The sequence below is a fragment of the Moschus berezovskii genome, chromosome 11, assembly GCF_049115385.1.
Source record: "Moschus berezovskii isolate FMDL1 chromosome 11, NW_MosBer_1.0, whole genome shotgun sequence".
In the NCBI taxonomy this organism is placed as follows: domain Eukaryota; kingdom Metazoa; phylum Chordata; class Mammalia; order Artiodactyla; family Moschidae; genus Moschus; species Moschus berezovskii.
Genome location: NC_142470.1, coordinates 38,286,680 through 38,347,681, shown reverse-complemented (window position 1 = coordinate 38,347,681; position 61,002 = coordinate 38,286,680). Strand labels below are relative to the sequence as shown.

Genomic DNA, 61,002 nt, shown 5'->3' with positions numbered 1-61,002 from the left:
TTGGAGTTTCAGCTTTAGCATCAGTCCTTCCAATGAACACCCAGGATTGATCTCCTTTAGAATGGACTGGTTGGATCTCCTTGCAGTCCAAGGGACTCTCAAGAGTCTTCTCCAACACCACAGTTCAAAAGCATCAATTCTTCGGCGATCAACTTTCTCACATCCATACATGACCACTGGAAAAACCATAGCCTTGACTAGATGGACCTTGGTTGGCAAAGGAATGTCTCTGCTTTTTAACATGCTATCTAGGTTGGTCATAACTTTCCTTCCAAGGAGCAAGCGTCTTTTAATTTCATGGCTGCAATCAGCATCCATAGTGATTTTCAAGGACCAAATGCTCACCATGTGCAGGGGCCTGGGCTAAGTTCCCAGCAAGTATTGTTTCATTTAACCTTCGTAGCTTCCCTGATGGCTCAGATGGTAAAGAATCTGCCTGCAATGCAGGAGACCTGGGTTTGATCCCTGGGTTGGGAAGATCCCCTGGAGGACGGCATGGCAACCCACTCCAGTATTCTTGCCTGAAGAATCCCCATGGACAAAGGAGCTGACATGACTGAATGACTAAGCATAGCACACAGCAGCTCTCTATAGGGCAGATCATGTCTCCAGTTTCATGCCAAGGAGAAGCGGATGAGAACAGCTGGCCAGGCAGGTGTAGGCAAAAAGGGGTGCATTGTCTGCAGGGAATTTAAACACAATAATAAAACCACTCAAAGTTGATCTGCTTTATATTTGCACCGGTGACAAAACACTCCCTGCTGCCAGGGCAGATGACTTCCACATACTCCTCTTCACAGATGAGGAAACAGAGTAGGCTCATGGGCCAGGTGGGACTGTTAATGTGGGTAGCGGTTCAGGGGAGGGACTGGAGAAACAAGAGAGGCTGGAGGCCAAAAGACTGATTAGGAAACTATTCAAAAATTCAGGAGTCAGAGTAATCGGGATAGAGAAAAGATTATATTTAGGAGATTTTTTTTTTTTAATGGCATAGAAATGACAGATCTTGGTAAGCAGTACTATGGGTAAAGCAGAGTCTAGGATAATTCTGAATATTCTACTGTTGAGGGCAAGGTGGTTGGAGACACTGTTCCACCAGTTTGGAGTCAGGAAGAGAGCAGACTTGGCATTTAAAGTCTGAAATGTGATCAAGGTGCCTGTGGGAACTCCAAGGGGAGGAGCGAGGCGAGGTGCAGGTATTCGGGTGGGCATCCTCAGAGGTGGGTGCTGGCTTGCATCTCCTTTGTTACAGTTCAGATCTCTTGACCCCCTCCTTGATCCCCAGAGCTGATCTCCTCTTTCTGAGCTCTCTGCACCTTGATTGAGAAACCACTCAGATGAATAGTTCACCCTTGGTGTTACTTTAGCACTGGCATGTTACTTTAGCATACAAGGCAACTTTCAAATTTTTAACAACTCACATGGCATAGGAATGGAGCAATCAGAACACTCGTCTACCTTTACGGTGAAACAGGGCCTAAGGCCCCCTGCCCCTTTTGCATAGAGATACAAAAAAAGAGTGAAAGTATATTACAATAATAAAACCCACAAAGAGCATTCAAAATATACAATTAATGCCTGTCTTAATAAGAAAAAATTCCAATAGAAAAAATTAGCAGAAGACTCTAAAATTCCTTTTATAAAAAAGGCCTACAAGACTGTCCTATAAATATAAGATGATAAACCACATTAGTAGTGTTTGGGAGTTGGGGAGGTCTGGGTCTGTCCATGGAGAGAGGCCAGGATGGCCAGGGTGCCAGCAGGCAAGTCAGGGAGGTCCTTTATTGGAAATATTTCAATATATTAGTAACTAGTACAGCCATGATATTGTGTACAACTCAGCGTCAGCCTGAATACCTAATTTACTCAGTACACGTTGATACATGTTACTCCAGCTCTTGGTGGTAAAGAGCTGGTGAAGGTCTTTGGGACACTATGGACTTTAGCCCACCAGGCTCCTATGTCCATAGGATTCTCCAGGCAAGAATATTGGAGTGGATTGCTGTGCCCACCTCCAAGTGATCTTCCTGACCCAGGGATTGAACCTGCATCCCTTACATCCCTTGCATTGGTGGGCTCTTTACCACTAGCACTACCTGGGAAGCCTGAAGAGTTGGGAAATAGATCTTTTTAAAAAAGAACCAAGTAATAATGCAGCATGTCTATATACTAGCAATAAAGAGTTACAAAGGAGAGCTTTTTAAAAAGCTACGGGGAAAAAAAATACCCTAGGGATAAATCTGTCAAAAGATGTGCAAGACCGTTAAATGAAAAATGATAAAAATCAATGGGAAGACGTGAAAGAAGTTCTAAATAAATGGGAGAGATGTACTATGTTCGATTATGAAAAGATTTCATGTAAGAAAGATGTGAATTCTTTACAGCATAATTGCTAGATTCAATAATTGATAGAATTTAAATTAAAATCTGAACAGGGTTTTTCATGGAAATTAACAAGGTGATCCTAAAATGTATATAAGACAGTAAATAGTCCAAGAATTAACTAAGGTATTCCAGAAGAAGAATGAAGAAGAGAGGCAAGTATAAGGGTAGAAGGAGGCGGAGGGGAGAAAAAGGAGGAACACAGCAACAACAGAGATAGCCACAGATAGAGGAGGGAACTTGCCCTAGTAGGTGTCATTATCAAGTTGCAGTGGTTAAGGTGCTGAGGTTTTAGCATAGAGATAGACCAAGAGAAGAGTGACCCAGTAAAATAGCCGGCAAATATGGAAACCTGATATATACAAAAGTTGCAGTAGAGAACGCATTTATAAAGTCAAGAATTCCTTCAATAAGACACCAAAATCACCGCACACGGTGATTGCATCCATGAAATTAAAAGACACTTGCTCCTTGGAAGAAAAGCTATGACCAACCTAGACAGCATTAAAAAGCAGAGACATTACTTTGCCAACAAAGGTCCGTCTAGTCAAAGCTATGGTTTTTCCAGTAGTCATGAATGGATATGAGAGTTGGGCCATAAAGGAAGCTGAGCTCAGAAGAACTGATGCTTTTGATTTGTGGTGTTGAGAAGACTCTTGAGAGTCCCTTGGACTGCAAGGAGATCCAACCAGTCAATCCTACAGGAAATCATTGAAGGGACTGATGCTATAACTGGGCCTCCAATACTTTGGCCACCTGATGTGAAGAACTGACTCATTGGAAAAGACCCTGATGCTGGGAAAGATTGAAGGCAGGAGGAGAAGGGGACAATAGAGGATGAGATGGTTGGATGGCATCACCGAATCAATGGACATGAGTTTGAGCAAGCTCCAGGAGTTGGTGATGGACAGGGAGGCCTGGCGTGCTGCAGTTCATGGGGTTGGAAAGAGTCAGACACGACTGAGCGACTGAACTGAAGACACCAAAGTACATATTGCAAATGAGATTAATACATTTGGTAGTAGTAAACTTAAGTCACTATTATTCAACTGACGATACAAAACAGAATGTGAAGATATTTGTAATACATGAAACCAACCAAAGAACATTCAAAATATGCAATTAATGCTTGTGCATCTATAAGAAAAAGACAAACATTCCAACAGAAAAAATATATTAACAGAAGACACAAAGATTTCTTTTCCAAAAAAGACTATGTGACTCCGACCCTATAAAAGTAAGAAAAGATGTTGAACCTTATTAGTAGTTAGAAAAATGCCAAACCACAATTGGACAGCACTTCACACCCACCAAAATGGACAAAAAAACACACACTGGATGATACTGAGTGATGGTGGGAATGTGGAGCGATGGGAACTCTCGCTCATCACTGGTGGGTGTGTAGACTGGCATAAATGCCTTAGGAATGATCTGGCATTGCCTGGCGAAGCTCAGGGTGTGTGTGTCCTCCATTCGCTCTGCAATCCCACACCTACACTTTATCTAGAGGGACTCTTGTCCGTGTGCAGGTGCATGGGGAGAGAACTATGTTGAGGGCAGCATTGTTTTTAACAGCAAAGTATTATAAACAACGAAATTTTCTTCACCAAGAAAGTGGACAAATTGTGCCATGCTTATATGATAAAATTAATTTCATATAGATTCTTTACCATTTGAGTCACCAGCGAAGCCCATAATGAAATAAATAGTATACAAATGAGAAAATGCGGGGACTGGGTCTGACGCCAAAACGTAGCACTGAGTAAAGAAAACCCGAGGTAGTCTATGATGCGAAGCATATGAAATACCATGTCTCTTAAATTTTAAATCATGCAAAAAGCACTTCTTGTTGTTCATGATGCTCAGAAGTTTTTTTAAAATGTAAGGGAATATATATGTGGCTTTCCAGGTGGTGCAAGTGGTAAAGAATCCATGTACCAAGAATGGAAGAGAAATTGGGGATGGGTACACAGGTGTCTTCTACTCTATTTGCAGTGTTTTATTTCTTAAGTTTGAAAATGAGTATTTGGCTGTTTATTTATCATTCTCCCTATTCTTTAAAAAAAAATTCCTTGGATACACAAAATTAGACTTTTTTCATAATTTTGGTTGAAAACAAACTCCTTCTACCTGGCTTTTTGGTTACATTTTTTCTTTGTTTTGTTGAACACACTTTTAAATAACATAATAAACCCCTGGTGTACCCATCATCCAGTCTAAGAACTGGAAAAATTAGCAGTAATTTGCATGTATCTATGTACTCCATTATTCTGTCCCTGTCTCCTAGCTACGCCCAGAGCTAGACACTATCTGGAATTTATTTCCTTGGTTTTAAAATTAATATTATCCTTAATAATAGCATATTGTTGAGGTTTCATGCTTTAGAACTTTGTAAAAGGCTTATCCTGCAGCACTAAGACCCCTGAAACTTTATTATTTTCCTACTCAACATTTTGACAGTATTTGCTTTCAGCCCCGTCTGGCTCCTAGCTGCCTCCTTCCTACCACGTGCTGCTCCTAAACACACTTCCTGGCTCCTATATTCTGTTACCCTGAGGTTCCCAGGCAGTCCACCCGCAATCCCTGTCCCCCCACCTCCTCACTGACCTCAGGAAACTGGCTTCGCTCTTCCAGTTTCAGCTCCATTATGAGTAAGAGTGTATTTTTAGGGTGAATGGAGACGATGCTTGTCTACTGCTCAGTGACGGCCTGATCCACTGACAGTGCTCAGGGTATATTGTTGGCTCTTAATGTAATAATCTGTTATTTTTATTCATTTTGTGGGTACTGCCTTGTGTTCTAGACCTATTTAATAAGCCAATTTCATTTCATCATCAGTGAGCCACTTTTTGGTTCATTTGTATTGTAACTGAGGGTGACTCATGGGATCCAAGAATACAACTGCTAATATTGGAATGTGTGGCATTTGCTACAGGCCCCTGAGGGTGGCACTAGGAAACTGGGCTTTTGCCTTTCTTCCCCTTTTTCTTCCCTTTCTCACCAAGACCACCAAAGTCAAGTTAGAGGGATGAGAGTATGGAAACTGCATTGGCAACCTGGAATTGAAAAAAAAAAAAAAGTGCCCTGGCTCTAACTTGGGGATGTTAGAGAAATCAGAGTGACAGTCCAAGTGGGGCCCAGTGTCCACAACCCTAGAACCTGAGCCTCTACCAGCCTGGCCCCTCCCAGGTGTGTACACTTTAGTTTACTCATTTTCTTGCGCTCTGTTGAAGAGGAAAGTGCATCAGCTCAACCAATTCCTCTTATTGAGAATTAGGCTAAGCTGTTTAACTTCTTTTTATGACAGTATCCTCATGTGTGAAACCAGGTCTAAGAATGACTGCACAATGCTGTTGTGGGGAAAAATTGACACAATGTAGGTTAAGGATCTAATACAGTTTTAGAATCTCTGTATAAATATCTATCTATAGACATAATTATATATGGCACAATTATAGATAAATATGTATAAACAGTAGTTTATACTCAGTGAACAGTAGTTCACTTTTCCCTTGAATGAATGAAAACCGGCTGCATACAAAGAAAGGGAAGTCTAGAATAAAAATAAGGAGGTGAGGAATTGTACTCAAGAAATTTATAAACAGAAAAGGAGATGAAGTAACAGGCTGAGTCCAGTTGCTCAGTTGTCCCTTAGCAGCTTGCCCCATTCTTACTTTTATTGCCACATGTAGTTCATTGCTGAGACTGTAATATGCAGCAGCTCTCATGGGCGGAAAGAGTTTCATCCCTAGGTGTAACAGGCAGGAGCTCACCTGAAAAGTCCAACATCACAAGGAGGAAAGCCCACACTGTGAGAGTCAGTGGAGGTCTGGCTTTATTAAAATGTCTGCTTGATGAGCCCCTACAGCTCAGTTTTCTCTCTGAGAACCTCATCTCCCAAAGGCAAGACATTTGTAACTTACGAGGTATGAGCTGTAATTAGAAAACCTCATCACCTTCATCATCAGTCTCTGTTTTCATAGCACTTGTGTTCCTAGAGGGTGGGCACTGTCCTTGTAGCATCTGGCCCTCACAGCAATGCTGAAAGTAAAGATAGGAATGTTTCCTAGAGAGGCACGCTCATGCACAGAGGGGTTGAAAGCGTTGCCCATACAGGCATCCTCTGTGGACCTATCTAACATCCTACTTCCTTTCTCCTTGATCCGCAAAAGATGTGAGGCAGCCTACCCAAGTCTCCTGAATTCTGAAAAGTAATTCAACATTTGAGGCATTAGATGGAAGGGGAAGGGGCAGGTAGCAGCTGCAGGGATTGTGCTGGGTGGAGATGAACTCATCCAGTGCTCTTTAGAGGCGAGCGGCACGTGCAGTTCTGAGCCTCTTGATGAAAGCACAGCCAGACGCCAGTTCTTGGTTCCAGACCCAGAGATACTAATCTGTCCCTGCAGGTAGTATCTTGATTGCACCATCCCACCAAACAACCCCTCTTGGGTCACAAAGGTGACAAAGCAGTGAAATGACAAAAGTACAGGAATCCAGAGGGACCCTGGAACCAGTCCAAGTCCTCAGCATCTTTCCTAGGTGGTCAGTTTTGCCTGTCTTCCCACGAGGGGAGAAAGAGGAAGCTCCTTGAGGAAGGCTGAGTTCTCATCTCTCTTGAAATCTAAATCAGGGCTGATTCAGGCTCCAAACTTGACTCATTGTGGAAGTGGCTCTTGATGAGCAGAGAGACTGGAAATGTGAATTGCCTGCAGTTGGCCCATGAATGTAAAACAATAAGGCTATGACCGTCACTTAAGGAACCAGCAGAAGGAACCTGATAAAGGCAGTAGATAGGAGTGCGCATTATTTAAAAATACAAAAACAGACAGTAGTGGACGTTAGAGCCTGCTCTAGTCTTTAAAAATCTGCTACTCAGCAACTGCTGTCTCAATTTTTCTCTATTTAAAAATTGTATCTATTTTTATTTTAGTTTGTGTTTTGCTTATAAAATTAATTTTTTTTTTGACTTATTGAAGTTGAAAATTGTTTTCTAGGAAAAGCTATTGATTTTATTCTTTATGATTTCTTCTATTACTACATTAAACTTAGAGTTCTCCTGCTCAGGAGTTTGAATTTTTCTCAAAATTATTCTGTAGTTGAAATTTTTACATGTAACTTTAAAATTCATTATCAGATTTTTTGTTTTGGTATACAGTTGTGGGATGGAATAGTCTTCTGTTCTCTTTTGGTTTGCCAAGTCTTCCTAAAGATACATCATTATAAATTATTGGGTAATTAAAGCCTTATTTCAGAGTTATCCTTTTTCAGTGAGCTATGTGTCTATTTTTAGTAACATGCCACCTAAATTACTGTGGTCATATGACACATCTTAATATCTGGTATGACTATGCACTCCCTCTCACTAAATCGCTTTAACAGTTTCTGAGTTTCACTTTCTTCTTGTCTTTGCTGTCTCCCCTCCTCTTCCTCTCATTCTTTCAGTCAGTCAGTTCAGTCGCTCAGTCGTGTCTGACTCTCCGCGACCCCATGAATCACAGCACGCCAGGCCTCCCTGTCCATCACCAACTCCCGGAGTTCACTCAAACTCATGTCCACAGAGTCGGTGATGCCATCCAGCCATCTCATTCTCTGTCGTCCCTGTCTCCTCCCACCCCCAATCCCTCCCAGCATCAGAGTCTTTTCCAGTGAGTCAGTTCTTTGCATGAGGTGGCCAAAGGATTGGAGTTTCAGCTTTAGCATCAGTCCTTCCAATGAACACCCAGGATTGATCTCCTTTAGAATGGACTGACTGGATCTCCTTGCAGTCCAAGGGACTCTCAAGAGTCTTCTCCAGCACCACAGTTCAAAAGCATCAATTCTAAGGCGATCAGCTTTCTTCACAGTCCAACTCTCACATCCTTACATGACCACTGGAAAAACCATAGCCTTGACTAGATGGACCTTTGTTGCCAAAGTAATGTCTCTGCTTTTTAATATGCTATCTAGGTTGGTCATAACTTTCCTTCCAAGGAGTAAGCGTCTTTTAATTTCATGACTGCAATCAGCATCTGCAGTGATTTTGGAGCCCCCCAAAATAAAGTCTGACACTGATTCCACTGTTTCCCCATCTATTTCCCATGAAGTGATGGGACCAGATGGTTGAGCTTGAAGCCAACTTTTTCACTCTCCTCTTTCACTTTCATCAAGAGGCTTTTTAGTTCCTCTTCACTTTCTGCCATGAGGGTGGTGTCATCTGCATATCTGAGGTTATTGATATTTCTCCTGGCAATCTTGATTCCAGCTTGTGCTTCTTCCAGCCCAGCGTTCCTCATGATGTACTCTGCATATAAGTTAAATAAGCAGGGTGACGATATACAACCTTGACGTACTCCTTTTCCTATTTGGAACCAGCCCATTGTTCCATGTCCAGTTCTAACTGTTGCTTCCTGACCTGCATCCAGGTTTCTCAAGAGGCAGGTCAGGTGGTCTGGTATTCCCATCTCTTTCAGAATTTTCCACAGTTTGTTGTGATCCACACAGTCAAAGGCTTTGGCATAGTCAATGAAGCAGAAATAGATGCTTTTCTGGAACTCTCTTGATTTTTCTCATTCTTTAGTTCTTTCTAATTGAAAAGTAATTATGAAATTTGGGGTAACTTAGTTTCCATCTCATTTATGTTGATAGATATTTACTTATCTTCTACTTTTTCCCCAGTCAACATTATACCATGCATGTTTCACATATCCCGGGAAACTATTTGAATAATTAAATTGGGATGAAGGCTTATAATCAACAGTATGGAGATTCCATAATTTAATTAACCATGCTTCAATTGTGAACATGTAAGTCACTGGCAGAAATACTTGGCAGCATTAATGAAAGCTCTATTTCAGAGTTATCTATTGTGCTTCACTGAAAGATTCACACCTTTGTACATAGTTCTTCACCTACAGTTTTATTTACTTAAAATATATTTTATAAATGGAACCATTGGGAACATTGTTAATTCTTTCAATACTTAGACCAAATTGCTTTTCAAAAGAGGTACAACAGTTTGTATCTCTGTTGCAATGATGTTAGAGTTCCTATGGTGTGAGAGTTGGACTGTGAAAAAGGCTGATCACCAAAGAATTGATGCTTTTGAACTGTGGTGCTGGAGAAGACTCTTGAGAGTCCCTTGCACTGCAAGGAGATCCAACCAGTCCATTCTAAAGGAGATCAATCCTGGGTGTTCATTGGAGGGACTGATGCTAAAGCTGAAACTCCAATACTTTGGCCACCTCATGCGACGAGTTGACTCACTGGAAAAGACTCTGATGTTGGGAAAGGTTGAGGGTGGGAGGAGAATGGGACGACAGAGAATGAGATGGCTGGATGGCATCACCGACTCTGTGGACATGAGTTTGAGTGAACTCCGGGAGTTGGTGATGGACAGGGAGGCCTGGTGTGCTGTGATTCATGGGGTCGCAAAGAGTCAGACACGACTGAGTGACTGAACTGAACTGAACACTGTATGTTATCATTTAAATGAATTCACCAATCTCAAAGTGGAACATAGCTTATTTTAAAAAAAGAGTGTATATATTATTACAAAAAAGTTTGAAATTTTTATTTGTTTTTAAGCCATTTATATTTCTTCTGTGATTGTCTACTTTTGTTTGTCCTTCATTTTTCTAAAAATGTTTAGTGTTTTTATCCTTTTGAAAATTGTTCCTTGTTTTCACAATAAGGACATTCATCTCTGTCTCCGTGTTTATCCCTCCAGACTAAATTTAAAGATGTTTTGTCAATTACCTTCTCCTCATCTCTGCCCTCCCCCTACAAAGCAAGATCATTGGGGTATTTTTTTTAATCAGAGTCTCAATAGAACTATAAATTAATTTTTGGAGAATTAACATTTTAATATTTAAATTTTCAATCCAAGAATATGATACAAGTTTCCACTTACTGTTTTATATCTGTGTAAACTTTTTGTAGTTGCCCTCAAATAAGTAAAAAAAGTTTCCCTTAAGATTATTCTCAGTTATTTTATATTTTTATGTTACTATGAAAGTTATCTCTATTATGATAATTTCAAAATGCTTATTGCTGTATGGGTTTCCTTGGTGACTTAGATGGTAAAGAGTCCACTTGTATGAGACGTGGGTTCAATCTTTGGATCAGGAAGATCCCCTGGAGAAGGGAATGGCAACCCACTCCAGTATTCTTGCCTGGAGAATTTCATGGACAAAGGAATCTAACAGGCTATGTTCCATGGGGTTGCAAAAAGTCAGACATGATTGATCAACTTACACACACACTTACTTCTATGTATAGGAATGCCATTACTTTAAAAAGTATCTTATGCATTTTTTTTTTTACTAAATGCTCATTTATACAGTACTTTTTAGTTTATTCTGTTTTCAAGATAAGTGAGGATCAGCTAGTGTTTTTCTTCTTTATTAATGCTATTTAGGCTTATATTTCATATTTTGCCAGAAATTTTAAAACAACGTTGAGAATTTTAAAAAGAGACTTCTTGTTTTCTTCCTGATGTCAGTGCTATTCTGATAACTATCTGGATTCTTCTTTCTTTCCTCTCCTTAGCTTTGGAATTGTGATGTCTTTCAACACTTATGCTTTTTTTTTCTTGGTAAGATAAAAAATATTCTTGACATCAGGCACGTAGCATCCTCTTAGATTTGACAGATACATGTGTTTTGTATCTAGAGAACTTTATATACATAATTACATATTTGTGTTATGTGCTCTGAGTGTTCTTTCTCAGAAGCTTGGGTGGATGGTGATGCTGTGAATAGAAATTGAGAGCACAGGAGGAGTAACAGGTTTGGGGAGTGATATCTACGATAGCCATAAGGATCCTGAAGCACAGTCCAGGATCTTCTCAGTGGGTTTTCCTTTTGTAGGATGAGACAGAACTCACATGTCTTAACATGTGACATGAGATTACATTGACAGCAAACTCAGTGTGAGTCAACACTAAAATGTAGCTGCCAAAAATAATTATAAGATGGAGCTGCATGAACACAGACACAGGAGATGAGGACTATCAATGCTGCCTGAAAGCCTGCTATAATGGTGGGCACTATGATAGTTGTTCTTATACAGATGGCTTACTTCATTTTCATGACAATTCAACCTCACGATTCTCCCAGAGAGTGGAGCAGAAACTTAGTACCTAGAATGAAGCAGAGCAGGGCATGTGCCACAGTTTTTATGAAGTGTAGGTAGACCAACTGATATACCCAGATGTGGTCTGATATGGTATGGTTAATAGTAAGGGAACAAATCACTATGTTGCATTATGAATAATTTAAGGAACTGAGATTTTAAAAGTTGTATTTGGAGGACTATTCCCTGCGAGGGCAAAAATTATGAATATAGGGTGAGCAAGAAAGAATCAATCTACTACTGTGATATTACCCATTTGCAAGATTTTGGTTACCGTCTGTATGCCAGTAATCTTAAATATTCCTGTCTCCTGTCTGAGCTTTCCCTGCTGTGGGCAGCTCACACTCAGGGCCAGGGGTTAAGAGTTTCCTAAAGCTCTCTGTAATCATTAAATCCAATCATTAAAGAATAATCATAATTATTATTTTAACACACTTTACTTATTATTATGGACTGGCCACTGGACTAAATGTTTTGTATTTATTATGAAATGAATAGTTGAATTTTCCCACTTACGTTACAAGGTATATATTATCCCTACTTTATAGATAAAACTGAGATGTTAAAGCTGAGCCAGTAAGTGGCTGGAGCTGGATTCAAACCCCAGGTTTCTCTGGCTCTAAGTGCAAGCTCTCTCTAGGACACAGACTCCAAAATCCTAGAAAGGGTAGATCAAGGTAAAACATGCCAGGTACTCAGGAGGCTCAGACCTGAGGGTGACTTAGTAACTAATGTTTTCAGAGCTGCTGCCTCATCTCTGAAAGTCCAGACACTCAGGCTTCAGAGATCAAGTTCTTGGGTTAAAAGGATATTTGATCTTCTATGCTTTGAAAGGCACGTACAAACCCTTCCATGGAACTGTGGTGCCTGGTGTATGAGTGCTCAGTCATGTCCGACTCTTTGCAACCCCAAGGACTGTAGCCCTGAGGCTCCTCTGTTCGTGGAGATTCTCCAGGCAAGAACACTGGAGTGGGCTGCCATTTCCTTCTCCAATGCATGAAAGTGAAAAGTGAAAGTGAATTCACTCAGTCGTATCCGACTCTTCGCGACCCCATGAACTACAGCCTACTAGGCTCCTCCACCCATGGGATTTTCCAGGCAAGAGTACTGGAGTGGGTTGCCATTGCCTTCTCCTGAGGAGAGCTAGTAGACACAATTGTTAAGGTGAGGGTTTGCTTTGATTGGCGACTTGGAAGCCTCCAAGCTAGAGACACCTCTTTTAGAGGGTTTTGTACGATGGAACTCTCAAGAATTAGAGCTACTGTATCGGCAGTTCTATGGAGTCATCACCCTGGGTGGGATGCTGCTGGCCTTGGGACTTTTTCCCCTTTCTTTCTTGAATTTTCTGGGCATTAGGCACCATGTCTTACTCATTTTGTACCCCTGAGATTAGACATGGTTTATTTACCGTCAGAGCTTCTTTCTTGACAGAAACCTTGCCACTACCTCTTGGAAGGAAATATAGAAACCAACTGTTCTCCTTAGCAATTAATTTTCCCTGCCATGAGCATCATAATGGCAGGCAAATGTACTGCCAATAGCTATAGTCGAGGTTACAAGTCAAATGGAAAATAAACAAACCCACACCGATAGATAAGTAGAGGTAAAATTGTGAGACGCTCACAGGAAAGTGATGTCAGGAACAAAATAAAGGTCGAGAAGTAGAATGGTAATATGTTCTGTAGTTGTGTATCAATTTGGACAAGTTTAATAATTTCTAACACAATTAAGCCGAGAAGGCAATGGCAACCCAGACCAGTACCCTTGCCTGGAAAATCCCATGGATGGAGGGGCCGGGTAGGCTGCAGTCCATGGGGTCCCGAAGAGTCAGACACGACTGAGCGACTTCACTTTCACTTTTCACTTTCACGCATTGGAGAAGGAAATGGCAACCCACTCCTGTGTTCTTGCCTGGAGAATCCCAGGGACGGGGGAGCCTGGTGGGCTGCCATCTATGGGGTCGCACAGAGTCGGACACGACTGAAGTGACTTAGCAGCAGCAACACAATTAAGAAGAGAAGCAGAAAACAAGAAATGTACCCTGTGAGGCACTGAAAGAAAAGAGTCTAGACAACATTTTTATTTGTCAGGGAACCAGACTAGAAGCTAGAAAAAGAAATGAAGAAACAAATCATAAAGTAGACTTTTTTGTTTGATTATTTTCTCTCTTTGATCAGTCTTTGTTTGGAAGAATAATTCATAACTTCATAATTATATGATCTGAGGGGGATACCAGGAAGGCCCATCATGTGAAGAAGTTCTCCCCTAGGCTTATTGTTAATAGAAGAAGTTCTAGGTTTCAAGGCCTATGTTTTGTCATTGAATCATTGGCATTTGACAATTTAACTGTCATCAATCATGCCTATTTTTTCATGAGTTAGGTTATCAAATTCTTTCCAAAGGTCCTGGGGGAAAGCATGTTAAAAAAAAAAAAGGTCAGCATGCTAGATTCATGGATGTTTTGTGAACTTGCTAGAGAAATGCCAAAATGCACTTCCTGTCTAACTGAAATGCTATGTACCATATGTGATATATATGTCATAAATACATGTGTCCCAGGCATTGCCCAGTATGATCCCACATGCTACACAGACCTGCTCCCCTGGACCAATATTAGGTCAGAGAAGGTAAGGAAGAGAAGACAGTAACCCTAATGGAGGGTGATGGAGGGTTCTCTTGGTTCTGCTCCCATTTCACCTCCATCCATCCATCATTTAACGACCAATTCTGCCCCAAGACTGGGGGAATAACCAGGGCCTAACCTGGGTATCTTATGGGCTCTTGACATCTGGTTCAATAATTCTGCTCTTTTCTTATTTGGTTTTCTGATAAGCAATTACCTTACATTCTAAACCATGACTTCCCTATAGCTCAAATGCTAAAGAATCTGCCTGCAGTGTAGGAGACCAGGGTGGGATCCCTGGGTCAGGAAGATCCTTTGGAGAAGGGAATGGCAATCCACTCCAGTAAACTTGCCTGGAGAATCCCATGGACAGAGAAGACAGCTGGACACGACTGAGCGACTGAACTGAACTGAACTGAATCTGGGTATTTTATGGGCTCTTGACATCTGGTTCAATAATTCTGCTCTTTTCTTATTTGGTTTTCTTATAAGCAATTGCCTTACATCCTAAACCATGACTTCCCTATAGCTCAAATGCTAAAGAATCTGCCTGCAGTGTAGGAGACCAGGGTGGGATCCCTGGGTCGGGAAGATCCTCTGGAGAAGGGAATGGCAATCCACTCCAGTAAACTTGCCTGGAGAATCCCATGGACAGAGAAGCCTGGCAGCTATAGTCCTTGGGGTCGCAAAGAGTTGGACATGACTCAGCAACTAACACACACACTAAACCCTCGGCCCTAAGAGACAGAGGTCAGCCATACATACATCCGTTACTTTTCTAGGAATCCAGTTGTGCCCTGCGGTCAGGTTGCCATGCTGTTTTTGACCCTCTGCAATGCTGCCTGCCTAGAGCTGGATCTCAGTGTACTTCTGCATCTTTTACCCTCACCCATTCCAGATCATTCTGCCCTGATGCCTGCCCTGCCTCCCTGATCTGAATGACTCCTGGGGCCTCCCCAAGCCCTTCCCAGATACAGCACGCCTTGACAATTCAAGTTCACTCGGGTTATGGGTTAGAAATCAATGTCCTTCAAATTCTAACTAAGTCTCTGACAACTTAGGGAAACACCCTCCTGCTGAAAAAATACCTTGTCTGTTTTTATTTCCAAACTTCCCAGTGAGTTTCTTAAAGAATATTTTCCTATGACATTATAAATATATTTTCAGTGTGAAGAAATTATTAACTTAGGTCATAGAATTTACTTTGGAACCTTGGAGATGACTTTTAATTTATGAGCTAGCCCACAAAGCCTCTTTTTATTATCTTGGTTTTTGGAAAAATTTCTAATACGTAAAAGTTATATATGGAACCACCAATTTTTCCTTTTCCTTTCTTCCACTCACAAGTCAAATCCCTTCTTTTTTCTTTGTTGGATCCTAGTTTTAAAGATCTACAACCAACTGAATAATGATCAAGCAGGAAGAAACACTGGAGAACTTGTCAATTTATTTTATGAAGCTTTGGTGTTGCCATAAACATCAGGACTTTAAATCCCTATCTATAGTGCTGCCAGAAGTAACACTTGGTATAACAGTTCCTGATTTTCTTGTTTTACTCTTACAACCACAAAAAAGGAATCAGTGCAGAGAATGGTTAGATTGCTGTGAATAGGTTCATCAGTAGCATTTTTCTTGAGTCCATATATATGCATTAATATATGATATTTGTTTTTCTCTTTCTGACTTACTTCACTCTGTTGGTGATGGACAGGGAGGCCTGGCGTGCTGTGATTCATGGGGTTGCGGAGAGTCAGACACGACTGAGCGACTGAACTGAACTGAACAGAGGAAAGGGGCTTCTGTATATGGGGTCACACACAGTCGGACACGACTGAAGTACTTAGCAGCAGCAGCAGCAGCAGCAACAGGGTCTACGTTCATCTACCTCACTAGAACTAACTCAAATTCATTCCTTTTTATGACTGAGTAATAGTCCATTGTAAATACTTATCATAACTTCTTAATCTGTTTATCTGTCAATTGTCATCTAGGTTGCTTCCATGTCCTGGCTATTGTAAATAGTGATGCCTTGAACATTAGGGCACATGTGTGTTTTAGAATTATGGTTTTCTCAGGGTACATGCCCAGTAATGGAACTACTGGATCATATGGTAGTTTTCCGTCCGTTCTGTTCCGTCGCTCAGTCGTGTCCGACTCTATGCGACCCCGTGGACTGTAGCCTACCAGGCTTCTCCGTCCATGGGATTCTCCAGGCAAGAATACTGGAGTGGGTTACCGTTTCCTTCTCCAGGGGATCTTCCCGACGCAGGGATCGAACCCGGGTCTCCCGCATTGGGGGCACACGCTTTAACCTCTGAGCCACCAGGGAAAGGAATCTGTCTCTATACTGTTCTCCATAGTGGCTGTACAATTTACATTCCCACCAACAGTGCAAGAGTGTTCCCTTTTCTCCATACCCTCTCCAGAATTTATTGTTTGTAGATTTTTTGATAGTGGCCATTTTGATCAGTGTGAGGTAATTGTAATTTTGTAATTTGATTGTAATTTTGATTTACATTTCTCTAATAATGAACTCTGTATATTTTATAAAACATGTTTGAATTCATGCCTTGATGGGAACCTTAAATTAGTGACGAACTGATTTTTCAGAAAAGAAAACTGAACTTTCCTTAGCTATACCAGCAGAATTTTACTCCCTAGTCTTTTGACTCCCCCAAACCATTGCTCCCGTTAACCCCACACCACTTTCAGACCAAGTATCATGAGGAGGGGATGGCTCTGTAAACATGAGGTCTGGCCAAAGTTTCGAAGCTTTGGATTTGACTCAGGAGTAATGGAGACACACTTTCTTGATCAACATGATGAAAAGTTATGACATCCCTGGGACTTTGTCACCTCTATGCTGTTTACTAGTTATAGTGGGCCTCAGTTTCCCCTTTGTAAAAAGGGTATGGTAAAAAGTTGTGAAGATTCAGAGATTCTGCATGTAATGTGCCTAGCATTGTATCTGGGATGTCAGATGTGCCAGTAAATGTAGGTTATTGTTTTAATGTGCTCAGGCTGCCATACTAATATACTGTAGACTTGGTAATTTAAACAACAGAAATATGTTTTCTTGTGGTTCTGGAAGATAGAGATCCCAGATGAAGTCTGGCAGGGTCAGCTTCTGATGAGAATGCTCTTCTTGGCTCATAGGTGGCTGCCTTCTCAGTGCATCCTCAGGCGGCCTCTCCTAAGGGCACAAAGAGAGAGAGCATGTGAGTGAGTGTGGGCCCTCTCGTGTCTCTTCTTATAGGGACACTAATGGTATCAAATTAGGGCCACATCACTACAGACTCATTTCTTCCCTTATTCCAAATACTCCAGTATTCTACCTTGGAGAATCCCATGGACAGGGGAGCCTGTAGGGCTACAGTCCATAGGATTGCAGAGTCAGACATAACTGAAGTGACTTCACATGCATGCATGTGGGGTTATAAGGTTTCCATATATGAATTTTGAGGAAGATACAAATATCGAGCCCATAACAGCTAATATTATCAGTATTCTTTTCTTTATCGGTATTACTGAAATGGGGCTTCCCTGATATCTCAGCGGTAAAGAACCCACTTGCCAACGCAGAAGATATGAGTTCAATCCCTGAATCAGGAAGATTGCAACCCACTCCAGTATTCATGCCTGGGAAATCCCATGGACAGAAGGAACTTGGCAGGCTCTAGTCCATGGGGTCATGAAAGAATTGCACACAACTGAGTGGCTAAAAATAACAACAAACATTACTCTAGTGAGTGCGGTGGTAGTTGGACAGAAGGAGCAAGGTGTGAGAGATTAGAGTCAGGGCAAAAGGCCATTGCAGAGAAGCAGGTGGGAAGGGAGAGGAGGAAGGAGTTCTAGGGGAAAGGGGCTCTTTAATTCCATGGACATGTATTGAGCACCCACTGGGTGCCAGCCATTGCTCTGGGGCCTTAGGGATCCAAGATGTGCAAGCATGGGGTCAGACAAGCTAGAACTGGCTTAAACACTATGATGAAAATCTGTGCAAGTTATGGTGGGAACCCAGGAGATGTCTTCATAAAAGAGTGACAGGAAGTGTTTGGAGGAATAGCAAGTATGAAACGGAAGGAAACAATCAACAGGGGTCACCATTTCTAGCTTTGAGTAGTCAAAACCATGAAGATCAAATTGGCAGGCTGGTGGGACTTGGGAGTAGATTTGGGAAGGGAAGGGGGCTCTTTCAATAGCAAAAAGGAGTCACAACATTTCTCCTCAGCAGGAAATATCCCTGGTTGCGGCATCAAACCCTGAAGACCAGAAAAGAAAATAAGAATTGTGTTATTTCCTGCAATGAAATAATGCTCTAAGTCATATCGTCACATACCCTCCCGAGACTGGAAGTGAGAAGATGACTAACCCTTCTCAAGGCATTACTGGAACATGTTCTGTTCCTCTGTTAGCTCAAGAAAATGATTGGATTTGTGTGATAACATCACAAAGCCCTGGGCATTCCCCGCCCTTTCAGAGAAGTTGGCGGGGAGGGGGAAGGAGCAGGGTGGGGAGGAGCCAAGGCTCCAGGAGGCGGGAACTCAGACTCAGCCCAAGACCTGTGCCTAGAAAGGACCTTACATAAGGAACTATCTCTGGCAGCTGGGTTCTATCTGCATTGGGATTAGAGCCTGTCCAGTTGCTCAAAGAAACAAAATCTCCTGTGCAGGTAAATTTCTGTGGCTTCAAGGTGGGTCCAATTTAGCCTAGAGCCCCTCGGGTTCTCTGTGAGGTCTGGGTTCAGAAAAGGAGACGTAGTGGCTTTTCCTGATATGAACTTTGCAGGTCAGAGTGTCTCTATAGGCAGAGCCCTGGCATCTGGAGATCTGAATTGTGTTCTCAGCTTTGTGTCTGCTCACCCGTGTAACCAAGAACAGTAGACTTCAGCCCTTTGGGCTCTGTCTCCTCATTCAGATCAGGGGGTCTTTGGACCTGGATGATTCCTGGGGTCCCTCCAGCTCTGATTTCCATCCATGGTAATTTGGTAGAGTTAGCAATGCTGGGAGTTGCTGTCATTTCCCAGGGCTCAGGCCCTTCCAGGGATCTTCTGAGCCTGCTCGATTTGAGGATGGGGCCGGAAAGGGCCTGGGGCCTTGTGGGGTCTGGTGTTCCGGGAGGCAGGATGCTCTCTGGGTGCTAATAGGAAGCGAGGTTGGCTTGATATCCTCTGTGAAATCAGATGAGAAGAAACACTGATGATGATGCTCAGCTTCTGCAAGAGTGAAATGGTCCCTCATGTGATAGGTATCAGTGTGGTGCTAAAGGGTGGCCTTGGCTTAGACGAGAAATCTAGAAATCACAATGCTGAAGCATTTTGCTGGCTTCTAGGCATCGGAGGCTGGCGATGGCTGTGGAGGGAGGTGGTTAGCTCTCAGCTCATCGTGTAAGTCTGTCCTGTGAAGGCAGAGGGAGATACTGCTTGCGTGAGTGAGACAGACTGGATACTGGTTAAACATTTTTGTTCCAGACATGCCAGGTCCAGTCTATAGGAGCTCGGGGCTAGAACTGTGATTCTAACTTTGAGCTAGTGAAGTGGACCTAAGTGTCTCAGTCTGGGGTGATCTTCTGGACCTGGCAGGGTGGGAGGGTATCTCTAACTTTGGAGAGTGAGGATTCTTGGGTGGGCTGGGTACTGACCATTACACAGGGTGAGCTTCACAGGGAAGAGAAGACAGCCCTCTCACTGGGCCTGTGACGTAGTTGAGGGCAGAAATTCTGATTTATCCTGCACCCCTGCCATTGAGGGCCCATGGAGAGGAGTCTAATAAAGACTTGGTTAACAAGTTGAATCTATCGCTTTTTAATTTCCACTGTAAATCTCTCTACTGACCATTGCAACAATCAGTAGGAAGGAATAGAATTGATATAACTATTAACTGCACAACTGTTTTGGGGACAAACCTCTCCACCTCGAGGGTAACCACTAAGCTGATCTCTAACGCATAGACTGGTTTCACCTTTTTGGGAAGTTATGTAAATGGAATCATAGAGTTTCCGTGTCTGGATGTTTTCACTCTGTACTGAGTTTGTAAATTTCATCTGTAGGGTTGGGTGTAGTTCATGGCTGTTCACTCTCATTCCCCAGTATTATTTATCCATGTTCATGGCCTTGTGGGGAGTTCTCAGTTCAGGGCTATCTTGAATATTGCTGTTATGAATTTCCTTGTACATGTTTTGTGGTATACAAGTCCAAGCATTTATATTAGATAATACCCAGGGATTACTGTATCAGAGGATGTATATATGTTTGCCTTTAGTACTGACTGCCAGATAGTTTTCCCAAAAAGATTTTTTCCCAAATGATTGTTATTTTAAATTTATTTTTATTTGTTTGTTTTTGGCTACACTGTGTAGCATGTGGGATCTTAGTTCCCTAACCAGGGATTAAACCCGTGCCCCCTGCAATGGCAGTGCAGATTCTTAACCACTGGACAGCCAGGGGAGTCCCCCTAAAGATGTTTTTGATTGACTTCCTTTTTCCAAAGTGTTGCCGGTGTCTAACTGCATAGCGTGGTTTTCTGGAGTAGTGCTAATCATAGCCTGAGATGGGAGGCCATCCATTTCTCGAGTCCAGGACCAAGGATTTTTGGGGCAGGAAGTGCTGTTACTCAGCATCATCCTCCCCTCCCAGGTCATAACAGATTCGGGGTTGTTCTTTCATGGCTGCTCCTTTTACAACAGTCTCCTTCTCATACAGTCACCCAAGCTCAGAGGTCCTGAGAATACCTTTCCTGAGGTGTAAAAAATCTGTGCATCTGTCAGGTAACTCAGCTGTAAGGAGAAGCAAAAATGTGCTGGAGGGCCAGAGAAGGCTTTTGTGGTTGAGGGGAAATGAACTGAGCTTTGAAGAATGGATGCAATTTGAACCAGAGAGGGCAAGACACATCTTGTGTTTGTGTGCGGCTGAAAGGTGTGTTGGGATAGAGCAGAGGGTGTGTGCTGTGGGTTGTTTACCCAGAAAGAGGCCCAAACCCCGAGAGCCTGACCATGTGGGTTTGAGGCCACCCTCTGTATGGGGGAGGGGAAGGAAATCTATTTTTATTTAGTCAAATAATGCAGTTCAAAGCCTGTGATTCTCTTCAGATGCAAATACTTCTGAAAACAAAAAAGAACTCATTTACATCTGTTTTAAAACTCCTTCCTATTGAGATGTGTTTTGAAATGTCCAGAAGGAAGAAAGATCAAAAAGGTTGATTCTTCAAAAGTGTGGGAGATGGTGGAGAAATCAGAGTAGGGAATGGCTCTAAGACCAGGGTGCTGCTGTCTCCTAGGGTGGGAACTCTAAGAGCAGAAGCAGGCAAGAGGGCAAGAGCGTGACCTCTCTGAGGTTCCAGTCCGAGAGCCTGTAAGAAAGTAAAAAAAATAGATGTGCGAAAAAGATGCCTCAGGGCTTACCCTAGTGAGTCTGGGCAGCTAGAGCCACTGGAACTGCTGCTCAGGAGCACTGAAAGGCAGGACACCAAGTTCCTTCTAGCCTGATGTTCAGTTCAGCTGCAAAGAGTGACTGATATCAGGGTCTGCCTTCTGCAGGGGCCAAGTGAAGGCTCTTAAGCCCGTGGAAAGTTACTTGGCAACTTAGGGTGTACACTCCCATTCTGGGGGTGTCTGCACTTCTACAAAGATCTGTGGCAGTGTAGTGTCTCATGGATTCAGATGGAAGATGAGGCAGCTGAGAGTGGGGAGGGAACTCCATCAGTCAAGTTCTTATATCTTCACATAGGCATGTAATCACCCCAGCATTACCAGTGAAGGTGGGGAGCTTCCTGCCTTTTCTCCCCACCAACCCCAAACCCAGCGTCCTCTCCAGGTGCCTGGTTGCTATGGAGACTCCTTTGCTTTTCGAAGCTGCCCTTGATTTTACTTTGTGCCTCAGGGCACTTTGCTTTAGATCCCACATACCACCCCCTACAGCCAACCTGGATGAGAAGGGGTGCTGTTAGGGAGGCCACTGAAACCAAATCTCAGCCTAAACCAGTCCCAGGGATGTGATCAGAAAAACAGAAGAGCAGTCACACGGTTGATATCTCACAAAAAGTTTTCCCGTCCTTTTCTCCTTCAGCTTCATACTAGGAGGGGTGGGGAGAGCAGATCTTATGATTCGTTACATTTTAAAAATGAAACATCGATTCATTCATTCAGGCAGCTGGTCAGCAAACACATATCAACCATTTCTTTATTCATGACTGGGCTCTGCAAATCCAGGAAACAAATCTTATTCTTGCCTTCAAAATAGTTCATAGTTGGACTGTGTTCCTTATTGTTTCCTGAAAGACAAAGTCTTGGGATTTTCTATTAAAAATGCAATCTAAATGCAGACAGATGTCTAAATGGTAAAAACTTTCAAGATCCTTTCCAACCATTAATTTTGTAAAATCATTTCCCCTTTCATGAACCAGTCATGATCTATACATAGAGATATGGGTTTTCCTATTCGTCATCAGTACCCACAGAGCCACCTGAAATCTGCTCAGGAATGCCTGATGTCATCACCTGTAAAAAATGTATTAGACACCCGACTTTAGCAGAGAGAAATGGCAAGCCATATCTCTAAGTCTTTTTGAGGCACAAATGTAACTCAAAATGTTAAGAGTCTGTTAAAAAAACAACAACAATGAATCAATTAGAGATAAAATTCTGTTGCATTAAGATAAATTCTCAGTGATGAATTCAATTAACCACATTTTATTCTGTGAATTCCTCCTTGGAGTTTACCCCTGTGCCTAGCGCATGTAGAAACATCCATCTGGGTTAGATAGTGCTTTAAGGCAGACTTCTCTGTAAAGGGCTGTGGTGGTTTAGTCACTAAGTCGTGTCCGACTCTTGTGACCCCATGGACTGTAGCCTGGCAGGCTCCTCTGTCCATGGAATTCTCCAGGCAAGAATACTGGAGTGGGTTGCCATTTCCTTCTCCAGGGGCTCTTCCTGACTTAGGAATCAAACCAGGTCTCCTGCATTGCAGGCAGATTATTTTCCGATTGAGCTACAAGGGAAAGGGCTAGGCCTTAAATATTTTTACTTGCGGGTCATATGATCTCTGTTTCAACTATTCAACAGTGCTGTTGTATGTTGCAAAAGCAGCCATGAATACATAAATGGGTAAGCATGGCTGTGTTTCAGTAAAGCTTTGTTTACAAAAACCAATGGTGGGCCAGATTTGACCCATGGATCACAGGATGCCATCCCCTGCTTTAGAGTTTTTTCAAGTCACTTCACATCGTTGTCTCTTTGAGTCCTGAGAGTGGGCACAGGGTATGTCATCTCCATTTTACAGGTAAGCCAGACAGCTGGGAGATGGTAAAGTGTTTGCCCGTGGCCGCACGGTAAGAGGTAGCAAACCCAACCACCTCTGGGTTTTCTAATTCCAAATCTGGCACACCATGAACACTGTACAATGCCCGTTACACAAAAGAAAGATAACTTTGCCCAAGATAAATCAGGCAGGGCTGATTCTTAGTCTTGTTCTTTTTTTCCAACTGTCAAGAGAATGGAATTGATCATTTTTTCAATCCGATGTTTTTTATCATGTAGACAGAGCCATTGCACAAGGAGCCTAGGTTTCTATTCCAGTTTTACTCAGATAACTCAGTGGGCTGTGGCGAGATGCCAGAACTCTCTGGGAATCAGTCATCCCATAGGAGGATTCTGCAGGTCCACAGTACCTGTGAGCAGGGATGTACTTATTTCATTTCCTTTTCAGAGCCCTGACTCTACCCTTACTGGTGGGTCAACAACTACATGTATGTACGTGACATGGCGCTGTGCCTACACACAGTAGGTCCTCAGTAAACATCTGAATGAACATCAGGGCAGGGACCCAAGGCATGGAAGAGACCAGTCTCCCCTGGTGCTGCTGCTCCAGTTATTGTTCTAAGGCCTCTTTGGGATCGTGGGCACCAGGAATCTCCCTCCCCATCATAAAGCTCTCTCTTACCCCCAACATCTGCAGAGAAGGCAGGTATAGCCAATAAGGCAAGGTGGAGATTGAGGTTCTGACTGATTTGCTGAGTTCAAATGGATCCTGACCTGGAGAATGTGATGGAGAGGTCCAGCTCCCTCTGGGGAGCCAAGGAAGCGCTCAGGCCAGACAGTATGTCTTTAGGCTTCGCTGGCTAATATCTGTGCCCTGGTTAGCAAGCCTCTGTTCATTTGCATGATCTTGTTTTACTGGGCTGCTCCAACACTGCTCACTCACAATGGTCGAAGTGCATTTCCAAATATGACCGAGACCCATTTGGCCCTTTGTGGAGAGCTGTGGCAATCTGGGAATAAGCCAGTTTCTTGAACAGCTTGTTATACGTGGAAGACACACAAGAATTTCCAACAAGCCACATGTAGGTCTAGACTCTCCTGAAGGTGACTTAGGAATACTTCTTTAAAGATATAAATGTATGTTGCCTCATCCCAAAATTTAGAGCAGGAGTACCCTGTGAAGGGCATTGTTGTTCTCTGAGCCCCACAAGACACCGAGGCTTGCGTTGAGATGCAATGTTTTCAGGCCCAGAGAGGAAACTGAGTGTGAGTCAGCACTTGGTGAGGAGGTCATGACCCTGGGCTAGGTGCTGAAGCCAAGGGACCCACTACCATTTGTCATGTCACAAGCAGTGAAGGATGGCTGTTCGTGCGTGAAGGACAAAAAAGTAAGACCTTGCCTTTAGGTGCCTGATGTTTACAAATGTAAATGGTGGCAGAAACTTGTTGGGAAGGAGGTGGGCTGTGGAAGCTTTGCCTGATAGTCCATACCAGGAAGGAAAAAGCACGGGGAAACACAAGCCCAGACTAATTGCTTTTGGGTCCCTCTCACCCAGGTTCAGGAGAGGATTGCGTCTTCCCCCAGGAGGTGTGCCAGCAACTGTGACAAATAAGAATTTTCAGGAATCAGAGTGTCCTAACCTCAGAGAGAGGTGAGGGTGTGAGGCTAACAGAATTGCACCAGCATTAACCCCTTGGGGGATAAAAGACTGGTATCAGGCAGGAGAGGTTTCAGTGCCTGAACCACTCAGTGCAGAGCCCACAGTGGGGTCCAAGGACAAGGCCATTCTGCAAACAGGTCACCATTAATGCATGATGATCTAAGTGTAAAACAAAGGTCAGTGTTTAGAAACTTTCATAGCAATTGACCAAAAAAAAATATTTCTGTTGAATCTGAATTTTCTTTTTAAAAGGAGGGCTTGCATTTTGTATTATCCTTTAAAATTTTCTGTTTCTATTAATTTATTTTAATTAGATTTCTGTGACAAATTGGAAATAAAAGAATACAGGTCTTTCATGAATGATAATTTGAGAAGCACCAAGTAGAGGGCAGTAGGGATTCCTCTACAGTAGGGGGCAGAAGGTAATCAGGATGAGGGAAGCTCAGTGAAGGCTGGACATTCAAAGAAGGCTTCCTGGAGGAGGGATCAAGTTGGATTTTGGAGGATGGGTAAGATCTTGACAAATGAAGAGGGCCCTCAGTTCACTTCTGTAGCTGTGAGGGAATACTCAGACTTCATTTGACTGTGTGTAGGTGGCTTTTAGTGCAAATACATTCTGTCCCAAGGGCTATACTTCACACAAATGTGAGTTCCTGGCATCGAGGCTTGAGCACTGTAATAGGAATCAGAGTCCTGGGTCCTGAGTTCTGGGTTGGGCTTTGATTCAATTTCCTCGTGCAACTGGAAAGGTCATTTAATCCCCCACTAGACTGTCGGAGCCATGAAGATGGGGACCATCTCTGGAGAATGGTTTCTGGCTCAAGCCTGGCAAATGACAAGTTTCCAACAAAATTTTTGTTGAGTGAATGGGTGAACAGGTTTCAGTTTTAACACCTGAAAAATGAGGCAGATAAGAAAAGGCTAAAGATTTTCAAACCATACAATGAGAAACTTTGCAAATATGCACTGGGGTCCAAGCTGCAAGCTCAAGTCTCCACCCTTGAGTTTCTGTGGGGTTTCTTTCATATGAAGAAAGAACCCCACAGATAAAGTAATTTTGGGAAATACTAGACAACATGTTTTTCCAGGCATATTATTCTGGTTTTGACATTTTTTTTTCTAAGTAGATAAGAATGCGAATATTAGGGGCCATAAAATCACTGACTTAACCAATCACAACTGCACAAAAATAGATGCAGGAGATCCAAGGATATGCTAGAATATTTAGATTGGTAGGGCCTATGGCTTGCAGAGCTCTTAATATGAAATTCATGGATTAGCTTCAAAGGAGGGACCCACTGACCCCCTAAAAAATACATGTAAAATTTAATATGCCATCGGGTACCTGTTGAGAATGCTATGGTTGAAGCATCTTATTCAACCAAATGCATGAAGCAGGCATATCTGGACGGTGGCTGACATAAAGAACCTTATAGAGTCTGGGTATTACCATGGCTTAAGTAAGCCAAAGTTTTATCCTTCTCATGTAAGAAGACATCTAGACGCAAACCACCCAAAGCTGGTGCCTTTGTTCAAAGCAGTCACTGAGATCCAGACTCCTGCTAGCGTGCAGCTGTTCACTAATGCTTTCAAGACAGCTGCTCCATCTCTAGGCATCACATCCACCTTCCAGAAAAGGGAGAGGGAGGAAGTAAAAAATAGCGACCATTGAGGCGTTTTCTAAAAATATTTTTTTATTTTTGGCTGCATCGGGTCTTAATCACATCATGTGGAATCTTTCATTGTGGTGCATGGGCTCCTCATTACCCATGGGCTCCAGAGAGCCTGGGCTCAGTAGTTGCAGTGTGTGGGCTCAGTTGTAGCATATGGGATCCTAGTTCCGGGACCAGGGATCAAACCCCGTATTGGAAGGCAGACTCTTAACCACTGGACCACCAGGGAAGTCCTGAGACTATCTTTTTTTATTAGTGAAGTTATAGCTTTTCCAAAAGCTCCATCCAATAGACGTCCACAGCCACTTTGTGAGCCAGGTGCTGTGGTGGCCATCTTGTCTGTCAAGAAGCCCAGGGAAATCAAGTTTTGCGGCTGGGCAGCCAAAACTGGAATTCTACCAATAAGAAGAAAGAGTGAAAGGCTAGGTTCAGGCAACTTGGCCTTTGCCACTTCACACGTGTGATTTTTTTTTCACATTGCCAAAAATGTTGTCAAGGAAGTAGTTTTGAAGAGAGTGAAAAGGGAGGAAAGCAAGAGACATGGTTTTTCAGGGAAGATGGAGGAGGACATGGGAGCAGGCAGAGGGCTGAGTGAGAGCTCTGACTCCCTGCGGGGCAGAGAAGGGGCAGCCACTGCCACCTCCAGGTGTAGCACCGGGCCCCAAGTCCATGAACGGAGTTGTCACTCCTGCTGCTCTCCTCCCCGTGCCCCCACTAAGCGGGAGTATCCCTGTGATGCTGGCACAGTCAGGGGCCCAGGACTCAGCCCTGAGACTGGGGAGACCCTCCTTTCCCACAGGACTCCCTGTGGGAGCCTGGACCTCCCACCAGGAACCCCAACACTTAAACAAACAGTGCTGCAGGTCCCCCACTATCTGGGATGAGCATAAACCAAGTGCTTCAGTCCTGTTCTCATAGCCTCCCCCGCACCCCCACCTCGCCTGCACCACCAGCACGTTCCCTCCATCTTCCTCTTCCTTCCGGGAGGCCTGGCAAAGCCTCAACAGAACGTGAGGACACTGGGCACCCTCTGTTCTCTGTTTCAGGCGCTGAAGACCGTCCAGAGGGCCCTGGGGTCTGTGTGGTCCCGGCCATGGCCGTGTGGTTTCCTGTCTGCAGAAACTGGAAGCTGGGGCGTGAGGAATCAATGGGCGATTTTTCGCAGCTCCCCAGACAGGACTACGAGGCCCAGAAGGAAAGGTGCCTGAGGGACGGCTGTCTCTTTGAGGACAAGAGCTTCCCGGCCGCCCTGAGCTCCATCGGCAGCGGGCCCCTGCTGCGGAAGCTGCCGAGCCGCCTGCGGTGGAGGCGGCCTCCGGTAAGGGGCCTCCGGACCCCATGCGCAGTGTGCACCCAGACCGTCTTCCCAGGGCTCCGGGCTTACTCACTGTCGTTGATCCCCATGTGAAGGTCTCTAGGGAAGTCCCCACATTCCCATTTTCCAGAGAAAATCCGAGGTGATCCTGAAAGGGGTCTAAGCACTCCCTTACCCCCTGCCCTGAAGTATAGGGAACAGCCACAGCCAGAAATATATCTCAGTGTACTGCTTGGCTCCATCTGACTGACCAATACCATCCATCAGAGAGGAAGTTTAATACTCCCCTCTCCAAATCTGGCTCATGAAACACCTAGGTGAAGAAGCTACTGATCACTTTACAAAAGTGTTCTCTTTGTGAAATGCATCAACAGTTCCTTTAAAAGGCAACTTCTTAATGTGTTGAAAGGCAACCCAGCTCCCCCAAACTTGGTCAACAAGTTGAAGATGGCTGGTGAACAGAACAAAGTCACTCCAGGCTACAAATCCTCCCCTTTTCTGTCCCATATCAGTCAACTGCATCAGAGCCTGCAACCCCAGACTTACCAAGTCCCTCTGTGTGTAAATTCCCCAGTAAACCTCCTACACTAGATGACAGCCAAGACTCTCCTTCTCCTAGAGAATCTAGGGCACTGCTGAGGTAGCGAGTCTGTTATGCACCTGACCTTGTGGTGTGGTGCCCAGTCTCCCGTTTGCTGGGAGACCTTGTGGCAGGGTGCCCGGGAAAAGACAGAGGGATTTAGGGTGTGCCGTGGAGCAGAGACCATCCCCCACTCTCCCCTTGACCCCACCCCTGCCTGCATCTCAGCATGGAAGCCAAAGAGACCCCTTAGACTGGGGGTTGGGGGTGGGAAGGAAGAGAAGCAGGGAGACTAATGGGAATGAGAAGATCTCTAGGAAAAATGAGAACAGCCTGGAAAGCAGATGCTTCCATTTGTCACAGGTACTCCAAGAAAAGGCATTTTAGGGACAAGTGCTACTTCTCACTATCTACCCAGGGTTCTCCAGCACTCTGACTTAACACAAGCAGCAAGAAGGAATGAGAAATACAGTGGGCAGAATCCCGAAGTAGCCCTAATTTCACATATGTACTGTATCTATGTGCCCAGAAGTCTAGTTCAGGGACATGGGAAACTATGGTCACTGTAGCTCCAGGGGTTTCTTTGTTCTCCATCAGAAGGATATTTCTGTCTGTTCCTGCAGGAGCTGCACAGCAACCCCCTTTTCTATTCTGCCAAGGCCAAACGGCTGGATCTGTGCCAGGGATTGGTAGGTAAGTCTGCACAGTCCTGAGACACACCTGGCACCTGCCAGCCCAGCCCAGCCAAGGCAGAGTTGGGTGGGGAGGAGGGGGTTCGAGAGATTCCAAGAGAGGAAATGGCCACCCTGAGCTCCATCTTGACATGCTGTCATTTTCTGGGAGAACGATCGCAGCTGGTCCTCTGAGGACGCGTGGGAACGCCACACCTTGCCTAACGATCCTCCTCCCTAACCGGTTTCCAGGTCTGGGTTTCATCTTGGGAAAATGGACTCACTCTACCGTAGTTGCTGTGGTGAGTCCTTCTTGGCATTACCAGTCACTAGATGCTTTCGGATCTGGACAGGCCTATCTTCAACCCAACTTCCTTTTTAGAGGAAGAGGAAAAACCCTTAGCCATGAGGGAAGGCACATGTGTAGTCATACCCATTTCACAGACAGAGAAATGGAGTTCAGGAGGGCTGAAGTTTTCTCAAAAGTGCATAAATCAGTTACAGAAGCAGGATTTAGAAAAGTTTGGTTGGGTTTGGGTCCCAGTTCCTGATGTCGGGGCATATGGGAAGCTTAAAAGCTAGTCTAGGAATATGGTTCGGTTCTTGGTGTCAAGTCTGATTTCCAGATAATGTTCCCTACCCCTTGCTCTTCTCACTCACCATCTTTCTCTCTGATACAGAATTCCCTTCTTTTAAACTAGGCCACAAGTCCAGAGAGGATAGCAACTGGGACCAGGCATTTCTTGCCTGCAGTTAGTCCTCAGGAGATTCACGTGGACACTGGTAGCTTGTGCAGGCCTGTACAGTACCTCCATGCACACACTTGCGGTCTTCGCATGTGTGTCCAGCAGATTCACGTGGATCCCGTGTGCTCTCTGGCTTAGGTGACTGCTGGTTCTTGGCGGCTTTGCAAGCTCTGAGTTTGCACCAGGACATCCTGAGTCGCGTTGTTCCCCTGAATCAGAGTTTCACGGAGCAGTATGCTGGGATCTTCCAATTCTGGGTGAGTGTCCTCTGGCTGCCCCAGCCTGGAGGAGGCCATAGGAAAGAGGGTTCTGGAAGAGTCATGTCTCTGCTCCCTGGGCTAACCATCCTCCGTGGCCTTTTCTCCTTCCAGTTCTGGCACTTTGGAAAGTGGGTTCCGGTTGTGGTGGATGACCGACTACCTGTGAATGAAGCTGGCCAGCTGGTCTTCGTCTCTTCCACCTACAAGAACTTGTTCTGGGGAGCTCTCCTGGAAAAGGCCTATGCTAAGTAAGACAACTGCACAAACCTTTCCCCTTTCCTTCCTGGCCCTTCCCTCCCCCTCTGTCTCTCTCTCATCAACATTGAGGGAGGGCAAGAGGAGGCAGGGGAAGCTTATCAAGTGGGATACTGAGGCATAGTTCAGCAAATATAGAAGTGACACATTCAGGGTCTCTTATGTAAGGGTCACCCCATCAGAACAACCTTTCTGGAGTCTTACCTTTCCCTGGTGGATGGACTTGTGTAGTAGGGATAGAAACTGAGTATGTATTTCTTTTATGCCCCTGGGATGGGAGGAAGGGATAGCAGACACATGCCCTGGGAATAACCAAGCAGGGGGTTTTTCAGACTTGTTTGGACTGTCCTGTGTACAGTAGAAACACCCTTCTTTCTCTCACATCTGTTCCTTTCCTGGGCAGGCTCTCTGGCTCCTATGAAGACTTACAGCGTGGACAGGTGTCTGAAGCCCTTGTGGACTTCACCGGAGGGGTGACAATGACCATCAACCTGGCAGAAGCCCCTGACAACCTCTGGGACGTCCTAACCCGAGCCACCTACAGTCGAACCCTGATTGGCTGCCAGACCCACTGCGGGGTGAGACTGGGCTGTGCCTCCTCCCTGGTCCCCTTCCCTTCACCCACCAGCTGTTGCTCTTGCCTCATTGTATGCCCCAGACTCCTTCAACTCCCGCACCCAGAGTCCTGATGTTCAAACTAAACGAGCAGAGCTGAGCCCCCGGGACAGGCAAGAACCCCGTAGAACACAGATGATGTGCAGAGAAGGGAGCTAACATTTCTTGAGTGTCAACTACATGCAAGGCAGTTTACCGGCTCTGCTAGCTATCACTGTCTGATTTCATAACAAACAAGAACCCGGAACTGGAGTAGGAAGTCCTCAGTTTAGCCCTGCCTGCACTATTGACCATCGTGTCACCTCACATGACTTAGCAGCTCTGAGTTGAGTTGCCCTCTGGAAAGCAGGGTGCTAATCACCGAAGAATGGCATCCTGACTTCTTCAAAGGCTCAGATGAGACTGTGGGTGCTGAAGAGCTTTGAAAACTGTAGGGAAAGACCACATAGGTCTCTCCCAACCCTTCCCATAAAGGTTCCCCCGACTTCCAGGTTAGCTGCACCCCACAGAGCACTGACAGTTCTCTGTCTCTGCAGAAGGAGCGGGTGCTGGAGAACGGGCTGGTGGACGGCCATGCCTATACACTCACAGGCATCAGGAAGGTGAGTGGAACCCGGCCCCTCTGACTCCCTTCTGTCCCGGGCTTCTTCCCAATGCCTTACCTCTTCTTGGTGAATGTTTCTATCTGTGCCCAGTCTAGGGGTCAATTCTCTGGTGGGCCTGCCGAAGCAGGTGGTGGGCTCCCCAGACCTCAGTGCCACTTTTCTCGGGTGAAATGGTGGGGTCAGGCTTTGCCACCTCCAAGTATCATCCCAGTCTCTCTTGCCATGGAGCAGCCCTGGCCAATCGGCTGTCTAGCCCTGATGGCTCAGTGGGTAAAAGAATCTGCCTGCAATGCAGAAGACACAGGAGCTGTAGGTTCGATCCCTGGGTTGGGAAGATCCCCTGGAGAAGGAAATGGCAACCCACTCCAGTACTCTTGTCTGGAAAATCCCATGGACAGAGGAGCCTCATGGGCTACAGTCCATGGGACTGCAAAGAGTCGGATATGAGTGAGTGACCAAGCATACACATAGCCCTCTTGTGTCTCATAACCATTTCTTGAGCTTTGCTTTGCCCTGGGCTGCTAAATGATAACTTTTCTATCTGGGGTTTCCCTTCAAATTCCTGCTTCTTTCCCACATGCTCCTTTTCAACAATCTTCCAGTTTCCTTCCATTGCTGTCTAACTTTTGAGCTTTATTAAACATTGAGAGGAAGATGAACCAGACAGGGACCCTATCTACAAAGAGCTTACCATCAATTATGGAGACAAATCATATTTGAAATCTATAGGGAAGCAAAGTAGAAGCTGAAAGAAGGAAGCAATGATGAATGTCTTCTGGGGTTTAGAGGTAGGAGAGAACATTTATCTGGTTGGGTTGGAGGGAAGTCAGAAAAGGCTTTATAGGGTAGGTGGCCTTGAGTTGGCCCTAAAAGATGGGTAGATTTGTGTCAGGGGAGAAGGGCCTTCCTAATGGAGAGAGCAGCAGGAGCAGAGCATGGAGATAAGGAATCAGCAGGTTGAATCTTAGAACTTCTGCTATTCTGTAGAGGATGTGACTTCCCCAAAGTCCTTCAATTCCCTTTAACTCTGGTTCAGATTTTTTCAACTCCATTTACACCTGACTTCTATCTCCTAGATCTCCATCAATCATATTTGGTTATGAACTTTTCATATTTAGATAACAAAATTTATACTTTAAAATATTTATTTTTATGATTTTATATTTATTTAACAAAATTCAGCACTTAGTGTGTGATACAGTCTTAACTGCTTTACCAGTGTTAACTCAATGCTCACAACAGTCCTATGAGTAGGTACATTAGTAAGAAATTGGGATATGTAAAGCAAGAGAAATGTATTTTTCACAGTGTTTTCTAAAGCCAGATGTCTGAAATCCAAGTGTACTTAGTACCATCTTCCCTCTGATGGCTTGGGGAGAATCCTTCTGTACCTCCTCCCACTCAGGGTGTCTCCAGCTTTCCCTAAATTCAAACGCATAGCTCCAGTCTTTGCCTCCATCTTCACATGCCCTTCTCCTCTGTCTTCCCCTTTCTCTTCTGTAAGGACATTTGTCATTGAATTTAGGACCCACACTAATCCAGGGTGATTTTGTCTCAAAACCCTTAACTTAATTATACCTGAAAAGGCCCTTTTTATAGATTAGATCACATTGACAGATTCTCAGTAGACAGATCTTTGATGTTCAACTCATGCAATAGATGTGACCATTAACTTCTTTTCACAGATCAGGAAACAGACACAGAGAAGTTAAGTAACTTGCCTTAGGTCTCACAGCGAGTAAAACAGCAGAGCCATTTTCTCCTCTGCCAGCTCCTAAGGCCTTTGGCAGTTCATGTCAAGGTCTCAGCTGCAGGCATCAATCTCACCCAGATATCTGCAGCCTTTGCTGCTGGCCCGCAGCCCAGCCACTTGAACTGGCTCTCATTTTGTGCAGGTGACCACCAGACATGGACCTGAGTACCTTGTCAGGCTCCGGAACCCCTGGGGGAAGATCGAGTGGAGAGGAGACTGGAGTGACAGGTGAGCGTCTGAGACAGGCTGGGAGGGGTGAGGATGGGGCAGGTGAAGCCTGCAAAGAAGTCTGTTGTTGGCACATGAATTTCAGTGCACGCTTTTGGTCTCAGGTTGAATCAGGAAAGCTTTTAGACTGTATGGTTCAATCCCTCATGTTTATAATCATTATTACTTTAAATTGAATAAAGTTGATTTACAGTGTTGTGTTAGTTTCAGGTGTATAGCAAAGTGATTTATACAGACACGCACACATACATATACAATGCTTAAATATACAGACCAATCTGCTTGTAAGGCAGGAGACCCAGGTTTGATCTCTGGGTGGAGAAGATCCCCTGAAGAAGGGCATGGCTACCCACTCCAGTGTTCTTGCCTGGAGAATCCCATGGACAAAGGAGCCTGGCGGGCTATAGTCCATAGGGTTGCAAAGAGTCAGACACAACTTAACGACTAACACTTTAACTTCATTCATTATAATAATTAAAGTTAATATTTATTGAGAGCTTGCCAGCATTGTTCTAAACTTTTTGAATTTTTATCATTTCATTGAGTCCTCCAAACAACACTATTATAAGGTAGGTGGTTTCATCCCCATTTACTTATGAAGAAATTGATGCTTCAGTTCAGTTCAGTCGCTCAGTTGTGTCTGACTGTTTGCGATCCCATGGACTGCAGCACGCCAGGCTTCCCTGTCCATCACCAACTCCTGGAGCTTGCTCAAACTCATGTCCATTGAGTCGGTGATGCCATCCAACCATCTCATCTTCTGTCGTCCCCTTCTCCTCCTGCCTTCAATCTTTCCCAGCATCAGGGTCTTTTCCAGTGAGTCAGTTCTTCACGTCAGGGGGCCAAAGTATTGGAGCTGCAGTTTCGGCATCAGTCCTTCCAGTGAATATTCAGGACTGTTTTCCTTCAGGATGCACTGGTTTGAGTAAGTGAATTCTTTGAGGTCTCACAGCATGACTCAAGCAACGTCTTTGGCATCTAGTCCAGTGCTCTTTCTAGTCAGTATACACTTAGACTTGTCGAGTCAGGGTCAGACGGATCAGGATTGGCCCCTACACTCTAATTACACTCAATGACCTCTGGCCATTCTGATTAGATGCCTACTTTTTGATTGTTTCTACCTATAATCAACCCTAAAGGTATGTGGGCTTCACAGGCTACAGGCTGGCATAGGGCACAGGCAGAAAGGCAGACCAAGTGTTATAGTCCTTTCCCCTCTGGCAATGAAGATTTATAATACCTAACTCTACATATCACTTGGGGGCTTTCTTGATAGCTCAGTTGGTAAAGAATCTGCCTGCAGGAGACCCTGGTTCAACTCCTGGGTCAGGAAGATCCCCTTGAGAAGGGATAGGCTACCCACTCCAGTATTCTTGGGCTTTCATTGTGGCTCAGCTGGTTAAGAATCTGCCTGCAATGCAGGAGGCCTGGGTTGGATCCTTGGGTTGGGAAGATCCCCTGGAGAAGGGAAAGGCTACCCACTTCAGTATTCTGGTCTGGAGAATTCCATGAACTGTATAGTCCATGGGGTAGCAAAGAGTCAGACACAACTGAGTGACTTTCACTTTCACATATCACTTAAGAGTACAGAAACATTTTCTCATGTGCATTATCACTGAATCATTTTTATGGGTGAAAAATTGAAGGCTCAGAAAAATAAGTGGAATTTTACTACTGATAGGTTGTACTGTACTCTATTTATTATATTTTAATAAAGAGAATTGTCAGAGGGACTGGGTCTATGTGGAAAAATGGCATCCAAAGATACATATAAATTTTAAAGTGTTACAGAAATATAGCATCATAATGTTGTTGCTATCAATATGTTTAGGAAAACAAGTGCTTGTTTTGAGAAAAAATGATGCGTTAAATTAACTTTGTTAGCTGTGTGATCTTAAACAACCTTCTTTGAGCCAGAAGTGTGATAAGGATTAAATAAAGTGATGGGCTTTATTCCATAGTGTCTAATCTGCAGTTAGTCTCATCCAAAGTAGTTTTCATTTTAAATAAATATTTTTTAAATCTAGAGATACCATTTGAGAATATCTTTCACTTCTCTTTTCATTATGTCCGTAGTTCCCTTTACATCTTTGGGAACATGGAACATATTTATAATAGGTGTTTTAATGTCCTTATTGACTAGTTCAATCATATTTCTCTTATTTCTAGGTCAGTTTTTATTCCTGGTCACGGATCACATTTTCTGCTTCTTCATACCCCTAGTAATTTTTTATTAGATGCTGGACATTGTAAATTTAGTTGCTTAGGGATTAAAATGATACTTTGAAGTTTTCTTTTAGGACAGATCTAAGAAAAACTTTATTGAGGGGATAATTTGACCTCACTACTAAGATGTAGAATCTTTGGGTTCTTTACTAAAGACCCCATGTATTCTGTAAGTTCTTTTAACCCTGGCTGGTGAGAATTCAAATGATTTCCAACCTAGTGTCAACTCTGGGAATTGTTCTCAGTATAATCCAGTCTTGTAGGGTTTCATTTCATGTATGCACAGATTTTAATTTAGCCACAGACTCAAGGGACCCCCTATGAAGTTCTCTGGAGCTCCTTCCTTAAGCAGCCCTTTTCTCTTGGGCACTGTTTCCAGAAAATTCTAGCTGCCTTGTCCTCCCTGAACTTCAGACTCTGTCTCCTCCACTTAGCAAGACTGCCAGGCTCTTTCAGGGTCCATGTCCCTGCATCACTGTCTGGGGAATTAGTTTTAGGCAGGAGTCTAGTCAGTTAGGGCTCACTTCATTTGTCTCCCTCTTCTTGGGGTCACAGTTCTGTGCTGCCTGATGTCTATGTCCAAAAATGATTATTTCGTGTATTTTGTCCCATTCTTAGCTGTTTATAGTGGGGAAGTGATACATGAAAGCCTTACTCTTTTATGGCCAGAAATAAAGTCCAAAATGACGGGTTGTGAAAAAAAGAAATAGCAATATAGATTCCAGTGGTAGTTCTGACACTTAATAACTTTGTGGCTTCAAGCAAGTGACCTGATCTCTTTTAACCTCAATTTCCTTACCTCTAAAAATAACAGTGGGGCTTCTCAGGTGGAGTTAGTGGTAAAGAACCCATTGACCAGTGCAGGAGACATAAAAACATGGGTTTCATTCTGGGTCGGGAAAATCCCCTGGAGGAGGGCATGACAACCCACTCCAGTATTCTTGCCTGGAGAATCCCATGGACAGAGGAGCCTGGAGGGGTACAGTTCCTAGAGACACAAAAGAGTCGGTCACAACTGAAGCAACTTAGTACGCACACACACAAAAATGACAATAAAAATCCCTAGTTTGTAAAGTTGTTGTTATCCTTAAATAAAATAAAACATGTCAAGAGCCTAGTCCAGAGCTTGGCTCTGTGTAAATGATGTGCCTAGACTGAGCGACTAAGCCCATTGTAGAGGATTTACTGAAGAATTTCTTGCATGTCCTTTGTAATCCATTCCCCCCCACCCATGAAAACATTTCTTTTCTGTTTTCAGCTCGAGTATGTGGGATCTACTGAGTCCCAAGGAGAAGATTCTGCTGCTGAGAAAAGATGATGATGGAGAGTTCTGGTATTTGACACAGGGACTCAGGACACACGCATTCAGCAGACATTTACGGGGTGCCTCATATATGCCAGGCATTTCTGTCAGGAGATCAAGAAGACCCTTTAGGGGCTCACAGCCTAGCAGGGCAATCCAACATCCACAGTCTCTGTGATAAGAGCAGAGACCTGTGGCATGGAGCTCAGTGGGTGCTTAGAGCAGAGCATGGGGGTGGCCACCACCTCCTCGCTGACTGCTATTTCTTGCACCTACTTGTTTCTTGTTTCTACTGCACCTGTGCCCTCCAGAGCAAAGCAGTACTACCCTCCCCTCCCCAAAGCCTCTCACCTCTTTTTATGAAAGGCCACCAGACGCCCTGAGCTGCTGCTGCTGCTTCTGGGTGTCTGACATGAGACCTACCTGTTCCTCGTTTCCTCCGCATCTCACCCTTACTATTAGTTTCCAACCTGTCCCATGGGCCCCTTTTTTCGCCTTACCAATCCTTTTCAGACTTATTCTTAAGGAGGTCATTGAACTCAAGAACCCTGGAAATACTGTTACTTTCCTGTTACAGAGAGTAAACTGAGTATTTGCTGGTTCAGGTGGCATTCCTTGGGCCATAACATTAGCCTGTAGGAGCAAAGATTTTTTATTTAATCAATAGATGACTAGGAATAGATCTGTGTGATTCTCACTGAACATGTCTAAATCAATGGACAGCTATGAATACCCCAATTCTGCTTTATCACCGCCATCAGTGGCACAGGATCATTGCCCTCAGGCAGCCATTATTGGAGGCTGCTTTCAGCCACAGAGTAGGGTTTCTCCGTAGCACCACTTGGTGGTGATGGACCCTCATGCTTCTCCAGCCAGCCCCACTCTCCTGGGTCTGCATGAGGGCATGGAGGATGGGGCCCTGGGTCTGGAGAGGGCTGGGCGCCTGGTCCTAGTTGCAGCTTCCCTCTGGTCTGGAGATGACTGAATGCCATCTCCATGGGCTTCCCTGGTGGCTCAAAGGGTAAAGCATCTGCCTGTGATGTGGGAGACCCAGGTTCGATCCCTGGGTTGGGAAGATCCCCTGGAGAAGGAAATGGCAGTATTCTTGCCTGGAGAATCCCGTGGACAGAGGAGCCTGGTGGGCTACAGTCCACAGGGTCGCAAAGAGTCGGACGCAACTGAGCGACTACACTTTCTTTTCTTTTCTTTCCTTCATCCTCTGCACAGGATGTCACTGCGGGACTTTAAAGCACATTTCATGCTTCTGGTCATCTGTAAACTGAGCCCAGGCCTGCTGACTCAGGAGGTGGGCCAGAAGTGGTCGTACACCATGCTGGAGGGGAGATGGGAGAATGGGAGCACTGCTGGTGGCCAGATGAAGCCGCCCCGAGGTGAGTCTGTGTATGGAAGCCAGAGGCTCTCGCTGCGCAAGTGGCAGCTTCTCCAGGCAAAGGCGGGGCTGTGGGCAGAGCCGTTGCCCGGGGCACCTGGCTGAGGAGGTAGGGGCTTTGCTGGCTGAGCTGTGTGTGCTGGCCCTGGGCTGTGTCCAGCGGGAAGACAGGACACCTTTGTCCTAATTTGCACAGAGGCATAGAACCCTGTCAAGCTGTCCATCTGTTGGGGTTGCAGCTTTCTAGAGGGCGGGTTCTCTTTCCCAACACCAGGAGGCCACAGGTGCACGTGCATAATAGAAACGTTACATCTTTCTGTGGTTTGCGGACAAGGCCTTTGATATGCTGAAGTAACAACCCAGTAACTGGCAGGATTGAAATTAGTATTTATATTGTATGTATCAGTCAGTCAGTTCAGTCGCTCAGTCGTGTCCGACTCTCCGTGACCCCATGAATCACAGCACGCCAGGCCTCCCTGTCCATCACCAACTCCCGGAGTTCACTCAAACTCATGTCCACAGAGTCGGTGATGCCATCCAGCCATCTCATTCTCTGTCGTCCCCTTCTCCTCCCGCCCCCAATCCCTCCCAGCATCAGAGTCTTTTCCAGTGAGTCAGCTCGTCGCATGAGGTGGCCAAAGTATTGCAGTTTCAGCTTTAGCATCAGTCCTTCCAATGAACACCCCCAGGACTGATCTCCTTTAGAATGGACTGGTTGGATCTCCTTGCAGTCCAAGGGACTCTCAAGAGTCTTCTCCAACACCACAGTTCAAAAGCATCAATTCTTCGGTGATCAGCTTTCTTCACAGTCCAGCTCTCACATCCATACATGACCACTGGAAAAACCATAGCCTTGACTAGATGGACCTTGGTTGGCAAAGTAATGTCTCTGCTTTTTAATATGCTATCTAGGTTGGTCATAACTTTCCTTCCAAGGAGCAAGTGTCTTTTAATTTCATGGCTGCAATCAGCATCCAGTGATTTTGGAGCCCCCCAAAATGAAGTCTGACATTGTTTCCACTGTTTCTCCATCTATTTGCCATGAAGTGATGGGGCCAGATGGCATGATCATAGTTTTCTGAATGTTGAGCTTTAAGCCAACTTTTTCACTCTCCTCTTTCTCAGACCCTCCTTACTTAGAGTTTGATAGAGAAGCAAAGTCAAGGATTCCCAGGTTATCAAGTACCAGAGATGAACATATATGCATTCTCCAAGTGGAATGGTTTGGGGACTGCATCCCTTTCTCCACAGTGGGGGTACTGAGCCATCTCTGTGGTAGGAAAGATTAGAGAGGTAGGATCTCAGCAAGGTCACAGCGGTCTCAGCTCTGACTTTTTCTCCCCTTCAGAGTACCCCCAAAGGCTGAAGCTGCCCATAAGCTAAGGCTTGGTCCCTGTTGAAATGCAGTTGCCCTGGCACCACGGGCATCTTCTCTCCAGTTAGTTAACAGTCACCAGCCCAGGCAGTGAACATACAGGACACAAAGTCTGTGCCAGGCAGTGTGCTGGGCCAAAGCTATTAATACAAGGAGAGTAACCTTTGGTCTGTGTGTCCACCTCCCGAGGTGGACGAGGTGGGTGGGAGAGGGACAGAGCTGTGGTGGAAGAGGCCCCAGCTCTGTCCAGGTGGCCCTGGAGTGGGTGTCTCAGGCAGGCGCCCTGGATCTGTGCCCCTGCCTGTGGCTTGGCGAGCAGGATGCTAGGGAAACCTGTCTCACCTTGCTGTGTTTTGCCCCAGACACATTTTGGAAGAACCCGCAGTTCCTGCTGTCAGTCTGGAGGCCCCAGGAGGGCAGGAGGTCCCGGCTGCTCTGCAGCGTGCTTGTGTCCCTGCTCCAGAAGCCCAGACACAGGCACCGCAACCGGAAGCCTCACCTCGCCATTGGCTTCTACCTCTTCAGGGTCAGTAGGCCTCTCACGGCGTCTCGTCCTTCTTCCTGTTCCCTGTCCTCTTTACCGTCTGTCTCTCTGTCTGCCCACCTCCTTTGTCCACCACAGGGGCAAATCCTGTCTCTGTCCCTTGGGAATATGTGATCTAGAACGAGCCATCTCCTTGCATTTGAACACCAGGTTCTCCATCTGTAAAACGGGGACAGTGATAATTATGCAAAGGGTGGAGCAGAAGAAGATCCTATGGATAGTTCTTATCATTGTACCTGTCACACAGTTGATACAGTTAATTTTTCCCTTGCCCCTACCCCCAAGCCAAGCTTACCTTGCCTCACCCTTTTCCAGAATTTCTAATGATGGATTAAAATGTCACTGACTAGAAGAGCAAGTCTTCTGGGTGGGGCAGTGGCCTCTGGGTAGAGTCTTCTTGTAAATCAGCGTCTAATAGAATTTGCGCTTGTGAAAGAGCTGGATTCACCACCTAATGAGGCCTCTTTTTTTTTTTTTTCAGATGAGCCAGGTGAGTCACACACTTGCCCACTGGCCCTGGTTGGGAGTGATGTCCCCTGTGGCTGGGGTCGCCGTGACTGCAGGAGCCTTATGTAAGGAGCTCCAGAAAGGGCTGGCAATAATGCCAACTGCCTGTGTGTGCAAGCACAGAACATCTGCTGTTCTTTTTTATCCAAGGACCCCCTAAAGTCCCTATGCCTCTGTAGAGAGGTCTGAGCCTGATGCAGAACCAATAAATTTTAGAATTTATTAAATCTCTACATAAATACCTAGGGCAAATATTGCAGACTGTCACAGCAGAGGAAGAATGATAAATCACAATTTTGCCTGACTTATGAAGCCCATAATAAAATAGATCCATAACAGAGGGGACAACAGGAGACTAGCAGCCCACAGCCTAGGAAACAGACAAAGGCTTGGGAAAACAAAACAGAAAACTCAGGCAGGGGACAAGGATAGCTCTGTGTTTCAGCTCCAGTGGCAGCCTAGAGGGATCAGTTAACAAGGCCTGAGCTATCCTGGCCTCTGAAGGGTGGCAGCTATTATTTTGTTTCCCAAAGAAAATAAGAGTGAAAAACTTACTTTTCTTAGATTAGACTGATTAGAGTAAAAGGATTTTTATAAAGAAACCATTTTGCATTTGTGTCTTAGTTCAGTTTGTGCTTTTTTTTTTTCTTCATTCCCAAGGGAATACTGAGTGCCTCCAAAGTTACCTATTAATTTAAAAATAAAAAGTTATTTATATCAAGCCTGTTCCTAAATAGAATTTAGGTCAACTTACAATAAGAAGTGTAAACAGAGCAAAACCATGAACCAGTTATAGAATTCAACTAGTGAGAAAAACGTTATAAATGGACAAGGGAGAAGGAAGCAATTGATTCTACCAGGCACACTACACATAGGACAGCTGCTACAACTGATTGTAAAAGTGAGTTCTGAGATTCCTGGAAACCAGGGCAAAGACAGCAGTGGATTGATTCTCTAGTTCTCATTGTCTCAATAAGAAAGCAAGCATAACCAGGAGATACATTTTGTTTCCCCATCCCTGAGTGGAACCTGGGAAATGTCTTTATGTGATAGGTAGTGTCTTTATCAGCAAATGTATGCATCCCCATATGGACCACCCCTCCCTCCATAGCCCTGCATGAGAGCCAAGGGAAGAGGAAGTGAGAGAGAAAAATAGGGCCAGAGGGGGAAATAAAAGAGGGAGGGAGTGAGAAAGAATAAAAATATGTTGTAAAAACAAAGCACAAACCAGGCCTCTGAGTGGGTCTTCTGGATTTTGGCCTGTCCTCTTTCCCTTTTCTGAGGCTATATTCCCTAAGATGGTGTGGAATGTCCAGGCGATCAGTATGGAGGGAGATGAGGGTGGTATGTGTGTGCCTGTGACCACGATCATGTCATAATCAGCCTTGAAACTGTAGCGCATACCTGGAGACAGCATCGGGAAGGATCTAGAACATGGACACTGGGGCTTAGGTGCCCTGAATTCCTGTCCTGGCAGAGACTCTTACCTGCTGGGTAATTCTGTGCAGACGACCTAACGTATCTGAGCCTCAGACCCTCAACTGTAATGTGGACGTGTAGACACAGTGACATTCCTTACCTCATTCTATGCATTATGTTGTTTTAACACAAAGTCAGATCAAATGACCTATGTATTCAGCTTCATGTAAGGTTCCAGCAGAGGTGCCTACTCAGGACGTGTTCTGCTATTTTCTCTCTACTCCTCACCCCTCCACTAGGGCAAGTGGCATTTGGCAAATCAGAGGCCACTTTAGTCCTGGCTCCTGGACAGGGTGCCCAGGCCTGACCACAAGCCATAGGTGATCACCTCATCTGTTGCCCTCTGTCCTCCATTTATAGAGCTTTGATGCCCAGAAGAAACTGCCCTCTGAGTTTTTCTGGAAAAATGCTTCCCTGAGTTGCCCTGCGACGTTTCTCACAGAGAAGGAAGTGAGTCAAGAACTGTGGCTGGAGCCAGGGACATACGTGATCGTGCCCTGCACATCTGAGGCCCACCAGGAATCTGAGTTCGTCCTCAGAGTCTTCTCCAGGAAGCACATCTTTTAGTAAGGGCCAAGCCTCTCCCGGACATTGGTGTCCACTTGAGCCAAGGGAGGAAGAGTAAGGGGAAAATGGTGGAGGATGGGTCTCTGTGACCACACAGAAGAGAGACAGGGTGAGCCCGAGAGCAGGACAACTCTCTGCATGGAGACACTTTCACTTTTTCCTCCTTACTCTCCTAACAAATGAACACTCTGCTAGAGAAAAAGCTAGAACAGGCCTGGGCCCTGCCCTCCAGGAGCTCAAAGTCTGGAAAGGACATAGATATGTGAGCAGTTATTTATGTTACACTTTGTCTGGGGCAAGTGTTTATTTGCCCAGGATGTTAGGAGAACATCAAGGAGAAGCATCTGAGCCAAGTTCCCATGGTCCTAGGGGAACCAGGGGTGGCTTCATGGAGGTGGTGATTCCTACAGGAGGCACCGGGATTGTTCAGATGAGGGAGGCTGTCATCAACTATCAGGCTCAGACAATTTCATATACACACACCCCAGCCAAACTTATAACAGGCCTACCTTAGGTTTAGTTCCAGACCACTGCAATACAGCAAACAGTTCATTAAAGAGAGTCACAGGGGTTTTTGGTTTTCCAGTGCATATAAAAATTATGTTTATACTGTATTGTAGCATTGTGCAATAGCATTGTGTCAAAAAAAAAAAACCCCAATGTGCATACCTTAAGTAAAAAATACTTGATTGCTAAAAAAATGGCAACTATTGTCTGAGCATTCAAGGAGTTAGAATCTTTTTCCAATAATAACAACACTGATCACAGATCACCATAACAAATATAACAATGATGAAAAGTTTGAAATATTGTGAGAATTACCAAAATGTGACAGAGACATGCAGTGAGCAAATACTGTTGGAAAAATGGCGCCCGTAGACTTGCTCAACACAGGGTTGCTGCCAACCTTTAATCTGTGAAAAATACAATAAAGCGAAGCACAGTGAAGTGAGGTAGGCCTGTATTTTGCCAAGGATTGTTTTGACATGACTGCCCTTCAATACTTAGGATCCAGTTCTTTTTCCTTCATGTTTTGGGTGTAGATAGTTTAACTTGGTCCTGGGTCTCACTGCCTTGTGAGACCTCTGAGTCTTAATGTGTGAGTGGGAGTAGTTAGATGAGGGCAGGGGGAGGAAAGGGCACATGGGGTGGGGTTGGAGGGCTCATCCTGAGCAAACGCAGGGGGTGAGAGTGCAGGGCAGGTGGAGAAGTACAGCCAAGTGCTGAGCTGTGTGCCAGACTGCACACTTCAAGGGCAGGTGGGGCATGAGGTGGAGCCAGGCAAGGCCTGCATGGTGCATTAGCTAAGGAACTGGGAAGATGAGGGAGGGTATTGGCCAAAAGGTTCCCAAGGCTATCCCCAAGAAGTAAGTCTGTCTTTTCTCCCCTCTCAGTGAAATTGGCAGCAATTCCAGTGTCATCTTCTCTAAGGTGAGTTTTCAGGTGGATTTGCACTGACTGGATCTGTTCTCAAAGCCAGGGGTTAGGCTCCTCCCCTCACATTTAGGGTTTAGGGTTTAGGGTTTAGGGGGAAGAGGTCCACAGATCCTGCAGGCCCTGCTCTACGGCACACGTGTGCATGCTTAGTTGCTTCAGTTGTGTCCGACTCTTTGCGACCCTGTGGACTTGCAGCCTCTCTCCATGGAATTCTCCAGGCAGGAATATTGTAGTGGGTTGCCATTTCCTCCTTAAGGGGATCTTCCCAACCCAGGGATCAAACTGGAATCTCCTTGTCTCCTGCATTGCAGGCAGATTCTTTACCACTGAGCCGCTGGGGAAGCCCTCTATGGCACATATATTTTGTTATCTATCATACCCTAAAAGTCCTCAGATTCTGCTGTTTTTGTACCAGGAGAACTGCCCTTCTGATCAGGTCCTTGGTCTTGAAGGCCCAGAGCCCTTGGCCATGAGTTATACATCTAGGCTCTTATTTCTCTCTCCCTGGTGTTTCTTCTGCCCCTTTCATGGTTTGATACTTCCCCCAAGCCACTGAGGGTTAGAGAGACAAGGGATGTATGTGAAGGCTATGGTAGAAAGTTTAAAGCAGTGCTCAAGGTCAAGTTTATAGATTTCAGAGGCCTGGGGGCCATGAATCATTAGTGTATGAGTGAGAATCCATTTGTCCAGGGAATGACCTTGTCCTTCTGTATGTCTGTTTATATAGGAAATTGTAGACCAAAGTGAAGGGAAAGAAGAATTCTTCACCAAACTCTTTGAAAAGGTAAGTTGATCAGGGGAGGTAATGAGGAGCAGGGGACACTGTGGAGCCTCTAATTTCATGAAGAATGGGTTTGTCTATGCTTGAACCTGTGTATAAGTTGTGATTTAAGGTTTCCTAGTCCCCAAATTGCTACTTCCCAGGAAAGCCCTCAAGTTTTTAGACAAATGGGTAGAGCTGTTGTTTTCAGAAGCCTCTTATAAAATAGCATATCTGCTCTTGGAAGCTATCTTGACTTGCTGTGGGAGAAACAACTTCAGTTTTTAATCCCTGAAAAAATGCAATATGGCAGGGGTGAGACTCAGTGTTGGGAGGGGAGGGTGGAGCATGGCCATGATGATCCCTGGGGTGTTTGGAGGAGGGAAACCCAGGGAGAAAGACCCTGTGGAGCATGGGACTGGTAAGAGGCACTGGGGAAGAGGAAGGCTACCCACCTGGTAGCCTTTCAAGTTCCTTCCTTGGACTGACCCAGGTCTGAGCAACAGCAGAAAGCCACCCCATTCTTAACTGGTAGGACAGTAAACCCAGTTAGTAACAGGGCCAGAAATCTGGGTCTGACATCTGAGAGACGTCATTAAAACTGGAAGAACATGAACTTCCTGCATTAGTAACACTCCTGATTTAATTCACAAGTTGTCTGCCTTCCCATCTTTTCTCATTTTCACACTGGCATTTGCTCAATATAGTCAGAGAGGCTACATCAAAATCTTCTGTGTATTGTTTTTAAGAATGTTCCTCCATGCCAGGGGTTTCCAGACATTTTCTGCTGCAGTCCTTTTATCAAATGGAATCTCATAGAGAATCCTAAGATATATAAAACAGATAAATATAAAGGTATCATATCCATTTTATAAATTCAAATTTATGATACTTACATTTCATTAACATATTTTAAAGTCAAATGTCCATGTAAAGAGTGGCTTCTGATGAAGTCTAGAATGGAAATCTGGACTCTTGGCTAAGGATAGTTAAATAAGAATAAAATTGAAACTCAATTGCTAAACTTTTGCAGCATCTCTATAGAACCCAGTTTGAGAAACACTCCTATTAGTCTACCTCTTAAGAGTCCTGTCCTGCTGGGGCACTCTGAATTTGACACCCTGTTAAACTGTTGTTGAAGTTCTTATGAAATTCTGGATTTAATTATATGTCTAGTCATGTCCTAATGTATAAGAAAATGGTGTCACTTATTCTGCCCAGAAATGGCATATGTGCTGTGCTAAGCAGATGTGGGATAAGCCTTTCCCAGCCCTGTTTATCTGTGGGTTCTACATCTAATGAGCCTTCAGGAATGATGTTTTCTCCTGACCCTCTGCTTCCACTTCAGTATCCAGAAATAAATGCGATCCAACTGCAGAATATCCTGAACCACATGCCCTGGTCAGGTGAGTATTTCAGTCATTCCCGTTGTACTCAGGGAACAGAACTTTTCTGAGCTCTGGGTCTGCTTCTCCTTCTTCTGGTGGGCCATGTGAATGCCCGCTGGTCTCCCCAGCAGCTGTGTCCTACACAAGGTGGGTCGTGTGGTCTGACAGAGGTAGAGGAATTTATGCAGCTTAGAAAAATAGCTCTTTTTTTTTTTTTTGCTTAGTTGGGTGTGTAGAGATACATGGTAGAGAAAATAAAGATTTCTGCTAGTTTGTGAAGAATAGCTGAGTATTCCTTTCTTGGCTTAGAAAGTCCTTGTGGAAGAATAGCACTCATTTCTTCAACTCAGCAAATAAATAATTAAGCATTGAGTAGCTTATCAGGGAGATCTCTGATGAGCTCATATTTAAATTGATTAACCTATAAAAATCTGATAGAAGGGAGCACACCACATAGGAGAACTTTGATGTGGATGCCTTTGTGTGAAGCCTGGCGTAAATCATCAGGAAAGCTTAAAGCCCATCTAAAAGTATTTTATATGTAGATTTTGAATGAGAAGAACATAATTTCTCCAGGCAAGAGAATGAACCTCAAAATTAAAAAAGTAAACCAAACAGTTGAAGGGTATTTGATTGCTTCTCTTTTATACGAAGCCAAGACGTCAAACCCAAACAAACTCAGAAATTGTATGATTTCCAGATGGTTTCTCAAAACCACACTCGAATATCATAAAAGAGCCAGAATGCAAGGCTCTAGAAATGATAGACTATGAGATGCATCCCCTCCCTACCCCTCATAAAAAAAAAAATTCTATGGAAATTGTCTAAAAGAGATAGCTTCTGCACATTTAAAATTTTAAAAGAATGGTTGGACACATTGCTTTCATTTATTCCTATGAGAGGGTTTCTGGTGGACAGATCAAAGAACTACTATAGATTTTGGCAAAATAGTTGGTAAAGTCTCCTATAACAAGTGATGAAGTGGGGGTTGGAAAGTAGCAATATGATTCAAAGTTTTAGCATCAATCCCAAGAGTTATATAAATATGAAACCAGAGAAATAATTCTATGTTATGGATCAGAGTCTACATGTTTAGATACTTAGATGAACATGTCCTCAGCTTTTATCAATGGCTTGGAAGAAGACAAGACACGAAGACTTATCAGATCTGCAGATGGCGCAGAGCTGGGAGGAATCATTAATAGATAACAGAATTGAAATTCAGAATGTTCACCACAAGCTGTGCCCAAGCCAAAAAGATGAAATGCAGTCAGGGTGATAATTAAAAACTGCCATTTTGTAATTTTTAAAAAATTGGTTGCAGAAGTTCATAACAGAAGAGACCTCATCTTTGTGGCAGTTTATTTGAAAGGTATCTGGTTTATTTAGTTGACCTTGAGCTTAACATGTGCTAATAGTTTTAAGTTGCTGCTAAATAAGCTAATCCAAATTCAGGCAGTATTTAATGGAAGCTTTAGATGTGTGTTTTTGAAATCGTGTTCCAAGAAATGTTAGAAACCAAAAGGTTTTAGTGAGTGTTCCATGAAATAAAAAAGGTTAGGTTCTATGGTCAATTGTGCTTAGGAAATTAGGTTTTAGTGAGTGTTCCATGAAATATAAGGAGTTACGTTCTATGGTCAATTGAGCTTATGTAATTCTACCTTAAACAAAATTTCAATGTTGACTCCTCTGTACCAATCATGTGCTAAGGGTCATGATAATGAGGAAAAGGCTTGTAGATACAAAATATTTCAAATGTATTTGAACTCAAAACCCTTTCTCTGCAAAACTTCTCCCTTGTAACCTAATTTGGGAAATGCAGACTGAAAATTTTGGAAGTGATAGACCCGCTGTACTCTGCTTAATCCAATTGCAGCTGCAGGCGTGTGTTCCAGTCTTGGCATCACATTTTAGGGAGATGCTGGCAAAGCATAGCTCATGGAAGAGGGAGGTGAGGGTTTAGAAACCATGTCATCTGGGGAAGCGTTGGAACAATGTTTAGATATTTCGAATGAAGGGGAGATGTCAAGGAGGGGACAGATAGTCATTTATGCTTTTCTGGAGGTAAAACTAGGACTAGTGAATGAATGACAAAAGAGGTTCCTTTGGAATTAACTGAGAAATTTCTCCTGACTTGGAGCTATGCGTTCCCGTGAAAAAGAGAGGTCCCATCGCTGACAGGAGCACTGTCAAGATGTCTGAGGCTGTCTCCCACTTTGGATGGGAGTTTGAACAAGTTGCTCTTCAGGCTGGGTAGTCTGTGACTAGCTGGCTACCTGCCTCTGCCACTCCCCCGGTTACAAAATGTCACCCCTCTGCCACTCCACCAGGTACAAAGGGCCATGCTCATCTGTCCCACTGTGTAAGCCAGAATATTCTCTGCAGGGTTTTACTGTTTTCCTTGGGGGTAGGAATCACCCCCTGCGCCCCCACCTATCAAGCCTTCTCTCTCTGTCTCCACTGCTCTTACTGTCCCCACCCCCAACATAAATGATGCTCCTTGTAACCTATGGAGGGTCTAGACAGCACTGCCTCTTCCTGTTTGGAAAAAGGGCCTTGCAGTCCCAGGGCCACTCCCATGCAGATTCTTTCTGTTCCTTCACAGGTCTAGGAAGCAAACAGCCTCTCTTCAGCCTTGAGGCCTGTCAGGGTATCCTGGCCCTGCTGGATGTATCCTTCCAGGTTTGTGGGTAGCAGCATTCTGCTGTTGGAGAGCTTTGCCCTGGAGCCAGACTGCCTGGGGTTGAGACACGGCCCTAGCACTTAACTAGGGCTCTGAGGAGTGACATAGTCCTCATGTGTAGCTTGGGGGTGGTGTTAAAGCCTATTCTGTAGGATTGGTATGCAAATAAGATAAAGTGCTCAGGACAGAACTGTCACTGAGTCATTGAATAAGTGATCAATATCCTAGTGGCTCAGACAGAAAGAATCTGCCTGTAATGCGGGACACCCAGGTTTGATCCCTGGCTCAGGAAGATCCCCTGGAGAGGGCATGACAATGCAATCTAGGATTCTTTCCTGGAGAATCCTGTGGACAGAGGAGCCTGGCAGGCTATAGGTCATAGCATCTCACAGAGTCGGACATGACTGAAATGACTTAGCACGCAGGCATTGTTATTAATAAAAATAAGTTTATTTCCTAAGAGTGGGGATGAGGCAGTTGCAGGGTGATGGATATAACACTTCTCTGGGTGACAAGAAGCTTTTAAAGGAACCTCAGGTTCTGAGTTTTCCTTTTGCTGATGGGGCAGCAGTTGCCCCCATTTATGATCGGGAAACCAGAGCTTGGAGTTCAGTGACCTGCCGAGAACTCAGTTTTCCTCATTCTCAACCCTGTGACTTTTCTAGCAAACCTGCTTTTCTAAGTGGACAAGTTAACTGGAGTTTAATTACCCACACTACAGAGAGGCACATAGAATGGATAGTGTGAAGAGGGTTGCAAATACAAAGAATCTTGTTAGCAACTTTGCAGAGGCCAGGGGTGATGGGGGATGGTGGTCAGGTGTGCAGGCTTTGGGGCAGGTCCCAGCCTTGTCACCAGATGTATGAGACTCGCTGAGCTCTCATTTCATCATCCATAGCAGGGGGCAGTTAGTACTGACCCCAACTGCTAGGTGAAAATGAAGTTCCATAGGTCAAGTATGTAGCTCAGTGCTAGGCCCACCGTCAGAGCTCCAATAGAGCTGGCGTGTGATGGTATTTTGACCCAGTCTCTCTGACGTGGGGGGGACTTGGACATGGTCTACAGAGCCAATCATTCAGCTGTTAGCTTGTCACAAAATGACTAAATGTAAAAGGCCTCCTTATCCACCCTTGTGCCTGAATCCATCCATAAGTTAGTTTTAACAACAGTGATAAAATATTTACTGCTGCTGCTGCTAAGTCGCTTCAGTCGTGTCTGATTCTGTGCAACCCCATAGACAGCAGCCCACCAGGCTCCCCCATCCCTGGGATTCTCCAGGCAAGAACAATGGAGTAGGTTGCCATTTCCTTCTCCAGTGCATGAAAGTGAAGACTATCAGTCGTGTCCAACTCTTAGAGTCCCCATGGACTGCAGCCTTCCAGGCTTCTCCGTCCGTGGGATTTTCCAGGCAAGAGTACTGGAGTGGGGTGCCATGAACTGTATCAAAGCGGCCACATCAGAACACCCTGTTTCACTAAATGGAAGCTGTTGTCGCCACCATCATTCCCACCTCTCCTCCCAGCGTTGCTGTATTCCAGCTTATTCTGTCCTTTCCTAGCAAGGGCCAGGGAGCCCTGGGCTGGACAGACCAGTCAGGGGAGGCCAACTAGGGATTGACCTAGGGTGTTCCAAATTGCCTGCGGCTCTGTGAAGGGCCCATCACTGCCTCCAGAGGTGGGCATGAAACGGCTGTGGTGGCTTTGACCTTAACCCCACTATCATCAGCTTAACGCATCCGGCACTGTGAGTATCCAGGAATTCAGGGACCTGTGGAAGCAGCTGAGGTTCTATCAGGTGAGAGCAAATGTTTAGCCTGCCTCCCACAGGGACAGTGCAGAAATGGCAATTCTGCAAAACTTGGAAAAGACTTCTCTGCCTTTCAGCCCTTTCTACTGTTAGGTAGTTAGAATAGGAAACAAGAGTCCAGAATGGTGGTGGACAATTGCACTCATCTCACACGCTAGTAAAGTCATGCTCAAAATTCTCCAAGCCAGGCTCTTGCAATATGTGAACCGTGAACTTCCAGATGTTCAAGCAGGTTTTAGAAAAGGCAGAGGAACCAGAGATCAAATTGCCAACATCCGCTGGATCACGGAGAAAGCAAGAGAGTTCCAGAAAAACATCTATTTCTGCTTCATTGACTATGCCAAAGCCTTTGACTGTGTGGATCACAATCAACTCTGGAACATTCTGAAAGAGATGGGAATCCCAGACCACCTGACCTGCCTCTTGAGAAACCTGGATGCAGGTCAGGAAGCAACAGTTAGAACTGGACATGGAACAACAGACTGGTTCCAAATAGGAAAAGGAGTTCATCAAGGTTGTATATTGTCACCCTGCTTATTCAACTTATATGCAGAGTACATCATGAGGAACGCTGGGCTGGAAGAAGCACAAGCTGGAATCAAGATTGCTGGGAGAAATATCAATAACCTCAGATATGCAGATGACACCACCCTTATGGCAGAAAGTGAAGAGGAACTCAAAAGCCTCTTGATGAAAGTGAAAGAAGAGAGTGAAAAGGTTGGCTTAAAGCTCAACATTCAGAAAACAAAGATCATGGCATCTGGTCCCATCACTTCATGGGAAATAGATGGAAAAACAGTGGAGACAGTGTCAGACTTTATTTTTTTGGGCTCCAAAATCACTGCAGATGCTGAATGCAGCCAGGAAATTAAAAGATGCTTGCTCCTTGGAAGGAAAGTTATGACCAACCTAGATAGCATATTAAAAAGCAGAGACATTACTTTGCCAACCAAGGTCCGCCTAGTCAAGGCTATGGTTTTTCCTATGGTCATGTATGGATGTGAGAGTTGGATAGTGAAGAAAGCTGATCGCCGAAGAATCGATGCTTTTGATCTGTGGTGTTGGAGAAGACTCTTGAGAGTCCCTTGGACTGCAAGGAGATCCAACCAGTCCATCCTAAAGGAGATCAATCCTGGTGTTCATTGGAAGGACTGATGCTAAAGCTGAAACTGCAATACTTTGGCCACCTCATGCGACGAGTTGACTCACTGGAAAAGAGTCTGATGCTGGGAGGGATTGGGGGTCGGAGGAGACGGGGACGACAGAGAATGGGATGGCTGGATGGCATCACCAACTCAATGGACATGAGTTTGAGTGAACTCTGGGAGTTGGTGATGGACAGGGAGGCCTGGCGTGCTGTGATTCATGGGGTCGCAGAGAATCGGACACGACTGAACGACTGAACTGAACTGAACTGAACTGAAGTGAACTGAAAAGACAATGAAGGGAAAAGCCAGCGAAAATAGAACAAAGACAGGTCCGAGGACCAGAGTAAGGACTTCAGGTAGAACAAACAGCACTCCTGGCTAGCCCAATTTACATAGGGCAGGCCCAGCGGGGAGGAAAAAACATATAAAAAGAGCAGCCAAAGGGCCGGGTCTCCCCCTCTCTCCTCTTTGCCTCTTTGGGTCGGCATGCCCTCATACCTCAAGGATGTATTTTCCTGTTATTTTCTAAATAAAATTGAGCTGTAACATGGAGCTGTAACACTGATCTGTCTAAGAGCTATAACACGGTCTGTTTGAGACCTGAGAGCTATAACATGGTCTGTCCAAGACCCAAGAGCTATAGCATGGTCTGTCCGAGAGCTGTGACATGCTGAGGGCTCTAACATCCATCACTTCAAATTTTTGTTGAGACGAGACAGAACCGAGGAGAATACCCTCGCCTGGCACTAACCAACCACTCACCCAGTCTTCCCAAGTGTCCTTTTAGTGTTTCTTCCTTTCTCTTCTAAACCCAGAGAGCCTGTTGCAATAGTCTTCTGGATTTTGAAAGTGACATCCGATCATGTTGCCTCCTTCCTTACCTAACTAAAAGGAAGAGACTCCCTGTGGCCTTCAGATCAAGTTCACATCCCTTCAGTTCAGTTCAGTTCAGTCGCTCAGTCGTGTCCGACTCTTTGAGACCCCATGAATCACAGCACGCCAGGCCTCCCTGTTGATCACCAACTCCCGGAGTTCACTCAAACTCATGTCCATCGAGTCCGTGATGCCATCCAGCCATCTCATTCTCTGTCGTCCCCTTCTCCTCCTGCCCCCAATCCTTCCCAGCATCCCTTAGCATGGCATTTAGAGTCCTTCATAAATTGGCTCCTGCCTACTTTTCCAGGCATTGCTCACAACTCTCCTCCTGTCTCCTGAGTCATCAGGTTGGAAGCCCTTCGCTTAGATTAAGCATGTTTATCTGTATCCTGACTCTCCATCCCTCATGGCAGAAAGACTGCCCTGCCCTCTCTTACAGCCTAAAGGACAACTGGGACAAGGGGTGGGATCCCGGTCAGGAGACCCCAGCCTGTTCTTGTCTGGGCAGCTAGGCCCGAAGATGGAGCCTCATGCTCACTAGCAGTCCTGCAGGCTTGACACTGCGGTGCAAGGGGCTCTCAGGGAGGGCTTGGAGATGGCTGGCTTCCTCAGCTTTTGCTTTGTGTTCTTCCCAGGAGGTTTTCCACAAGCAAGACACTAACCGGTCAGGATCCCTGAATTGGGCCCAACTGCAGGCTGCCATGAGGGAGGCAGGTAGGCACACAGCAGGCCTGGAGTGGGGCAGGGGTGGGGCAAGGGTTCGTGACGTCCTGGTGGTGGTTTAGTCACAAAGTTGTGTCCGACTCTTGTGACCCCATGGACTGCAGCCTGCCAGCCGTTTCCTTCCCCAGGGGATCTTCCTGACCCAGGAATCAAACCCGGGTCTATCTGCATTGCAGGCAGATTCTTTACTGACTGAACCAGTAGGGAAGCCTACAGTCGTTCTAAAGAGCAGAGTTACTCCGAGTTCAGAGGCCCAAAGATGCGGATCTGTGATGAACTAAAACATGGATTATTATCACTATGTCCACAGCGAATGTTTGCTGAGGGCTGGCACACCCACACTTTAGTCTTTGCCAACACCCGATCATAATCCCCACTTTACAGAGGAAGAAATAGCAGCTCAGATAAGTTAAGTCAGGGCTTACCTCCAGGACTTCCAGACTCCAAAACAGATTCTCTTGACCACTAAGCAGACTGCCTCCTGCCTGGAAGGCCAGGAACCCGCTTGATCAAGAGATCCTCCTGGTTACCTAGGGGACAGGGACAGAGAATGGAGAGAAAATAAGATTAGTAAGATAAGTAATTAATTCACAATGAACCCTGTCAAAGAAGACCCCAGTCTATTAGAATTCAGGTCCTAGAGGTGGAGGGATGATTTAGGGGCGTCAGGTGGGAGGGGAGTTAGGTGTGAAGTCCCAGCACTCATGGCGGGAGCCTGTGTTCCATGCAGGAATCGTGCTCAGTGATGACGTCTGCCAACTGATGCTGATCCGCTACGGTGGCCCCGACCTCCAGATGGACTTCGTCAGCTTTGTCCACTTGATGCTGCGTGTGGAGAACATGGAGGGTGAGCTGGTGGGAAGGAGGGTGGACCTGGGCTTCCTCTGCTCTCTCCATGGATTGGCCACCTGTCCCCAGTTCAAGCAAAAAGAGGACGGCTGCCAGTGCAGGGAACTCTGGGGAACGCTGGCTGTGTTTGTGTGAAACCTGGCTGCATCTCCCCAAACTCACGGATGCCTTGCCTGTTCCAGGGCAGAGGTGTGGGGTGGCTTGCTTAAAACAAGTGTGGCACGTGTGGTTGCACCAAGGCCAAAATTGGGTTCCCGGGTGAGGGAATATATGGGAGGAGCTGGTCCCTTATGTTTCTAACACACACACACACACACACACACACACACACTAACTGTGTTCCTTTCTGCTGCATTTTCACAGATGTCTTCCAAAACTTGACCCAAGACGGCAAAGGGATATACCTCCAGAAGCCAGAGGTAAGACCTTCTCCACGGGATTGAGTCTCATCATCTTAGGGAGTGGTGGCCAGTGCGGGTCCAGGGTCTTGTGAAGGAGAAGGGTGCTGGGGACCCTTCATTCTGCTGAGTTCAGGAGGCAGCACTGCATTCATTCATTCAGGCATTGTTTTGATGGGGCACCTGCTGTGTGCCAGGCACACGGGAAGGTACAAGTGTTTGTTGAATGATTGAAGTGATATGCTGAGGGGAAAACAACACTGTGTCTGACACTGATCATCTTCCCTGATGACTAAGGTTGCATGGATTTACTGAGCACCTTCTATGGGCCAGATGTGGTGTTAGATGGTGTTTGCTGCATAGACATTGGAGTCTGGAGTTGAATCATCTGGCCTTCCTTTCTCAAACATTCTCTGGGACTTCCCTGGCAGGCCAGTGGTTAAGACTCTGTACTTCCACTACAGGGGGCACAGGTTCGATCCCTGGTCAGAGAACTAAGATACCACATGCAGGGTGGCCGAAAAAACCCCCACATTCTCTGTTTGAGCTGCTTAGGAAGGGACTGATAAAAGCTGGGGTTCTCTCTTGACCCCAGATGTCCATTTTATGGAATAACCTTCTAAGATGTAGAAGGTTCCCTGGTGGGCTTCCCTGGTGGCTCAGCTGGTAAAGAATCTGCCTGCAAGGTGGGAGACCTGGGTTGGATCCCTGGGTTGGGAAGATCCCCTGGAGAAGGGAAAAGCTACTCCCCACTCCAGTGTTCTGGCCTGGAGAATTCCGTGGACTGTGTAGTCCATGGGGTCGCAAAGAGTTGAACACGATTGAGTGACTTTCACTTTCTAAGATATAGGGACCCAGAGCGTGTGTCTTCCCTCAATCACTCCCATGTTTGAGTGTGAAGATGGGATGCAGCTAGAGAGGTAGTGGTTTTAGAACTCCTGAGCCCATCACCAAGCAAAGGTCCCTTAGGCCACCTCCTGATCTCAAGCAGTCCTTCCATAGCAGCAGACTCAGCCCTGAGAGAACAGGACAATGTCAGTATGGCAATCGACACAGGATAGCCCACAGCTTGAGGAGGCTTCTAAAAACCAATGTGCTATCACAAGAGAACGGACTGTTACAAGCCACAGCACCCCTGGTAACCATCTGTGGGCAAATCATGTTACACCTCTGGGCCTCAACTTCCCAGTATGTGAGATGAGCTGGCTGAGCGAGGTGGTTTCTAAGAGTCTCTGCAGCCCTGACCATCTCTGGTTCCTTAAGGAGATCCTCAAGGTCATTCAAGGAGGTCTGAAGGGAGTAGCAGCCAACTTGTCGGGATTTCATGCTGGGGTTTTCTCTGATCCCTTTGGTAACGTCAACATTATCACCTTCATCATCACTAGCATCAGCATCACCCTTTTTATATAATTGGCCAGGTGTGGTCTCTCCAGAGATTCCCACTGTGTGAGTTAGAGGAACCATTCATCACATGCACATAAAGCTGTCAGACCAGTGGGCTCATAAATGTAAACATGTAGAATATGCTCTAATGGATCTCTGCTGCCCAGTTGGTCCACACACCTGCACACTGCTATCAAGAGCGTGCCAAATTGAATTCGTGGGGGAAAATTGCATTGCGACTTGAATATAGAATCAACCAGCATCTCTGGCTATCATCATTCACAGGCACCAGGAGAAGTCAAGGTTGATTATATTTCAGGTTGATTTATACTTACCACCGGATGGTGTGGTCCCTCTGGCTAAGCCATCCATTAATGTCCTGTCTCCATGGCTTCCCAGGAGTGAGGGGGAGGAGGCCCCAAGTCCAGTCACCAGGTGACTGAGAGATGAAGCATCCTTAACTGAATGTCAGAGATGGGTCTGAATGGACTGTAACTTGCTTCTCCGTTATTCCAGTGGCTAATGATGGCTCTGTACTGCTGAGAAGGCTGGAAGCTCACTGATCCTCACTGGGGACTCTGCATATGGACCAAGGGTGGCCCTTAGCTGAGACCAGCCCATGTTCAACCCACCTACAATTCTTCAGGACCGTGTCTCCAGCCATTACCTTCTCATCTGGGAGGATGGGCAGCATACAAAAAGAGAAGTGAGGGAGTAAAGATTGCCTTGGGGTTATCAAGACCAGCTCTTTTCCCCAGTGGCCACAACCACAAGCAGAGACGTGGCCTGAGTTGACTCTGGGTTGGTGTGCTTATCTTTGTATGATACTGCCTCCATGGGTGTCCAACTTAAATGACCTCAGACATGCTGTGTCATCATATTTGGGGTAAGAGTCTGGGTATCAAGATCTGAAGAGGGAAGGATATGTTTATAGACATATGTAAATTGGCATCTATAAACTGGTAGCAGCATAGGCTGAGTTTTAACTGTCTGGGGGTGGAGTAGACTTATATTGCATTTTCAAGAGTGCAGAAAATAATAGAATTGGCAAGGTTTGGGGGGGATGGACTGGCTCTGGCCTCTGAGGTCACTGAGTGATCTTCTGCTAACAATATCTCCAGATAGTTGGATTTGGTGTGTACCGGTAGATTTGAAACACCCAGCTTATTAAAGGGCTTCCTGCATATGATGGGTGTCAGTCTGTTTACCTGACCTATGGGTTATCAGGTCAACTTCAAAGAAAAACAACAAATCCATGCTACATCATAGAGTTAATCAGTAAATGGTCAGTATATCTGTTTTTTTTTTAAAACTATGTTCATACCTCATTTTCATGGGATCCCTACCAACCCAGAACCCAGATGGAAAACCAGAGCGTTGGCCATTTTCCAAGGCCATACATTCTATTTATAAGTTAGCAACCTAGAGCCATTCGTTAAAATTCTATTTATTATTCATTTACAAACTGTTCTAACCAATGTGACTGCCTGGTTTCCAGGCCCATAGCAGACTAAAGGAGGAGGCTGAAAGTGGGGGATCAAAAGGTGTCTTTTGGCAGAACTAAAGGAAATTTGACAGCCTGGTAGATGGGCAGTATGGGAGAAGGAGGGAGCACTTTCAAAGTATGGCTCAGGGAGTAGAACAGCATTTTATTTAGAAAAACCTTTATTTATTCCAAATGATGAAAAATACAACAGTTTGTCATAAAGTGCCGTGTATACTACTACTTGAGGAATTACTGATTTTATAAATAGTGATCCTGTATTTATATTCTTTTAAAGAGTTTTATGTCTGTTTCTTTATCAATATCTCTATCTTTAGAGTCTGCCATTGTAAATATTTGGTTTTAATTAAATTGTTATTGCTTTGCACCATGAAGGCAGTTTTGCAGATTTTGGGGGAAGGTTTCATGACATGTAGATTGCAGAGTGACGGTTTTGCTGGTGCAGATGGAATCAACACTGAAATGAATGCTGATGGAGTCCCTCTTTCAGCTTCATGTTGATGGTCTGAGATGGCCTCCTGTCACTCATGTATGACCTTCACTCCCCTGAATTTACGTGTCACTGTGTGCTCTGGTGACTCATGGATGCCCTGGACCCTGCTGACCTCCACCCCCAATGATTCCCTCTGTGTCCTGCAAAGCTGAGTACTGGACATGAGGGGCAAAGCCACGTCCCTACCCACATAACCCCTTCCCATCTGCTGTCACCCAGGGCATGGGAGCAGGTAAAGCTCTAGGGCAGGATAGACTGTTGAAGGTCAGCATGAAGTTACGCTGAAGATCTGAGTGCCGGACGTCAGTGATTTCCAGAAGTCAAAAGCCCAAGGTTGTCATGACAGGTGGAAAGTGTGCAATCCAGAAGTCCAGCAATGAAGGAGCAAGGAGCCAGTCCTCAGGTGTTAGGTGAGGGCAGGAGTCCAAAGGGTTGGGTTGTCCAGAAGGCCAGCCGAAGTAGGCAGAGCATGCCAAGGGAGCCTGTCCTAAGCTTTCATATCTCAGGGGGAAAAAAAAGGATTCTTATTGATAAAAGAAAAGGGACTAAAGTACCTGCCCTGTTTATTTCTTTATTCTGGTTTTTCTTTTCTCCTTTCTCTCACGGTTTGTATAAAAGTTCAGTTGCTGACTGGGAGCTCAACCCAATGCTCTGTGACAACCTAGAGGGATGGGATGGGGTGGGAGACGGGAGGGAGGTCCAAGAGGGAGAAGATATATGTATACTTGTGGCTGATTCATGCTGATGCATGGCAGAAATCAGCATAATACTATAAATCAATTATCCTCTAATGAAAAATTAAAAAAAAATTCAGTCACCACAGAGAATCTTCCAGATTCCAGTTAAGGCCTCGGGCAGGTCAGTCAGTTGCCAACTGTACAGAGCACTGCTTTCTTACTGTCGTTACTCTGGATTAGAAGAATGATTTTAGCCTCTAGGATTTCCAAGCTGATGTTTTCCCAATGGAACATAAGTTTTTATATTTAGGAAAAAAAGGCAAAAATGAGTTCCGTGGGCCCTAGGTGGGTAAGAGGAGGCCAGCTCTGCCTGGCTTGTGGATGAGCAAGATGTCCAGCTCTTAGGGAGTTCTGGTGAGATGGCCCTTTAGGGTCACGTTGCTGGCCAGAGTGCGTGAGTTACCCTCTCTCCCAGGGTTCTGAAGATTGAGGGGGGTACAAAGTCCAACAGCAATGAAAATGGGGAGGGGTTTGGCAGGAAGAGTCTAGCTGTATGACCTTGGACCTCAGGTTACCATTTGTAAAATGGAGCCCCAAATGTCTACATTACTGGGTGATTATGAAGCCTAAATAAGGCCAGTATGCTATAGGCGCTCGGTAAATGAAGCGCCTCTTTTTTTCTTAGGCAGTGCAGATTTTTTTACAACTATTATCTATTTTTTTAAATATAAAAAATATAGAAAACATAAAAAAACATGTCTTATGCTTTTAAGACATGGTCACTTATAACAACCACTCTCCTGAAATGCCCAAGGTTTCACACTCCATTTTTACTTTCCTCTTCCTCTACATCTCCTCTCTGAATGCGTTGATTGTGATTATGATTTTGACTATTAGTCACTCATAGGGTCCGACTCTTTGCGATCCCATGGACTGTTTGTAGCCCGCCAGGCTCCTCTGTTCATGGAATACTCCAGGCAAGAATACTGGAGTGGGTTGCCATTCCCTTCTCCAGGGGAGCTTCTCAACCCAGAGATATAACCTGGATCTCCTGAATGTGTTACTCCTTCCTTGAAGTGTGGTCCCAGGAGGTCCAGTCCAGTCTCCAATGCCAGGGGTCCAACTCCAGGCACCTCTCAGAAAGGGGCCCTCTTGTAATGAAAGCTCCTCTCAAGTCAAACGGACGTAGGCACTGCCTTCTGCTCCCCTTGAACTTCAGAAGCAGGAGAAGGTTTACTCATCAGAGTCCCAGGTTGTCAGTGAGGGGTTTTCTGGACCACAGACCAAGCAATTTCTGGAGACCATGCCGACCAGCAGTTGTTCAACACTTGAAAAATACAAGCTCACAGACTTAGGGAACGGACCTATGGTTGCCGAGGGGAAGGATGAGGGGGAAGGGATAGATAGGCTGTTTGGAATGGAAATGTGCACAATGCTATATTTAAAACAGATAACCAACAAGGATCTACTGTACAGCACATGGAACTCTGCTCAATGCTATGTGGCAGCCTAGATGAGAGGGGAGTTTGGGGGAGAATGGATACATGTATATGTATCGCTGGCTTCCCAGGTGGCTCAGGGTTAAATAATTCACCTGCCCATGCAGGAGATGCCGGTTTGATCCCTGGGTCAGGAAAATCCCCTGGAGGAGGAAATGGCAACTCATTCCAGTATTTTTGCCTTGAAAAAATCCTATAGACCGAGGAGACTGGCAGGGGCTACAGTCCTTGGGGTCACAAAGTCAGACATGATAGCA

At 45.1% G+C, this 61,002-nt stretch overlaps 1 protein-coding gene across 1 annotated transcript; it reads left to right on the top strand.

The window, feature by feature from the left end:
* Positions 1-18,672: 18,672 nt before the first annotated feature.
* CAPN14 (calpain 14) lies at positions 18,673-57,756 on the top strand. Its single transcript, XM_055400811.2, has 21 exons — positions 18,673-18,788; positions 27,749-28,020; positions 29,221-29,290; positions 30,153-30,271; positions 30,386-30,522; positions 30,933-31,107; positions 31,681-31,746; positions 33,645-33,730; positions 37,215-37,289; positions 38,487-38,650; positions 40,387-40,550; positions 42,915-43,120; positions 44,516-44,552; positions 45,286-45,342; positions 46,667-46,724; positions 49,312-49,376; positions 51,115-51,183; positions 53,855-53,933; positions 54,673-54,789; positions 55,155-55,210; positions 57,089-57,756. Exons 2-21 carry the CDS (start codon positions 27,796-27,798, stop codon positions 57,113-57,115), a joined length of 2,052 nt encoding a protein of 683 aa, XP_055256786.2. The 5' UTR covers positions 18,673-18,788; positions 27,749-27,795; the 3' UTR covers positions 57,116-57,756.
* Positions 57,757-61,002: the final 3,246 nt, after the last annotated feature.

Coding starts and splice junctions, on each gene's coding strand:
- CAPN14 (XM_055400811.2), top strand. CDS start 27,796: ATGGCCGTGTGGTTTCCTGTCTGCAGAAACTGGAAGCTGGGGCGTGAG. Junction 33,731..37,214: donor AGAGGAGACTGGAGTGACAG/GTGAGCGTCTGA, acceptor TTCTGTTTTCAG/CTCGAGTATGTGGGATCTAC. Junction 46,725..49,311: donor GAACCACATGCCCTGGTCAG/GTGAGTATTTCA, acceptor GTTCCTTCACAG/GTCTAGGAAGCAAACAGCCT.